Here is a 72,089-nt window from a genome sequence, read left to right as displayed (position 1 = left end):
CCTTAAACCATGAGGACTTCTGAAAAGTTTTAAAACAGAGCTACAGCACGGCACAGCTATACCGCACTAAGCGTCCAAAGCCCTCTATGGCCTGTGTTTACTGTCACATTGTTCATATTAGCAAGGAAATGGAAGCAGCCTCCATGTCCATCAACACAAGAACAGGTAATGGAAATGTGGTACATAGACACAATGGAATTTTATTAATCCATAAGGAAGAATGAAATTTGGAATAAAATGAATGGATCTGGAAAGCATTATGACTCAGACTCAGAAAATTTTTTAAAAATCACATGTTGTCTCCTACATGTACATTGTAACTTTTAATGTTTCTATGCATTTAAATAGACTATGAAACTAAATAGAGGACCATAACAGGGGAAATAGAGTTGTTACAGGGAGACACATGGTATAGGAAGGCAAACACAGATTTTGATTGAAAATTGTTTGACTTGACTTTGCTTAGCCTTTTCATTTGTTTACTGGTGAGGAGTAATTTGTTACCATCTGACAAATTAATTTAAAGGTGACTACATTAGTAATATTCAGGACAGATTGGTAGGGTAAAGCAAGAAGTTGGAGTATCAGTTGAAGGGGCTAACCTAGGGAGGAAGGGATGAAGTGACCATGCGAGGTGAATCTGTGACGTCTTGTTTGTACTTGAATGTGGGGCGGAAAGGCAGGACAAAAAAAAAAAAAGACCATGTTATGGGCTTGCATTTTTGTATGCATGGGGAACAGAACCAAGGAAGAGAATGGACATCTGGTTAGGATGAGTTCCAGTGTGATGTTGGCATGAAGGTGCCTAATGTGATTCTAAGAATCAAGCAGCTAAAATTGTTTATATTGGTGGAGACAAAACCCAAGGAATTCCTGGAAACACGATTACAAATAACCACTATGAAGCTGTAACTCTTAATAGTATCTGTTCCATGTTAAAATATATATGAATATAGACAGACACATACAGATTTTGTTTAATTGTCTCTTCCAAACCTTGTTCCATTTCTTCCACTGGAATCATGTATACTTTAAAAATAGCTCAGGATGTTTCTCTGAAGGGTCAGAGAAACCCCATAAAGCCATCAAATCCTTGCTTCTCACTGAATTTCATCCATTGTCGTGAGCTTTGAGTGAGGGCAGACACAGATGCTGGATAATGGAGCCATTCTTCACAGGTCTTGACTTTTACTGGAAGAACTAGGGACACATGGTTAAGTAAGAGAAAGGCATTTAGAATAATTTGATATCACTAGAAAACAAGGCTAAGCTATAACATGTGGTTTATGTTAAATTCCAAATATAAGGCATACTATTTCAAAGAAATTTCGTGTTCAAAACAGGTTCCTTCCTGTTTTGTCCCCGACCCCCTGCAGTAGGTACAATCCATTAAGCAATCAGGATTTATTTATAGGACAGGTTTGGAGGGCAAGCAATTTGAGCAATTTAATCCTAGACTGTATCACTCTCTTCTATATCATTAAATTTAAACTGCTTCAAAATCATGCATTTTTAGCCAAACATACTCTCTACTGTCATTGACAAAAATGTATAACTTGTTTGGTTTTTTTACACCCTTTGTACAGTTTATTTGAAAACCAAAGTACATATTTATTCAAATCATAACATTTGGACCCAGATATGGGCATAATCCCTGGGGATGCATACTCCGTCTTGTGGATGTATTGACACTCTGACCTTGTACTGGCCCATAAATCAACACTCCCTTTATGAATTAGACCTAACCCTTTCAACACACATCTTTTTTTTCAAATCAATATGAGTATTGACATTCTCTAAAGATGATTTTTCAAAAGGCCACTCTAAAAAGAAAATGAACGTATGGAACACTAATGAACAAAAATATCAATAGTGGAAACTGATATTTGTCCAAGTGGATATGAACAATGGCATTCTAGGTACATAAAATTCTAAGGCTGGAAACCGTAGTTCACTAAACCTGTTTCTAATTCATGTGAGCCCAGGTTCTCCAGGCCCTGTGCTCTGATTTGAATGAAGAGAATTTCTGACATCCCCTAACAATTCCCATCGGTTTAAAGAATCCATACCCACAAGAGTACATCTTCTCTTTATAATTCAGAGTTTTTCTCTACAGTTCAAACACAACTCTGTGATTCACACTTCTAAATTTGAAAGTGAAGATCACCAGTTTGTTGCAAATCTACTGTGAGTTCCTCAAAACCGCGTGTGGAGGGGGTGGGGGTGCATAGCAGGAGGAGAATGAAAGATGGCATAGAGCCATTAGCACAAATGCTCCTTGGGGCTGAAGAGATGACTCAGCATCCATGGCTCCCAGCCACCTGTAGCTCCACTTGCAGGGGACACTCAAAGCCGATGGCCTCAGCACCCACCTGTATTCGTATGTGCATGACCTCACGAATGTGCACACGATATTAAAATAAAATAATATGAAATTTTAAAATAAATATAAGCCTTGCTTACATGCCTGTGGTATCCTACTCGTTTTCATTTATTCCCTTAGCATTCACTAAGACACTACTAAGTACCAGTCAGTGCATGAGGTGTTAAGGATGCACAGAGGAAGAGATCACTGCCTATGAGGTGTCCTGACCAGGGTGGGGGCGGGGGCATGAGTGCCAGCATTGTAAATATCATTGCAGTTTCAGATTCTAGAGTGTTAGGGGCATGCTACAAAGGATGCATAGCTCCTCCCAGTTCTCCTGTCTCCTGTCTGAATGGAGCATAGTTTAAAACCCTGAAAGCAGTCTCTGTTGGAATGCTTTCTGGATCTCTGAGATACATCTAAGATAGCAACATGCTGAGCTGACCTGGGGCCTCAGATCACTTACCTCTTCCAAGAGCAAACTGCCTCCTGGAGCTTCAGCCACCTAGTCAGTGAAGGGGAGGGAGCCGCTGCTGCCCCCCAGGGTCACTGTGAGGCATTAGGAAAATAATAATAGCTACATCCTCTTTTTTTATTAAAAAAATTAATTTTCATTTTCCATGCCAACCCCAGTTCCCCCTCTCTCCCCTTCTCCCGCCCCTCACCTGCCCCCTTCCCACCACCACCCACTCCTCAGAGAGGGTAAGGACTTCCTTGGGGAGTCCACAAAGTCTGGCATATCAAGTTCAGGCAGTACCAAGCCCCCCCCCCGACCCCCCCCCACCGTATCAAGGCTGAGCAAGGTATCCCACCATAGGGAATGGGCTCCAAAAAAAGCCAGTTCACGCACCTGGGATAGGTCATGGTGCCATTGCCAGCCCCTCCCCCAAACAGATCAAGCCACATAACTGTCACCCACATTGAGAGGGTCTAGTTCAGTCCCATGCAGGTTCCCCAGCTGTCAGTCCAGAGTCCATGAGCTCCCACTAGCTCAGGTCAGCTGCCTCTGTGATTTGCTCATATGATCCCTCCTCCCTCTCTTCAGCTGAACTCCAGGAGCTCAGCCCAGTGCTTGGCTGTGGGTCACTGTGTCTGCTTCCATCAGTTACTGGATGTAGGTTCCATGATGACAACTAGGGCAGTCACTAAGCTGATTAAAGGGGAAGGCCTGTTCAGACACCCTCTCCACTATTGCTAGAAGTCTTAGCTGGGGTCATCCTTGAGAATTTCTCTAGCACCAGGCTTCTCCCAATCCCCATAATGGCTCCCTCTATTGAAGCATCTCTTTCATAGCTCTCCCCCTCCTTCCTTCCTGCAACTAGGTCTTGTTCATCTCTCATGTTCCCATCCCCCACCCCCTGCCTTCTAACCCCCTTCCCAGTTTATGCAGGACATCTTAACTGCTTTCCCTTCCTGGGGCCCTCTATGTGTGTCCCTCTTAAGGTCCCCATTCATACCTATGAGTGACTACATACCATGTTTGTCTTTCTGGGTCCGGATTACCTCACTCAGGATGGACTTTTGTAGTTCCATCCAGTTGCCTTTAAATTTCAAGATGTCACTATTTGTTCGTTCTTTCTTTCTTTCTTTGTTTGTTTTTAACCACTGAGTTGTACTTCATTCTGTAAATGTACCACATTTTCTTTATTCATTCTTCTGCTGATGGGCATCTATGTTGTTTCCAGGTTCTAGCTATTACAAATAATGCCGGTATGAACATAGTACAACAAATGTCCTTGTGGTATAAATGTGCATTTTTTGGATATATGCTCAATAGTGGTATTGCTGGGTCTTGAGGTAGATTGGTTCCCAACTTGTTTTTGAGAAAACACCATGCTGATTTCCAAAGTGGCTGTACAAGTGTGTACTCCCACCAGTAGTAGAGGAATGTTCCCCTTTCTCCCCATCCTCTTCAGCATAAAACTGTCCTCAGTATCTTTTGATTTTAGCCATTCTGATAGGTGTGAGATGGTGTCTTAGAATCGTTTAGATTTGCATTTCCCTGATGTGCTGCCTCCTCTTTAAGTGACTTTTGTCTGTGTGGTTCAGTGTTAAGTGTTCTGCATCCTTTGTAAAATCTTCACGATAGCTCTACAGCGTAGGCCTCACTGCTGAAACTGTCAGCAGGGAGACTGGAGTTCCTGCTTCAGGCCATGAAACTTGAAATTGATGACATTTCTGCAGGTCCAGAGCTATCAGATTTGGCATACTCCAAAAATGTAAAGGGTCTTCAAGAGTTTTTAGGATTATAGTATGTGTTAAAGACATCAGGTTACTTTTAAAAAATGTCCAAAATTATAAATGGATGTGCTTTATAACATATCACTATTTATGTAATATCAATGACTGATGGAGTCCAACAGATGCATTTTTTAATTATAAAAGTATAAATTGAAAGAGTTTCTGACACTAAAAGAGGTCTTGTTGTTGCTGCTGTTTGTAAATGTTTAAATGAAAAATGAAGACAAGCTAAAGAACTAAGCTGTTTGGGAAAACATGTACATGTGAGCAGCCTAACCATCATCTTGAGACACAGGTTCATGAATCTTTCAAAACAGTGTTAATCTGATTGGAAAGGAATATTATTATGCACTGATTTTTTATTGAAAAATACTCTTGCAGTATTTGCAGTGAAATATGATGAGAGTAACACGATTCTGGATATTGCTAGACTATATCTTTGTGTTTCTACATAGAAAATGCATGTTATATTTGTAGCATCACTATAAAATTTTAGAAAACTGAGGTATAAATTGAGTTTTTCATAGAAGTTGATTTCTTTGGAAAACAGGGTATTTAAGTCACAAAAGAAAGAAGTGAAAAAATCTCAGGTTAGTCAAGATCTGGGAAAACACATCAAAGTAGACCAATAAAATTTAGAAGCATGAAAAAGTCTACCCAGGTATATAAGATCACCAAAAGTATAAAGGCTGTAAATGGAAAGCTTTGGAAGCAGGTAAGGGAAAGAAACTTTTAATATTTTGTAAAACCTCAAAGTATAGCTAAGTGTCCAACATTTACCTGTAAAGCTAGAATTCTTATTGAGGAATACTCTCATTCTCAATGAAGGTAGGAAGATGAACTTGAGTCTGTGTCAGTGATGGGAGCTGTTTCCTGCAGATGTAATTGACATTACTTCCGGAATGCAGGCCGTTATTGCTATGATGGTTTCTGGCAGTGTCACAGTTGCCATTTCAATTCAAAATTATTATCTGGCAAGAGAATATATTTGCAACTATGTTTGCAAGTAGGAAGGACTCTATATTATCATTTGCCTCCATATTTATTGCAAGGTATTTTAGCTTTATTATTGGAATACCTTTCATGGAGCTATGCGAAATATTTCAAAATGATCTCTGCTTATATAACATTGGCAGTCACCTTAATTTTATATTTTCCATTGTGTATTTTTAGTATGTCCAACCAATTTAATTTTTTAAAAATAAAATCCATCAAATTCAGAATCTAATACTACTCATTCAAACAGACTATCCATAAAATCTCTTATTTGTTAAGGTATCAAGTTTCCCAATGAGATGTTTGACATGGACTTTGCATTTTAAACATTCTTTATATAACAAAGGTATTAGGTTGCAAGGATAATGACAAGACTTTAAATAAGACACAGACACAAACAAAAAGATTTCTGTTGGAAAGACATGGACTAATTTAGCTCTCAGCCAGGGAAAAGTAGCAAATTTGATTGGCATTCCTAGCAACATGGGACCAGAGAACTCACTCTAAACATAGTCAAAATCAGCTCACAAGGTAAAGGATAAATGAAGCTTCCTGAAAAACAACCATTGAATGCCTGTAGCAAAAGTATTGTGCCTTTGGTATCGGGCAGCTTCAGGAGAATGTATTGCTTGTCTTTGAACAGGGATGGTCTCACTGAGAAAAAGATATTCAAGAGGACCATTGAAATTGAGCTAGGAATCAGAATTAAGAGAGAAAGAGAGAGAATACAGATAAGCAGAACCATAATTAATCATTTTTAACTCAAATATGAACTTGTAATATTTGGAGATTGTCTTATTTGTAAGTTTCATAGTTTTTGCTTATTTAGCGTCCTCGTGTATTTCATCACAACTATAAATTTCCACTTATCTGAATTACAGTGCAATTAATTTTGGTGTTTTCCATTAGACATTGAACAGGAGGCAGTAATTCAACCTTATTTTTTTTCACCATTGTTACTCTAGCATTTAACCCAATGTGAGGTGTTCACAAGAATGCATTAAATGATTCAATGATGTGTCTAGTGAAATGGTGGTGGTGTGACATCACTCCTACACAAAAGGAAATGACTGTGTAGTAATGTTCATTACTATGAGAATGTGTTTTTTAAAAGCAATCTGTGTGTCACAGGGCTGTAATTAAACAAGTGTCTTAGGACCTGGTGCTTCATAGAACTATTTGTCTCCCAGGCACAGGATGTACTGAATTACTTCGCCAGCTACATGGTCCTCAAAAATCCCTCCACTGAGTTGCTTATGCAAATCCTCACTCTCATAAATCTCCATCAGCCATCACTAGTCAAGTCATGTTTGCCTGGTGCTTCTCTCTAAATCCCGCAAACCTGTTTCGTGTACTCACTTTGAGACTGATGGGAAGTTAATGGCGCTGTAATTGCTTGCTATGTTTCATGTGCCATCATGAGTCATGCTGCCGTGTTCTCATCCTCAGCCACCTGATTCTTCAACAGCCAAGTCCTAGAGCCCCAGCAGAAAGATGGAAATTGGTTACTGCAAGACTTAAAATGGCAGGATTCTCTCACAGGAATGTAGGGCTGTGAAAACGCTAAAGACATTAGCATAACAGTGAATTACCTAAATGCTACCCATGAGGTTAGCAAACTAAAGTCTACAGAGGAGGGGGTGGGCTTTTCTAATATGTCAAAAGATTCAGTTCAACTTTCCATTTGTTCCTCTCCCTGTTTGTCCTCTCCATAAGCGTCTTTTAGAAGAAAACTAAGTGTTGCCAGTCTTTCCCCAAAAGATATAGTTATTTTTCTCAACAAATCCTTACATCTGAAAATGGTTGCTAACTAAGACAGTGGGACAGAAGTTAAAGTCAGAGCCCAGGCATAGATCTAATAGCCTCATTCCAACCACATAAGCAAATGGTGTTCAGATGTGTAGGCTTGAAAATACTGTGAACCCTTAAACATGATGGCAGAGTCCTGGAGAAGGAAAATCAGCATCACCACAGAACAGCACTTGTAAATATAGAGAATTTAACCTCTGGCTTTTCTACTAGTGCCCTTTAAAAAGCTTTATAATAGGGAAATACTCAAATGCCCCAAATGCCCCAAGATCAGTTTTTCTTACAAGCCCATTGTTGGGTTTCAATGAAGCTTAGAGAAAAATACATGTAACCAGGGAAGAAGGAAATTAGTATACTTGTACCTATGCTTTTAATATCTCACCGGCCACACACTGTGTGCTCTGAACCGTGACTGCTAAGATTCTGCTCTGTCTGGTAAACAAGTATATGAAACCTGTGGGCCAGATTTCCCTTCTGCAAAGCTCAGCCGATATTCACAAGGAGAGTTCAAAGTCTTAGATCCCACACATCTTTCAGGCACTTGAGAGCTGTGACTCAACATTAATGGCAGGGCCTGGGATTGTGCTCCCGCTTTAGTACAGCGAGTTACGCCTGTGCTGTTTATAGCAGTAAGACATAAAGAACCAATATTTCCCATGACAAACATCAAGGAGTCACATGCTTTATGAAGTCCACATTTTTTAACATTTTTAAATTACTGCAACAATTTTTGCAGAACAGACTTAACTTTTAATGGCTGAAAATCTTACAAAAGAATAATAGCTGTGTTTTAAGGCACCCATGAGAAAAAGAAGATCCTTTTCTATTTATTTATTTATTTATTTTGGAATTTTTGTGAGAGGAAGATTCTTCTTTTTCAGAAAGAATAGGGTCAGGAAAAGTGATTTGGGACATGTCATTTGCATATGTGGTGTCTTTGGCAACTACTGGCTCCTCCCTGGCTTAGCTTCACTTAATATTAACCAGCTTTTTAACAGCATCTGAGTCCAATTAGGAATGAGAGCCACCCTGTTCTCTCTTGCAGAAGGTCATGCACACAAGGAAGAGGCACATGGAATTGTTTCAGGAACTAAATCAGAAGTTTCAAACTTTGGACAGATTTCGGGACATACCAAATACAAGCAGTATGGTGAGTATATTCAGCATCCACAGTGCCCCATGCCAAACTGGGCCACACATGAGGCCAGCTATGCCCCTTACCCTTCAGGACAACTATAGAACAAAGAAAACAAAACCCCAAAACTAGTTTACACAGGAAAATTAACAGGCCTGAGATGCACTTGGGAAAGGTGACCAGAAGACTTACAAGGAATGACAAGAATCTTCAAGTGTTTCATTCTAATTTCAAACATGCTCCCTGATAAGCTTTAATTAGGATTAGTTATATGTCAAAAACAGCTTGATTTCATATGGCCATTTTCCCACCAGTTAAAATTCAGTTAATTCAAATCTCCAAATAGTTTGCTAAATTTTCCCATTGTTCTTCTAATGCCTGCCATTTTAAGGCCACAAAATATAATACTGGTATAAATAAGAAACTTAAACCAGAATAATACAATTTTATCTCTGGAAGATTCATCTGTTTAGGCATGAGAGTTTTGAATCTACGCCAATATCAGGAACTTGGGTTGTTGGTTGTAACCATTTCCTTCCCATTCATTCATACCACTACCATCTTAGTATAGGACCCCATGAAATCAATTCCATGCCGTTACTCAGCACACGGCACTGTCATCGCTTCAGAGAAGGCCTCATCACCACTGGTAAGTGCACTGTGCCAGGATTCTAGGAATTTGAACTACCTGAGCTTGAGCAAGTCTTGGAGATCTTTGCTCCTACAGCTCAACTTCTTCCTCTTACATGGGGGCACAGAAAGTGACGGTGGGATGGTATGTACTCCCATGAGTCCTTGCAACATTCCAAAAGCAAAGGTGACGACACCAAGATAGAGCGGGTCTGCTGCCTTCTACCTCTCTTCGGCTTATATGTTGTGTTTCTTGCCCAGGCTTTGCAGCGCATGTGTAGTTTTTTACCAAGCAATAATAGATAAATGATCGATGTATAGATGGATGTAGGTAAATGGTAGATAGATGATAGATAGATACATAGATACATAGATAGGTAAGTAGGTAGATAGAGACAGATAGATAAAAATGATAAAAGTGTATAAAGATATAATGTATATTACTTATACCTATATTATTTCTAATCTCCATATATATGAATAACATGGTGTTTGATCATCTTCATTCCTGGTCATGGTAAGTTACTGGTAAAGGGCAAGTATGAACTTATTTCACAGCAATAGTAGCTCGGTCAACTTTTTAACATCTCTAACACGATGCTAGACATATAGAAGACATGTATACTTCATGTGTTGTGGGTGATTCTTTCTCATTTATTTTTCCAAATATTAAATGATCAATTTTCAGCTAACAGCAAATGAAAATGACACCACTGAGATTGGGCCTAAACGCGTTAACTCCTCATTTCGGAATATTGAAAACTAACAAAAATGGAATGAAGAAACATTGAAACACCATTTTTTTTAAAGTAGAGGTTGTGTTTACAAGTCTGAAAGGGCTTATGCAACAGCTCCAGCTGACTGACTGCTATAATATGATTGCAATTTCCCCTTGTTGTATAAATTACGACAACAACTCGTCTGGGTATTAAATCATTAATGGCACAAATGTCTGTGTCTCAGTTTCCTAACAACCAGAATAGCCTACTAATTACACCACATCTCTGCAGTAGTGCACCTTTTCCAGAAGAGATTTATAAATATTTACAATCTGGGAGCGGAGAAACATACAGTCGTTATTGCTGCTTGACTATTGTTTCAAATATTCAAGAATAGAAAAAAAAGAAAAGGATCCTTTATTCAGCCCTGATTAATAACAAACACACAAATGAGTTCATTATCCTTAATTTAGTTACATAATTTGTAGGGATACATTGCTAATGAAAAACTGCATAATTGGGAAGAGAACTACATTCTCAGGTAATCTCAGTTTTTCTGTCTTAAGGGGAGGCCTGCTACTTGACAACAGCTGCTCACCACTGCTAATGATGGCCATTATGCAGAACAATAGCAGGTGGAGTCAAAAGGACACCAAAATATAATTCAGGCCATTGTCTTCCTTCTAGGAAGAAAGATACATACAATACCCGAGAAAGCCGGGGTGCTTCTAGATGATCCCAAGATGAAACTGTTTTACCCTGAGTGGTTTGACAATTTAGTCAAGATCTCTTTTCTCCAAGCAACTTCTAGAGATTCATGGTCTTTTAGAGTAGTCACCTTGCTCTGTCTCCAAAGGAGAATAAGTTGATAAAGAAGGAAGCAGAGGAAGGATGGCAGTAATTAAGAAGGAACAGAATAGAAAGATGGAGGGACTTAATCATACTGGACCTTTAGGCCATTCCTGGCTCCATCAGCTACTGGGAATGTTCAAGCTGCCTGCCAGGCTTGGGATGGTTGTGAATTCTCGTATTCACCTAACACTGCTATTACTGACGTGGCTTGAAAACCAAATTAGCATGTTCAGAAGCTCTGTGTATGTTGGCTTACAGCGGTTCTGTAATTAGTATGCTTTTAATACTTCACTTAACTATCTGCTCCTCCTGTACTTGAACTCAGGAGACAAGCAGTAGCAGTGTAAAATCAGGAACTCATACAGACCACATCATTTCATAGTATATTCAGGCATCCATGACGCCTTTCACAGCCTATGTAGTGCTCTCTGTAGAATTCAATGATCTCTTTCAGCTGTTCAACTGGTTACCACTCACTTGAGTCACAGAATGGAGTATACGAGTCTGTACACTACAACCATTGCTAGACCCAACACACAGGAAGATGAGCAGCTTGTGGGCATTGACCCTGTCCACTGGCCACTAGCTCATGGCCTGCTTGTACCAGGTCTATTTGCTTTGGCTGTTGGGTGCTCCAACCATTCCACATGGAAGGCCAGGTAGGTAGCTTCTGGTTGAAGGGACTGCCACATGTTCATGAATGAGGATGACAACAGGGTCAAGCTGGGAATGCCTTAGGATAATAACAGAAGTGAGTAAGAAAGCCAATTTATAAATTAATCCTGAACTTCACAGAAATTCAATTGATCATACACTGAAAAATGACATTATGCAATTGGATCTAGATATTTTGCCAATGCTTAAACTTGGTGACTTTAATTTATGTGCTTGGCCATTAACATATTTTTAAAGGGGAAAGGAGGTTCCATATGTTCCAAATGTAACAGCAAATGAATTAGCATTTTGAATACCTATCAGAGTTGAACTAACTGGATTTTCCGTCACACTAAAGAGTCCCAGAAATCTCTTTTAAACACCACTCATCTATAATAGATGGGTTCACTCTGGGCTTGCTGCAGCAGCAGAATCCATAGCAATGAACCTTGCCATTGGTAGTTGGTGGTTCAGGTGACCCCAGCACATTCAGACTTTCAATTATATGCTTCTGCCTACAAAATAAATTCCAAGTTGAGGAGTTTGGCACTCCAAGACCCTTGTTCTCTGGCTTCTGTTCATCATCTGCATGGTTTTGTTTCTGCTATTTTTCATGCCAACTAGAATAAATAAAAATGACTATTCCCATAGTTTGCTGTCTCAGCACTGTGATTTTGGTATCCTGTACAACTACCCAATCTCAACCACACGTGTATTCATAGCCAACCCTACCTTTCTGTGCCATCACGAATGCCACTATTTTCAAATACACAAGGAAGATACTGATTCACACATGACATTAACATCTTTGTCACAAAACACAAATCCTATTTCTGTTATGCAAGTATTCGAATTGAGGGGTTAGATTGCATGAATACATTGCTCAAGGTCGCATTCATATTGCAGGAGGGAGCCAGTATGTGAACCTATGTTTATCAGACTTTTAATCTTGGGTTCCCCAGTAGACTCTTCTGCATTTCCAGACGGTATTTACTATTTTCTCCCTTGGACTTAATAGAATAGCCAGGCAAAAGCAGCCGGTAAAGACTATCGGTTGAAGGAAACAGAGCGAGAAGGAGGGCTGAGGTATGACATTTTTAGCATGAAAAGCTGAGTGAGCTCTTTCACCTATCCTAAAAGTTCACTCTTCAATAGGTCTTTACTATTAGTTATTTCTCTTTGATTTCCTCATACTCTGCCTAATTCCAGAAACCCCTAATGTACTCAGAATTTTAGGGTTTAATTTGTAGACATAAGTATTTCTATAGACTATTTCTCTTGTATATAACTTGGTGAGTTTTGAAGTACTGTGTGGAATCAATATTAAAAACCCTTTGTGTTCCACTTAGTAATTGATAAAAACAAAATTGAAGACCAGATTTGGGGAGGAAGATAAGACATTTATGACAACCAGAGGATTTTTATTAATCAGAGTCTCCTATAAACAAAGAGTGAGAACACAACTTCAAACAACCTTAATAATCTTGGAGAATAAATTAGAGGGCTAATCAAAACTAAAAAGAGCTGGGGAAAGGAATTCTGAGTATGGAAATCATTTAGTGAAGCCAAGTTCAGTTGATAAATTTAAATGAAGTTCTGTATACAATTATAACCTGGACAAGTGTAAAAATGGCATCCCTCACTTGACATTTCCTCTTGCAACAGTGAATAAATTCAGCTTTAGTCAGTGCTCTACTGTGGCTTCCTTCAGATTAACTACTGGTTGCTTCAGCGTTTGGGTTGCATTTTCTTCTAAGGAGTTTTCAGTCATGATCTCCACCTTGTTCTTTGATGATAGCCTGCTTCCTCTGTGCCATTCAAATTCCCCCACTTACAGAAACATCTAAGTGACATCGATTTAAAACCAATCAAAGTCAGTAGTAAGCCTTAGAGTATCAAACAAAAAAAAAATGTTACTGTGGGAGTCAGTTGATGTAGTCACTGAGCGCTACAAGATGGCAGCTGTGATGGCATCCACGTTAAAGCATGCTAAGGGTCAGTGGCTAGACACAGGGTGAGATGTTCCCCCATATTGCTGGGTACGTTTCCCATACAACTGTGATCTTTAAAGGAAAGGATGATGGATAAGTCATCCAACCGCATAGAGTAAGCATCCAAAAACCACAAAGCATATGAATATTCAAATGAGGCTAATTTCTTGAAAAGTACGTTACTTGGTTTTTTTCAGTGAACTACTACTAGGTTGAGTGACTAGTTAGCATTCAATAGGATGTCCTGAGAACTATACTGAGATTTGTTTACTTCACTAAAATTTCTGCCACAATCTTTAGATTTTCTACATTTAATCTTATTGGTAATTTCACTCTCCATCTTTCTTTGAGCAAACGGTCATAATGACATTCGGATATGCCATCTGCTCTGCCTTACACGGACTGTTCATATCTCTCAATGTTTGATATGTATATGATTTCTTAGCGAGCATATTCTTCACTTTGTCCCGTGAAAGAAAATTGAAATTGAACTACTATTTGCCGCTACCCTCAGTTTCCCATCATCTCTGAGCCCTGTAACCTGCATACTGTGTCCCTGGGAGTAATAGTAACCACCAAATAAACAGCTTTGTTCTTCTCCTCAACAGGAGAACCCAGCAGCAAACAAGAACCCCTGGGAGACTTTCAAGGCCCCCAGCGAATACCCACATTACACCACAATCAATGTCTTAGACTCAGAGGCAAAGGATGCTCTGGAGCTGAGGCCCGCGGAGTGGGAGAAGTGTCTGAATTTGCCTCTGGACGTGCAAGAGGGTGACTTTCAAACAGAAGTGTAACACAATCAAAGCAGACTGATGTGGAGACACAATCAAAGACACTGACACTGAGACCTGGGAAGCCTGACATTTCCACCTGGACAGTGTGACTTCTCTCTGTCAGGGCCTTCCTGTGCCAACATCAGTGTTTTCATATGGTAATTTCTCATTGGTCAGGCTAGTGGAGAGACGGCCAAGTGTACAGTTCTCACCACCCCGTGTTGTAAGTACCCGTGGAATGGATTTGTAAGGTAATCTTTATAGAGAAACCTCAAGCAACGATTCATGTTGTAACAGCTTCATGTGGTTTAAGTTTTCAGAAAACTTCACCATGAAGCACAATGTATATATTTATGCAGTTTTTAAAGTTTATAACAGTCTGTTTGGCCATTACTACACTTTTTACTTTATAATATAAAAGCAAAGTTTTTGTCATTAAATGAATGTTTGTTGAGCTACATTCTTCATTGCTTTAAATGCAATAAAGTAATAATCTCACTTTTATATGAATAATATATTTCACATCTTTATTATTGCAGTTTTCTCTAGAAGGCTCTGAGTAGCTTTCTCTGCTGCAGCTGTGTATAAAATATTTAAAATGTTGTATGGTGTAAATAAACTTTTGTCTACATATCAGTTTTTTAGTGCATTTTATTTTGGATTTGTTGAACAGAAATTTACATATTTATAAAGTTTTCTTTTTCAATGCAGACACTGAAAATGTATTCAGAGTTTTAACAGCATACCATTATTACTCCTTTGAGCCTAATGATTTCTCAATGTAATAATAGGTTTGCATAGTGCTTCTGTATTTCCCACTTAAACACCCTTTGGAACAATGTACCATGTAAATGGGGCTTGTCAGAAATCTGGGAACAGCGTCCTCTTCATAACATTATGTTCTTTTCTGTCGTGTGGCAAAATGACAAGTGGCAGAAAACAGTGGTTTACTAAACAGAAAATGATGCAGGGAAGATGTTTTAGGTGATTCAGCTTGCTGGGAGTTTCACAGAAAACTGTTTCTACCAGAATTCTTATAACATAAGCATCGACGAACTTATTTGGGACCTTAAAGATCTCATCTGCATACACTCCAGCAGAAAGGAGAACAGATGTAATTGTCCCTGTTTGGAAACTAAGAAGCCAGAGATGAGCCAGCAACACAAACAGTTCCCAGTGCCCTCTCTTTTAGTGATGTCTCTTGCTTGCTCAGACACATGTTCAAGGAAGGCCAAGAAAGAATTCAGCATTGCCAGGGCCTTTGGATGGCTGGAGAGTGTATCTTGCAGTCAAGGCATTGAAGGTCATGGAGAAGATTGGGGGTGTCCTCAAATGTCCTACAATGCTTAATTTGATTAGCTTTCTGTTAAACCTGAGCTGTGTGGTCTGTGTTTGGAACTCAGGAAGATGAGTTCCTTCTCTTGGCAATGTTGGTGACCTTGAGGGACCCTGGGGGACCATAGCACTCAAGTTGAGAGGAAGAGACAATGGTGCTTCAATTAGGCTTTAAGTGCACCTCAGAGCTGGAGCCTTAACCACGCAGCTCAGGCAGAACCCCTGTCCCACACTGAAAACATTCTCGGTGTCAAGGTGTTAAAAGTATATTTTTAATCAGATTTTAAAGATAAAAGTGGTATCGTTATGCAAAAAGGAGTATAACAAAGATTTTTTTCAATAAATTAAATGCTAATTATAATATAATTGTATAGACTATTGAACTTATAAGATGATTTTTTGGGGGGGTGAGAAGGAATATTTGATAAGTCTTCCCCCTTCTCTGACTGAATCTTTTCCTTTCTTTTATCCCACCATACATCTCTCTCTTACACATGTACACACATGAGTCTTTGTGAGTGTATATAATACATTAAAGCCCATAGTTCTCTGCTCCATCTCAGAAACCTATAGCTATGAATGAAGACTATAGAAAATCAATCACTCCAGTTTGTAAAACCTTAATGGTTTTGAAAATTTGCATTAGATGTTTCAAAATACAAATTCAATACGTTAGATTAATATATCTTCTAAACATTTGATAGCCTGAAATAAACCCTTTCATTTCTAATAATTCAATATTTCATAGCTGTTAATCAGAAATCACTTACCAAAGTACGAGGGACTGGTATTTTGGCTTTGTTATGAGGTATGCCAAGTTATTGGCATGGTTCATTTTTCTGTTTTTATTTTTTAATCTGTGTTTTAAAAATACAGGTACTTAGGAATCTAAAGTCCAGGAAGCCTCCTTCTAGTCTATTCCTTTTAAGTCCTGTCCCACTCTCTCACAGCTGTGTGCATGCACAAAAACACATCTTCAAGACTGAGTGGCAGCTGTCTCCTTAGATGGAAACTATCGCCCAATCTTGGACAGTTCCTTCCCAACTGACTGCACATCTAAACTTCCAGAATCTTTGTGCCCATGCACTAGAAGTTCTTACTCCTTCTACATGTCTAAATTTCACATATACTTCAAGTGAAACATGAATTTCATCTTGATGAAGCTCTCCATGATTTTCTGAGCTAAAATTATTTTCTCCTGTGAACTCTTTGGACACTGTTTTTGTACTTCTTTTAGGACCTCTCAAACCTTCTATCATGGTACTTTTTTCTGATATCCCCTGGTAGACTGTAAGTGCCTAAAGGGCGAATTCATGTTGGATCCATTTTGTATTTCCTAAGGGACGTAGCACAATAAATTTCACACAATAAATATTTGTTAAATTATTTGTGGCGTTTATTTTAGTTTTTCTTACACCCATGCACATCCAGTCACACACTAAGATGTACTGAGAAACTATAATGGATTTGCTACTAACTTAAGCAAGTTTCTGGTAGCTGAGACTTGATTGGAAATATCAGACACTTTGCAAAATAATTTAATCATTAATGAATGCTTATTGTCATGCACCATCTCTTTTTGTTCTTGGTAATAACATATGAATCAACAAATAATTATCCTATGGGACTGGAGATATAGCTGGTACAGTTAATAGCACTTTGCTGCTCTTTCAGAGGACCCAACTTCAATTTAGGTGGCTCACAACAACTTTTAACTGTCTCCTGGGAGACCTGATGCCTCTGGCCTCCATGGGCCCTACATACATACATACACACACACACACACACACACACACACACACACACACACACTGAGAGAGAGTTACACACACATATACCTACACACACATATATATATACATACCTATACACACACACATATTTTGACGATCATGAAGAAATAGAGTAACTAAGAGCCCTATTGAAGCTCATTATAAATAAATGATGGCCCCAGTATGACAGCTAAGGTCTCCTGGCTCCTATGCTGCAGGCATTTCCCTGACATTACAGTGTTTTCCACTTGGACTATTCAGATCATGAGTTCTCAAATTTGATTGTGAATGTTCCATGGCAATATTTCCAGATAAGACATAGAGGCTTTAGAATGGAAACACACCCGCTATCATGGAGCAGGAGGACAGGAGCTACTATATCAGAAATGTGGAGGCTACCCAGAGTGGTAGGCCATTGTGAATGGATCTGCATATCATCTCTGGTGTGGTTTTCCTTGCACTTGATCTAGGTACAGATAATATCCCAATAGTTTTGTTACCAATTCATGTACAACAGGAGGTCAATGAGACAAACCAACTTACACGTCTCTATCCCATCTGTAAAAACCAGCAGTCAAGATTAACGAGTCAGTTATTAAACCCATTTGTCAGAAAGTTTAGTGTGTAGATTTAAAATCATCCTGTTTCTCAAAAAAGGTTATCAGGCTCTAGTTTTCTCCAATTCATGTAGGCATTGACTAATGAAATTCTACAGATGTCTCATAGTTCATGAAAGTTACAAAACTAATGTGTCTCTTGTGTTTCAGTCTATACAAAGGTTTCCATGGTGACAAAACCATCTTGTCCCTGAGATCCTTCTATGGTCAGATTTGTAGCTGTGATAAGTGCAGTACAGCAGTAAATAGATTTGAGGACCAAGAAAATTAGAGTGTAGGAATGGACAAATTGTTGAGAATGGCAAACAAGTTAGAGAAAGAGATTCGTTTGAAAATATTACAATGGGAGCAAGGGCATTACTGCAAGGTGAACAGGACAAGCATGTCAGAGGTCAGGCAAAAAGTACTTTTCTTTGTGATTGTCAAGAAAGGGAGAATAAAAAGCCATGTGAGAAGAAGCGATTTGGGGAAGTCTCTCTTTTTATGGGGAGTTACTCTTAGAAAGGGGTTCTACCCCTCAGGGCTTGACTACATTTAAAAAAAATGTTTAAATTCAAGGATAATTCAAAGATCAGAACATGAAGAGAGCAAGTTGCCTAACTAAATTTTGATTAAATTGTCAAATAGTTGGTTCATACTAATAATAGAGACAAACAGTTCAATTTCAGAGACTAAGGGTAGGAATTGGAAAGGTTTGTGTCTGGCCTCCTTATGGTTCATCCATAGGCTTGCCTAAGAAATGTAAGGAAGGATAAATCTTTGTAATAAGTAGTTTCTAGAACACAAATGGTTAGGTGGCTTCCTGATGTCTGCTCTTTTCCAAATGCATAGTGTTCCAGAACAGTCAGCCCCAGTATATGAAAGCTGGAAGCAGAATGAGAGAGAGACATGCATGGAGGACAAATCTGGGAGGGACTTCCAGAAGTGTGGTGATCCTGGGTGTCAAGGATCATGCAAGGATCAGCAAGACCAAGAGAATTTAAGTCAAAGGAAGAGTGATATATATTGGTCAGGAAAAAAGTGACTGCATCCCAGCCAAAATGCATCTGCTTTCTCCTTCGCTAATATCAGAGTCACTCTTGGGGCCTTTGTCCAGCTGCAAAACTCTTACCTTTCTTATGTTTGTGTATTTGGAATTTTCTAGAGATCCAAGATGGAAAGATCAGTTCAAGTTGCATTCAGAAAATAGGTGCAGCTGTGCCTTACAACGGATACCACAATGCCAAGATGAATCCATACACATAGGCTCAGATAAAGTTGAAAAAGATCATGGGTAGAAATTAAACCTGCTGAAATAAGAGGAATATTTTCAAAATTGCTAGTCCTCGCCTGACAGTGATTAAGAGGAAGCATTGTGTTAGACTGGAAAAATAATAAGCTTGGCTCTCTAACAGAATTAATTCCAAAGCCACAGTGGTAAATACTACACACAAGAGGACAGCACTTTTGGTTTTGACAAATGTATTTACTTTTACTTTATACATATGGGTGTTTTGCCTGCATTTATGCCAGTGCACCATGTGCATGCTGGTCCCCCAGGGGCTGGAAGAAGGCACAGATTCCCTGGAACCAGAGTAACAGATGGTTGTGAGACACCTTGTGCGTGCTGGGAATCAAACTCTGGTCATCTTGAAGATCCGCTAGTGCTTTTAATCACTGAGGCGCCTTGTCAGCCCCAACAGATGCTGTTATTGCGTCTTGACCTGCTTGCCTCTGTGGTGTTGGGATGCTGTTTTAGATATGTTGAAAAGGTGCACCTCTGGTTTGTAAGTCAGTCCTTAAAATGTCACTAAGCATTACATCTAGGGACAAAGACATAAGTCGCAAAGGAAGCAATATTGCATTAAGAGAAGAGGCAACAAATCAGTCTGAACTGAAACTAAGGGCTGGAAAGTTTTGAAGAGCAGGGAGGTAGATATAAATATGTCTACTAATTTCTCCAGAAATGAAAAGGCCCTTCTATTTTTATGTCTAGACACAAAAAGACTCCTGAAGAATGAGACTGCTGCCTCCCATGGAATCACGTTCTTCCTTGACTATTGCATTTCAAAGGGATGGCTCCCACATCCTTGAGAAAAAGCCTCTGGCAGAGAAAAAAAAACTGGCATGAATCTGTTTTAAATTTTTATATTCCAGAGAGGCAGATAAAGAATTTACAAGTTTTCTAAAGGAAAGGCTATAAGAAAAGAGAGATCAGAGGAACAGTGCAGGAAGAGACTTGTCTAAAGTTTAGTCAAGTTGGGGAGAACATTAAGACACTCTTGGTATAAGTCAACTAGCATACCAGTACCAGAAAGGCAGATATATTAAGGAGCAGTCGCCTCAAAGCAACTAGAACATCTGCAGTTCTTCACTTTCCTTAAAGAACAGAAGTCACTGTGTCAAAACAGATCTCTTATTAGAGACCACCCACACAGCACGTGAAGACTCTTGGAGAACCATTGTTGAGTTGATCTGCCTCAAAACCGTGCACCCACAGTCGAAGGGCAGACCTCCATTCTGGGGTGACTCCCCACAAAAGGCACAGTTGACAATCAGGGGCCAGAATTTCAATCCCCATGCTTTTGTTTTGCCAAGTCCCGTTTTCAGAAACAAACAAAAATGTCTGAGCTATGCTGTTATCTGTTTCTCCCCCATACACCTCAGAAATCTAGAATTATGCTTTGAAAGTCATGAGATATTTTAAACGTGTAATGGAATAAGATGTTATTGCAATAATAGTAATAAACTTGTGTTCTATTCTGACCAGGTGGGTGGCTTATAAAGATACACACATTAATTTGTTCAACACATTTATTTCAAACTTATGGTAGGCAGTCCCACCCTCTTAAGAGCTAGTGATTGAACCATGAACAGGAAGCAGTCCCTATTTTCAAGGGACTTGGCATTGCTGAGAGCACATAGGCAACAATTTTAACAACATGGTAACAGCTGCCTAGAAAAGAGGAAAGGATGCTAAGAGAATACTGGGAAATGTCTGGACATATAAATGAGAAAAACATAGACGGATATTCAAGGTGACAAAACTACACCAGTCCCAAAATGTCTGCCTTGAGGTCCTAGACTCTGTCTTGGGGCTGGGTCATGTGATGGTGCTGAGCTCCATGCCACCAGTGCAAATACAGAAACTTCAGTCAGCTGTGCCATCCACAATGTCTCCAAGGTGGAGACCAGCATCTCCTCTATGGGATGGAGAAGCAGGAAGTGCTTCCCAAGAACTACCCTGCTCCATTACATGTCACAGGCAACATTGCATCTTTCCTGACTTCTACAGAGGTATCCTTGTGTCCTTTCTTACACAACAAGGTTGTCTGTAACTGACTGACACACCAACACAAATAGACCATAAATGTGGTGTTCATTTAAGCAGTGTAGACTGGTTGTTTTTCTCCTTTTACTATTTATTTCTTTGCTCTTTGGGGGCCTACCACCCAGCTACTAAATAATAACAATGCCTGGCCTTAGCTTGACTTATTTCCAGCAAGATTTTCTTAGCTTAAATTATCCTGTCTACCTTTTGCCTCTAGGCTTTTATATTTCTCTATTATATATACGTTTCTTTACTTCTCACTCCATGATGGCTGTGTGTCCTCATCCCTGGTGTCCCCTCTCCTTCTTTTCTTGATCCTTGATCATCTCCTCCCAGATTTCGCCTCTATTTATTCTCTCTGCCTGCCAGCTTATCCTATCCTTTCTCATGACTCACTATTGGCTGTTCGGCTCTTTATAGAACAATGAGGTGTTTTAGATAGGCAAAGTAACACAGTTTCACAGAGTAAACAAAGGAAACATAACGAATGCAACACATCTTTACATCAATAAACAAATGTTCCACAGTGTAAATAAATGTAACACGTCTTAAAATAATATTCCACAACAATCACTTTCCTGGTGTTTTTGAAGGTGAGATTAACAGTTAAATTGGTAGACTTTGAGGAAAGCATTTTGTTCTCTGTAGTATGATGGGCCTCATCAAATCAGTTAAACACCCTTAGAGGAAAGGATTGATTTCCCCTTAGACGTTCTGCATCCTAAACACCTTCCAGTTAGAGCTGAGGCATCTAGACTACCCTGCAGATACTGGTCTTGCCAGCCCCCACAATCACCTGACTCAGTTCTTGAAAGTAAATCTCTCTCTTTCCACTTGTATACACATAATTTCTTACTCCTCTGGAGAATCCTGGTTGATACAAGTAAACACATAACAATGAATCACAACTGGAAGCATTTTTAGTCAAACACGAGTAAGAATAAAGTCTTTCTACAATCTTGATAGAAAACAAAACAAAACAAAGCAGAATATCTCTTTTCTACATAAGAATTCACTCATGCTCAGGAACTCTTACCACCTAGCCCCTGGCAATAATTAAGCTACTTCCAATGTAAGGGCCCAGGAAACCCTGAAGAAAACCCCAGGCTCAAGCAGTATGCAAAAACAAAGAGTTTTTATTCTGCAGAAATAACCAGCATGTGGTGTCAACCACTTGTACAAAATGGTATCCCTGAGCAGAGTGGACAACCTCCTTGTAAGCACAGCTGGAGGAATTCCAGGAACAGTTAGGTCACTTCAAACATGACTGACTAAACAGGCAACAGTTACACTAATACATTTTTGATTGGCTGAGGTTCTAGTTTATCCATCTTGACATACTTGGGCAAATCTGGGCATGTTTCACAGGGGCTACAGGAACTGTACTTTCTTTGGTCACTACCTTGAGATACTATGGAGGCTGGCACAGTGCTCTCTCCTTCATCTCTGCTGTCAGGGCCTTGTTAACTAATGGTCCATTGTTGGAGGGAAAAAATTACTTGCTCCTAAGAAACTGAAAACTAGGTCCACTTGAAAAATGGGGGAAGTTGAGATCTCTCACCAAATGATTATGATTTGTGTACAAATGATCACTTAATAATCAAAATTAACCTATACCATGTTCTCTCACCATTTTTCATTTTGCAAAGACCCAACTGAGGTGACTAATTCCTCCAAGATGGACCAGGTGATGAGTAGTTCAGCAAACACTCATCACCAGTTGAGATAAATCAGCCAGAAGAATACTGCAAAAGACCAGAAGAATGACCACGAATGCCCTCAAAACACAAGTTTGAGTTTGACTCACCCTAAGAGCACAAGTGACAGAGATCCCAAAGTTCTATACAAAATACAAAAAGGATAACATTTATTTATAGTATTATCATGTATTCAAAAGCAGTTTGTTTTGAGTTCATTTAATCTTTTAAGTGGGTGGGCATTGCTGGGGATGGAACTTAGGGCCTGGGGCATGGCTAGGCAAGCATTCCAAAGCTGAGTCGCTTAAAGGAAACAACTTTTCACAGCTATGTACAGAATAAACTACCTCCAAAATACAACCCAGGGTGATTAGTATTAATGTCTCCATTAGACAAGTAAGGCATAAAAATCATGAGTTTAATGTTATACTTGTGATGATGTGGATGAGAGTTCTGTCCTACTCATTTTATTTCATGGTCATAAAATCATGTCATAAAGTGTGAAGAATGCTGCAGGAGGTGACTCACATCTGTCCGTTCTGTAAACTGGGGAGGAAGATAAAGTAAGTCCATCAAGAAATCATAGCCCATTGTTAATACAGAGAGTAGCTGGGAGAGTTTGGTTTTGTCCCACAGTGAATTATCTGATATTTCCTTGGAACATTATGGAAAACATCAACTCTTGGGGTATAATTAAGACAGCTTATGCTCGAGTGAAATAATCATAAATAAAAAAGCACATATTGCCTTGAGGGATGTTTTTATTTATTTGGAGATTTGGTTCTCTCTGTAGAAATGCTATTAAAGCATGTGTGTGGAGGAGGAAGAAGGTAAAAATGCAATCAAAGGAGGATGAGTGGTGTGCCCACAGCTCACCAGCCTTCCTACAGAATGCTGTTCCGAGTCCAGCTGTGGAACTTTTGTGGTTGTTGTTCTGGGCATGGAAGCAAGGACCTTAGTCATACTAAACAAGTGTTCCACCACCAAACCGCCTTCCCAACTCATACCACAAACCCAATGCAATGCCTAGCGACTACTAGTTCTAATTCTTCATAAAGAATGAACTTCCATTCCCCCAAATAAAATCTGCATCAATAACTTCCTTCAATATTAGCCCAGCGAAAGAGTAATTCTAGGGATGGAAATGTCAAATGTGCTAGGTGTATTGGCAGATAAATTTTTGAATCTTCAACAGAATCATAATCCACAGCTGCCGTTTGTGTTACATAAAGGAGCTAACTGTATGATCGCTGACTGCCTGCTGTCTTTAATTACAACAGCTAAGTGTTTGCCCCGTGAGTTCTGTGCTGGAGCATGGCAAGGTTTGTCCGAGGCTGCCCTAGCTCATTTGCTCCTTCACTGGAAAACAGGGAAACTGAGTACCCGAGGCAGCTGGCAGCACACTTCTCTGGCAACCCCATCCTCAGCAACCCAGAGGTTGGAAAAGCAGAGTAAGGGAAGCAGAGTCGCATCTGCCCTTAGCTAGTCATCTCCAGACTCAGCATAAAGATCCCGCTACCACACTTTTCTGAAAACAGGAATATTCTCAGGGACCCTCGTCAGCTTCCGCTATGAGGTCATTGTGCCAGGAAGTATCCTTTGCTTTGGTTTCAGGATCTTGGGGCATGGTGAGCTTTTAGACAACTGTTCATTTTCCTCGATTTTCAAAGTTCTGAAGATCAAACCTCCAGACATAAGCTGTATCAAATGCCCCATCTAATGAGCAGTGTTGAATAGATCACCTCTTGTGTAATCTCATCCCCGGACTATCATCAGATGGCTGAAGTCTAGTTCCACTTTCCTCCGTGGAGTGGTGCAAGTACTAAGCCTGCCATTTGTCACACTTCGGATTGAGACTCTAAACACTATCGTGGGCTCTCAGCATTGCTCACCTGCACACTCACTTGCCAAGAAGCCCGAGAGGAAGAGAGCGAGGTGCATCTGAAATGGCTCTGGCCACTCACATGAGTGGTGCTTGTGATGAAGGACCGGTCTCAGCACAGGCCGAGTGCTTTCCTCTTTCTGCAGAGAACCATGGAGGAGGAGGAAACCAAACAAACCTCTACCCTGCCAAGCTTGGCAGAGAACCAGAGAGCACTTCACACAAATCCATTCTGGTCCTCTTCAACGGGGACCAGGCTCTGGTTATTAGCACTGTTTGCTTTAATTGAGTTGCAGAATATTTACCCGATGAAGAAATATTTTAGGCTCTTAAAATACACGAACTATAAGTAGTGTGCGGTATTTCTCAAAGCGTCAGATCGTAGAGATCGTTTCATAACATTTCTCTTAAAATATAAGCCAATGAAATAAGTACTGCCATTGTCAATAACCACACTGCACACTTATTTCTCCGGAACTCAAGCAGAGACCCTCACTGCTTACCCCACGTGTTTCTGGGGGCATCACAGAGCTGAGGTCGCACATTTTTTCTGTTGAAATCGACAGTATGGCAGCCGTGTGCTTGCGAGCAGGATGCTAGCCCTCGACTACAACTCTAAAAGCTTTGCTTCAGCACAGCTGTGCAGAGACCTTCCTGGCCCCGTTTAAATTAGTACCATTAACTTCCTCTTTTTCAGCCCTGGCATTGTAGAATTTCCAGAATTTACTTGACACTCAGAAAAAAAAAATCTCTGAATAGTATTTCATCATTGTAAGAAATTCTCCTGCTTTATTTGTGTATCCAAAGAAAACTCTTAGGCATTCATAGGCACTTATCTAGCTGAGTATAGTATTCCTGCATATTCTCTAGGCTTGTCTGCCCCTGGTCAAACAATGGGTAGTCTAAGATATATTTGATGTGTTGAATATGAAGAGAGTTGAAGACTCTTCTACGATTCTTGCTCATAGCCAAAGATTCAAATAAAGGTCATTTGAAATGGGTCCTCTTCTAAGTCACAAGCTATGTTTACATAAACCTTATCATTTTAAAAGTCCACAGAGCAGAAGTCTTTATTGTAACAAATTGATTTTAACACATGATGAAAGATAATGGTTTCCACACATAATTTAGATAAGAAAATTGATTCGCCACTCTGCTTGGTGATCAGTGTTTTTGTTTTTATTTTCAGCAACAAATTCAGTAGATGTGACTATCATTTTTAGGGACAACTGGATGAGGAACTAGACACAGAAATGCAGGAAAAAGGGGAGGAAGGAGAGAAAATAGGGTAGGAGTGAGAAAGAATTGACAGCTGAGTTGAGAGAAACACAAAAGGTATATGTAGAAAGCAATTTGGAGACAAAACAACTGTGTGCTTCTCTCCTAGCCAAAAGCACGGAAGACCCCTGGGGACCACAAAGCATCCAGACTGTGGAGAAAACCTGTGAGAAAGAAAAATCAAGAGGCGCTGTAGTGCAGTGTTAGGAATGGCAAGGCAAAGCTTTGAAGGGAAAGAAAAGTACAGGTGACAGAGATGGAGATGAGTCACCAGCAGGGACGGTGAACCAACTGGCGCTTTCAAAGGCCGGCCTCAGGGCTGCTCCAGCTGCGTGCCAGTTGTTACTGTGAGGAATGAATGAAGCTCCCCATTTGCTAACACAGAATTTGCATCTATGTCTCTAGAGAAAACTGATTCTCTAGTACCTAGTGTCTTAGTTAGAGCATCTATTGCTGTGATGAAACACCATGACCCAAAAACAAGCCACCGTATTGTTGTTCATTGTTGAAAGAAGTCAGGACAGGAATGCAAACAGGGTAAGATCTCAGAGGTAAGATCTGATGCAGAGGCCATGGAGTGGGCTGCTTACTGGCTTGCTTCCCATGGCTTGCTCAGCCTGCTTTCCTATAGAACCCAGCACCACCAGCCCAGGGGTGGCACCACCCACCATGGTCTGGGTCCTCCCTAATACATCACTAACTGAGGAAATGCCTTACAGCTGGATCTCATGGAGGCATTTCTTCAACTGAGGCTTTTTCCTCTCTGATGACTCTAGCTTGTGTCAAGTTGACACACAAAACCAGCAGGTACACATGGTATAATGTAAGGACAAAAACATTATTGCACCATAGAAATATTTTGAGTGTCTGGATAAAATCATGCCATCTTTCAAACTGCTTGAGGTACCTTTCTGTATATTGCTAAAGTAGCAATCAAGATTAAGCACACAATCATTCAGGCTCAATTCTTGACTCCTTGTAAAAACAAGCACTTTATTCCCACTGGGTAGAAGGAACAATTCTTCTGATTATTTACACATGAGGGACTAACAGAATCTGTCAGATAGGAAAACACATGGCAGAGAAGAGAAGGAGAGAGAAGGCAGAGAACACATGCCTGCCTGTGCTTCCTGAGGGTGTAGGAGGCAGGCCAGCCCAGTGGATGAATGAAGCACAAAATGTTGAATCTGTCTTCTCCTGAGAGTCTAAATTAGACTCTACAATTCTGACGAAGAATTTGACTCCTAAAATTTATATATACCATGATTCATTGGATCAGAAAAATATCCAAAGATAATACTGAGGACATTTGCATCAATGATGAAAGAGGGTGACTGTATTCCCATAGCAAAAGTTGCTAACACCTAAGTCTTAAGGGATGCTGCAGTAAAACCATCCCTGGTTAAGAGGAAAGGACACAGTTCTATGCTTTCTTCCTAAGGGGAGACATTCTCTGTGATGCAGTTCTCATCTTGCTCTTGGGTAAAAACAGTTTAGAACATGATTTTTCCTTTACTTAGTAAACGTTTCTTTTGAGTGATAGTATTTTATTTTTTTAATGGTACTGGATGCTTTTAAACTCTCACAAAAGAAGGGAAGAAAATATTTTGTATGGTAATCATTATAAATCACAATTTTACAGGAGCCAGCTTGGCACCCATCACTTGGTCACAAAAATCTAGTCAAAGATGTCTGAAGTCCCTTCTTTCTCCTGAAAGAGTAGACAGCATCAAAAACAAGGTCAGACTTGTTCCCAGCAGCAACGACCATTAGACATCATCTCTTTTTCTGAAGAAGAAGAAGAAGAAGAAGAAGAAGAAGAAGAAGAAGAAGAAGAAGAAGAAGAAGAAGAAGGAGGAGGAGGAGGAGGAGGGAGAGGGGAGGAGAAGGAGGAAGAGGTAGAGGAGAGGGGGAGGGGGAGGGAACAGAGAAGAAGAAAAATCAAAACAAAACAAAACAAAGAATTCTTCCCTCCTTGACCAAAAGTAACAAAAGCAATTGTGAACTAGTTTGTTGAAAACATTTTCAGACATTTCAGACACTTTCTTTTTTTCTTTTTTTTTTCTTTTTTTTTCTTTTTTTTTTTTTTTTTTGGTTTTTACGAGACAGGGTTTCTCTGTATTGTTTCAGAGGCTATTGGTCCAGCCCGGCCTCAAACTCACAGAGATCCGCCTGCCTCTGCCTCCCAAGTGCTGGGATTAAAGGCGTGCGCCACCACCACCCGGCTCATTTCAGACATTTTCTGATATAACCAGAAAAACCAAAAAGTCAGATTAAGGTGTTAGTTCATGAAATAAATAAATAAAACAAAAAATTAATTAAATTAAAGACAAATGAATAATTAAAATGAGAAGCCACAGAGTTTGATGCGGTGTTGCCAAAAGAAACACAGGACCTCTGTTCTTTACAGAAAGAATAGGAACAGAAAGAGCCACTTGCCCGGGTTTATTTGAAAATTCGCCTGAAGGTAAACACGTTGGACGTTGATCTAGTAGAGTATCAGAGAACTTTAGATACGTTACTGTCTGCCCCATAGTGAAGACCAATGCTGAGATTTCAGAATGTTACCTAAGCACATGATAATAAATATCACTGGAATTGCCATGACGTCTCTATGTCATCCATGTTGAGAATAGACACAGCATGTTTTCTGTACTCTAAGACGTTTTGGGGAACTTGGAGAAATTCAGATATAGACTTTTTCTTTCTATTAATCCAAGTTATGCTTACATCACAGACAAGCATTTGAGTTATCTGAGCCATCAAAACACAACAGGGCGCTGTGCCCTTGATGTCACCATCCACCGCAGCAAGTGGGTGAGGAGGTAAGTAGACACCGTGCGATGCAGTCGCCGAGGTCTAAGGAGGATGTATGTGTTCGTCTCAGAAACTGCTTCCCAGATTGTTTTGCCTTGAATGTCTGAAATCATTGCTTTGTGGGGATTGCTTACCACTGTTTTATGATCAGCAGCGCCCCCACACTCAATTCTTCAGTTTTCTAAAGAAAAAAATGAACGTTTCATTTGGAGTTCAAATGGGAGTTGCAAAACTAATTCTGGAACAAAACTTTCCATAGCACATTTACTACCTCCCCTTATGATCACTCACGTCCTTGAAAAATTAAAATAAAGCAGGAAAGAAAACATGCTGACAGGAAAATTGCTTCTGAATTATCATGTACCCCAGACGGGAAGATAGTTAAGAAAACAGTAAAAGAATAATTAAAGGTTTTAAAAAAAAGTTTCTAGCAAACTGATTTAAACTTTTGCTCCACTTCAGCTGTAGGGCCAACACCAGAAGCTTGAGTCACAGGAAGTGGAACCGCATAGAACACCGGAAGCTGTGTTTTCTGGATCTCACCGGGACTCATGCCATGACTACCCATCCATAAGCCATGCTCGCTGTGTTCAGAATGCTCAGGCTCTTGCTGTTACTGTTGTTTTTTGACAGGGTCTCGAGTTGTATCCAGGGCTGGCCTCAAACTGGCAGTCTCCACACACCTGGATCGAGAAGAGTGTAGCAGAGCACCAGACTTTTAAAACAATCTCAACACTCTTTTCATCGTGTTGGAAGGAACATTAGGTAGTCAGAGACTACCACGATATTTCAGCAAGCAAGAAAAGCACATGTGCTGTCTCTTCCATCGTGTGCGTAATGAAAAGGACAGGTGTTGGGGACTGCTAGAACCTTGAACAAAATGGAGTCTGTCAACCGTTTCTTGGCCTTCTGACTACGTGACTACTAGCACACATGCCCTTGAGACAAAGGAAAAGGCTAACCATAAAAGTTAAATTTACACAGGGCAGCCCACCCGCCTAGCCAGGGGGAAGTACCCTTACAGAGTAATTGTCTTTGTTAACAAGATTATAGCGTTCTGCTGTACACTCCCTACCCCTCCCTAATTCCTGCACCTGACTTACGCCTACAAGCATTTGTGGAATGCAACTAATGACTGATGGAAAATTACAGCTTTGTCTTTACCGTATTTGGTGTATATTTGAATTGAGACTTGATTGACATGCTTGTACCACCCCCTGAGGTCCTTCCTCTATAAGTTCCAGCGAGCCCCAAAAAATAAAGGCTCTTGATCAGCGAACGTTGTCTTGAGCCTGTTTCCATTAACCTCTTGAAGTTCAATTTCCAGATCGGATCTGCTCGTGAAGGCCCACTAAATTAGTAGCGACCCTCATCACCTCACCTCTGCGGGTCGGGGGTCCCTTCCCGGGGGTCGCACCAGCTGGCATGACAGAAAACTCTGCCTACATATAAAAATACATTTTTTTTTCGTTCTAAAGACTTTAACTTACAGCAGAATTGGTTTCTTTGTTCCTCAATCTTTAGGGACACTTGGCATTAGCAGTCTGAGGGAAAAATCTTCAGTGAAGTCAAACTCATTCTGCTCTAGTTCTAGCTTGGGCAGCTTATTGGTTCAGTCCAGTCCCAGTTCTGACCCCAGAGACATCAGCGACTCCTCATCCACAGGGTCAGAATCAATGGTGACAAGGGTCTGGTCACTGTCAGGAGAACGTAATCCTGCCTTTTCTTTCCTGGACCTCCAAAGCCCCTGTTACGCAGGGACCCTGCCTCCCATGGTTGTTGGCTGCAGCCCAAGGATATTGGCTATTATGCTTCTGCAGCTGTATGCAGGTCTCCAGGTGTGGAGCAGGGTATACACTGAAGACTGGGGGTTTGCTAGAAGAAGCGGCAGTAGGACAGCCTATTGGAGATGGTAATCCTCAGGAGGCAGTGTGAACCCCGCTGGCTTTGGCTTCATTTGAGGTGACCCCTGTGGATTGCAGGATGACCACTGCTTTGAGATCTTTAACTCCCAGATTAGAGGCCAGAGAGTTCATGCTCTGCTTGGCATCTTTCCTCACAGAGGTGCTACAGAAAGACCCCCGCCACACTCATGTAAACTGCGCCCTTTCTAAGAGCTCGAATTTTGAATGTAAACCACACCCTTTGGCGCGAAATTTGAATGCAAACCGTGCCCTTCTAAGAGCGTGAAATTCAAAAGCTGTGACATCATCAAGACGAGTACCCTATCGGCGGTGCTCTCGCCTTCTACCTCATTTGGTATATCAAGCCTGCCGGACCTGATTGAGAGCTGCTCTTGCAAGGTCCGCAGGACTTGATATGCAAATAAAGCCGCTTCTATATAAGCAGTACTAAATCCAGCCTGGTATGCTCAGCCTCCTGAAACGCTGAAGCATCCGTAGGCGCCTGTGTGAGTAATAAAAAACCCTCTTGCTTTTTTTTTTTTTTTTTTTTTTTGGTTTTTAGGAGACAGGGTTTCTCACAGAGATCCGCCTGCCTCTGCCTCCCGAGTGCTGGGATTAAAGGCATGCGCCATCACTGCCCGGCAAAACCCTCTTGCTTTTGCATCCAGTGGCTCTGTCTCGATTTTTGGGCGAGGGGCTCCTGCCGGGAATATTCCCAGTTTTTCATTGGAGGTCCCACCGAGATTGAAGACCACTGTCCAACTCGACCAGAAGCCCAACGGGAGGTAAACTGGCCAGCATCAGTGTTTCCTGTTGGTAACTGTGTCTGTTTGTTGTCTGTGTGACTCGGATCCGGGTCACTCAGTATCTGGGCGGCTTGAGAAGGAGCTGACGAGCTCGGGACTTCTCCCCCGCCACCCTGGAAGATGTTCCAGGGGTCATAGAGCTACCTCTTGCCGTTTTCAGAGCCCGTGGCGGATACGCCCCTCTATCGGAGAATCAAGGGCCTCTGGTTCTTGAGTATCCATCTGAACTTTTGTTTTCGGTACCGTGCAGAGCGTCTGGTTGCCGGCTGTCTTGTTGTTCTTGTTGTATTGTGTCTGTCTGTCTTTTGTTTGCATTTGAAGTTGTCATGGGACAGACCCTAACCACCCCCTTAAGCCTAACTCTAGGACACTGGTCTGAGGTTTGAAAACGCGCCCGCAGCCAGGCGGTCGAAGTAAAGAAAAAGAAGTGGCGGACCTTTTGCTCCTCGGAATGGCCCACTTTTAATGTGGGTTGACCGAGGGACGGCACCTTTAACCTTGATACTATTCTGCAGGTCAAAGAGAAGATTTTTGACAAAGGACCCCATGGGCACCCAGACCAGGTCGCCTGCATCGTAACCTGGGAAAACTTGGCTTATGACCCACCTCCATGGGTGGCTCCCTTTGTCTCTCGGAAACCCGCTCTTTCTCCCCCCCGCCCCCGTCCCCATCCCCCTCCTCCGGAACCCTCTCCTCCTCCCCCCGCCCCTTCGAAACCCACTCCTTCTCCCCCTGCCTCTCTGGAACCCTCTCCTTCCCTCCCCACTCCTACGGCACCTCCTCCTTCTGCTCCCCCAGCTCCCTCTTATTTCTCATCCCTGTACCCTACCCTCACCTGGGAACAATCTCCCAAACCCATCCTTCCCCTGGATCCTAACTCCCCCCTAATGGATTTGCTCTCTGATGACCCCCCTCCCTATCACCCGCCTCCGTTGCAGCCAGTCCCGATAGGAGCTCAACAGACGCCCCTGGTGGGAGACCAGAGGGGTGTCACCTACTCACCTCCTAACTCCCCAGTTGCAGGCCGTCTCCGGGGTCGGAGAGACCAACTGCCCTCAGAGATTACCTCCCAGGCGTTCCCCTTACGACAAGGAGGGAAGGGCCAACTGCAATACTGGCCGTTCTCGGCATCTGACCTATACAACTGGAAACAGCACAACCCTCCTTTCTCCAAGGATCCTGTCGCCTTGACTAATCTAATAGAATCTATATTAATTACCCATCAACCTACTTGGGACAACTGCCAACAGCTGTTGCAAACTCTCCTGACCTCAGAGGAGAAACAGAGGGTTTTTCTAGAAGCAAGGAAGAATGTGCCAGGGGAGAACGGGCAGCCGACTCAGCTACCGAATGAGATCAATGCTGCTTTCCCCTTGACCAAACCCAACTGGGATTTTACCACAGATGCAGGTAGGGGACACCTATGCCTTTATCGCTAGTTGCTCATAGTGGGCCTCTGAGGGGCCGGTAAGCGCCCTGTCAATTTGGCACAGGTAAAGCAAGTAAGTCAGGGTTCCGAGGAGCCTCCTGCTGCCTTTCTAGAGAGACTCAAGGAAGCCTATCCCATGTACACTCCCTATGACCCGGACGAACCGGGACAGGCTAACGGCATGGCCATGGCATTTATATGGCAGTTGGCGCCTGACATTAGGAATAAGTTACAGAGACTGGATGGACTACAGGGCTACACCATCCAGGATCTACTAAAGGAAGCAGAACGTATCTATAATAAGAGGGGGACTGTAGAAGAGAGAGAGGACCGTATACGCAGAGAAACTGAAGAAAAGGAGGTAGCTAGGGACTGTAAACGAAGTAAGGAGCTAAGCCACCTCTTGGCCACTTTAATGCAGAACAGCAATAGGTCAGATAGGCAGGGAGACCAGAGGAGGCCCAGGGTGGAGCGGGACCAGTGTGCCTATTGCAAGGAGTGAGGCCACTGGGTGAGAGAATGCCCAAAGCGACCCCGAAAACCCAAGGGTCCGCGGCCGGAAACGTCCCTTCTGGCTTTAGATGAAGACTAGGGGAGCCAAGGGCGGGAGGCGCCCCCCCCCACGCCTAGGCTAACTCTCAGAGTCGGGGGGCAACCAGTCACCTTCCTAGTTGACACTGGGGCTCAGCACTCGGTCCTCACCACCTCCCTGGGCCAACTCAGCGGACGGACAGCCTGGGTGCAAGGGGCCACCAGTGGAAGGCGCTACCATTGGACTACTGAAAGAAAGGTGCATCTGGCTACCGGTAAGGTTTCTCATTCTTTCCTCCACGTCCCTGACTGTCCATACCCACTACTGGGATGAGACCTACTGACCAAACTCAGAGCACAGATCCATTTCGAGGGGAATGAGGCCACAGTGTCAGGCCCAAATGGAGCCCCTCTCCAAGTATTAACTCTCAAAATGGAAGATGAATACAGATTATTTGAGGGGGAACCTACAGTGAAACCCGAGATAGACTCTTGGCTGAAAGATTTCCCCTTGGCCTGGGCCAAAACGGGGGGCATGGGTTTAGCTAAGCAACAACCTCCCATTGTCATTGAGTTAAAGGCAACAGCTACACCCATCTCGATTAAACAGTAGCCATGCCTAATGAGGCCTATCAAGGAATTAAGCCTCACATCAAAAGACTCTTGGACCAGGGGATCTTAACTCCCTGTCGGTCGCCATGGAACACTCCACTTCTACCTGTCAAAAAGCCTGGCACGGGCGACTACCGACCGGTACAGGACCTTAGGGAAGTTAATAAGAGGGTGGAGGATATACACCCCACGGTGCCCAACCCATACAATCTTTTGAGTACCCTACCACCCACTCATCCGTGGTATACGGTGCTAGACCTAAAAGACGCCTTCTTTTGTCTCCGGCTGAGCCCTAAGAGCCAGCCAATGTTTGCTTTTGAATGGAGGGACCCAGAACTAGGAATTTCAGGACAATTGACCTGGACGCGACTCCCCCAGGGATTCAAGAACAGCCCCACTCTCTTCGATGAAGCCTTACATCGGGACCTTGCGGACTTTCGGGTTCAGCACCCATCCCTGATTCTACTCCAGTATGTGGATGATCTCCTACTGGCAGCTCCAACCGAACGGGACTGTCTTAATGGTACCGGGGCCCTACTACAAACCCTCGGGCATCTTGGGTACAGAGCCTCTGCCAAGAAGGCCCAAATTTGCCAGACGGAAGTGACTTATCTGGGGTACAAATTAAAAGAAGGACAGCGTTGGCTAACGGCCGTGCACAAGGAAACTATATCCCAGATCCCAGTTCCCCGGGGACACCGGCAGCTGAGAGAATTCTTGGGCACCGCTGGGTTCTGCAGGTTGTGGATCCCCGGATTCGCCAAAATGGCTGCTCCTCTGTATCCCCTAACCAAACAAGGGGCTCCCTTTGAATGCACAGAGGCACAACAACAGGCTTTTAGTAACATCAAATGGGCCCTACTCTCCTCTCCAGCCTTGGGCTTGCCCGACCTAACCAAACCTTTCAACCTATTCGTGGACAAGAAGCAAGGCTTTGCAAAGGAGGTCTTGACCCAGAGGTTCGGGCCATGGAAACGACCTATTGCCTACTTGTCCAAGAAATTGGACCCAGTAGCCTCCGGATGGCCCTCTTGCTTGAGAATGGTTGCGGCCATTGCAATCCTCGTCAAGGACGCAACAAAGCTAACTCTGGGACAGTCATTAACTGTACTGGCACTGCATGCGGTTGAGTCTATTGTCCGCCAGCCTCCTGATCGTTGACTATCCAACGCCCGCATGACCCATTACCAGTCCCTGCTCCTGGATGCTGATCGGATTCGCTTCGGCCCAGCAGTCGCCCTTAGTCCTGCAACTCTGCTGCCGCTGCCAGAGGGCCCTACATCCCACGACTGCCTGCAGATCCTCGCGGAAGCACATGGGACCAGAGTTGATCTGTCCGATCAGCCATTAAAAGACGAGGACCACACGTGGCACACGGATGGCAGTAGCTACTTGCTGAATGGAGAACGACGAGCAGGAGCAGCAGTAACCACCAAAAACCAGGTAGTCTGGGCCAGCGCCCTTCAGGGAGGCACCTCGGCACAGCGGGCGGAGCTCATTGCTCTAACTCAGGCGCTCCAGCTGGCAGAAGGTAAGAGCCTCAACGTATATACCGATAGCCAGTATGCCTTCGCCACCGCCCACATACATGGGGAAATCTACCAGAGGAGGGAACTCCTAACCTCGGAGGGCAAGGAGATTAAAAATAAAACTGAGATCTTGGCCCTGCTCAAGGCCCTATTCCTCCCCAAGAAATTGAGCATCATGCACTGCCCAGAGCACCAAAGAGGAGACAGTGCAGAGGCAAAAGGCAATCGTCTAGCAGATGAGACTGATAAACAGGCCGCTCTGGGTCCCCAGCTCCTCACCGTCATGATCCTAACTGAACCAGGACGGACCCAGCTAATGAACTGGGAATATAGTGCTGATGACTTAAATTTGATACAGAAACTAGGAGTGGACTATGATCCAGAGTGGGACAGATGGGTGCACCAAGGAAAAACCATTGTGCCAACTAAACCTACAATGGACCTAATTAACCTCCACAAACTAACTCATTTAAGTGCCCGAAAAATGCAAGTCATGTTGGATCGAGCGGAGACGGGAAAACTTTTCCTCAATAGAGATAAGGCCCTACAAAAGGTCACAGAGACTTGTACGGCTTGTGCTCAAGTCAACGCAGGACGAGCCAAGACTGCCCCCGGGGTCCGTCTCCAGCGACACCGACCTGGAGTCCAGTGGGAAATAGACTTTACTACAATTAAACCTGGCATGTATGGCTACAAATATCTCTTAGTTTTTATAGATACCTTCTCTGGATGGGTAGAGGCCTACCCCACCGAACATGAAACTGCAAAGGTGGTCACCAAGAAACTATTAGAAGAAATCTTTCCCCAATATGGGATGCCTCAGGTAATAGGGTCAGACAATGGGCCGGCCTTTGTCTCCCAGGTGAGTCAGCAGGTGGCCAAGGTACTGGGGATTGATTGGAAATTACACTGTGCATATAGACCCCAGAGCTCAGGTCAGGTAGAACGTATGAATAGAACAATTAAGGAGGTCTTATCTAAATTAACGCTAGCAACTGCCTCAAAGGATTGGGTGCAACTCCTACCCCTGGCTCTGTATCCAGCCAGGAACACCCCAGGCCCTCACGGCCTTACCCCTTTTGAAATTCTATATGGGGCTCCCCGCCCACCATCACTTTCTTTGATTCTGATATTTTGGACTACGCTAATTCCCCCTGTCTCCAAGCACACCTGCAGGCCCTGCAGATCGTGTAGAAGGAAGTTTGGAAGCCCTTAGCAGCCGCCTACCGGGATGCACGAACAGTGCCTCACCAGTTCCAAATCGGAGACTCAGTCTGGGTCCGGAGACACCAAACCAAACACCTTGAGCCTCCCTGGAAGGGACTATATACGGTACTCCTGACAACACCTACAGCACTAAAAGTTGACGGTATCCCCGCCTGGATCCATGCATCTCACGTGAAGGCTGCCCACCCGGACGCTTCCACGTCTCCTGCCCAGGCATGGAGACTCCAACGATCTCAAAACCCCCTAAAGATAAGATTTATTCGCAATTAGTTGTCTTGTTTGCCCTTTTGACTACCCCCACCACCTTGTCGACCAGCCCCCCTACCCTAAAACAATTGACCTGGCAGATAGTCTCCCCAACAGGAAATGTCTTGTGGTCTCAGTCAGGGAACCATGCCGTGGGAACCTGGTGGCCCTCGCTCACCCCGGACTTCTGCCAACTGGTGGCAGGGTCAGACTATTGGGACATACCTGACTATGAGGCAGACACATTGCCAGAAAAACTAAGATCAAACCCTGGCAATAGAAGCTTGCATGGCTATGGTGTCCGGGGAGTCCGGACCCCAATAGGGTGTGCCACCATCGAGAAACGGTGTAAACTGGGTCACCAAGACTTTTACGTGTGCCCAAAGGATGGGAGGGACTTCCACACGTCTCGTAAATGTGGAAGCTATGACTCTTACTTTTGCGCCGCCTGGGGCTGTGAGACCACTGGCGGTGCATACTGGAACCCCTCATCTTCCTGGGACAAGGTCACCATATTACAGGCCTGGGGAAGGGGACATTGTTCCAGCTGTTCTGGAGGACTCTGCCTTCCCCTTAACATCACCTTTACACCGAGTGGTAAAAAGGCTCCAGAATGGAGCAGGGGATATACTTGGGGGCTCCGCTGGTACATAGAAGGAGAAGATCGGGGGGTTAACTTTAAAATACAACTTAGAGTACAACAGGCCTCCCAACCAATCGGTCCCAACCAAGTCCTGGCAGAGCAGAGGCCAGCATCCTCCTCCGGTTTCATACCAACCCCCCTGCCAGTGGGTAACTCAGTTAGAGTTAAAATAACCACACCAACCTCGCCCCCTAACCAGTTCCAGAATAACTGGTCCCAGAAAGACTTCCTGGGGACAGGGGATAGACTTATTAACTTAGTAAAAGGAGCCCACCAGGCCCTTAACTCCTCAGACCCCGCTAGAGCTAGAGACTGTTGGCTATGCCTCAGCGTAGCCCCCCCTACTATGAGGGAATTGCTGTTTCAGGAAATTTCTCTAATTATACCAGAGCCCCGGAATCGTGTTTGGTACTGCCTCACCACAAGCTAACTTTACCCGATGTTTCTGGGCAAGGAACATGTTTGGGTCAGGTTCCTAGGTCGCACCAGCCACTCTGCAATCAGACCGTCCAAACTCTGTCAGCAGGGAACTATTATCTGGCTGCCCCAAATGGTACATACTGGGCCTGTAACACAGGTCTCACCCCCTGTATATCGGCCCAAGTGTGGAACCAACCCTCAGAGTTCTGTGTGTTGATCCAGCTGTGGCCCAGGATCACCTATCATAGTTCAGAGACCGTTTATGAGTTCTTCGAAGACACCCCTAGGAGGCAGAGGAAGGAGCCAGTAACTATGACTCTCAAGATCCTTCTGGGAGTCCGGGGGATTGCGGCAGGGATAGGCACAGGAACTCATGCCATGATACAGACAGGGAGATTCCAAGCCTTGCATGACGCCATGCATTCAGACCTAAAAGCGGTTGAAAAGTCAATCACTGCCCTCGAAAAATCCCTGACCTCTCTATCTGAAGTTGCTCTACAAAATAGACGGGAATTAGACTTACTCTTTTTAAAGGAGGGTGGATTATGTGCGGCCCTTAAAGAAGAATGTTGCTTTTATGCAGACCAGGCAGGGATAGTGAGAGAGACAATGGCTAAGCTAAGAGAGAGGCTGGCTCTGCGAGAAAGAGAATTTAGTTCACAAGGCTGGTTTGAAGGATGGTATAACAGATCACCCTGGTATGTTACCTTACTTTCAACTCTTATGGGACCTTTAGTTATACTGGTGATTATTCTGATATTTGGTCCCTGTATCCTTAACCGGCTGGTTCAGTTTATCAAGGAAAGGCTGTCAGTCATCCAGACCTTAGTCCTAACTCATCAATATCAGGTTCTAAAGCAACAGGAGACAGAGAACCCTCATAACAGTTAAGTAAAGAATTTTACTTAAGGATAAAAGAAATGGGGGAATGAAAGACCCCCGCCACACTCATGTAAACCGCGCCCTTTCTAAGAGCGCGAATTTTGAATGTAAACCGCGCCCTTTGGCGCGAAATTTGAATGCAAACCGTGCCCTTCTAAGAGCGCGAAATTCAAAAGCTGTGACATCATCAAGACGAGTACCCTATCGGCGGTGCTCTCGCCTTCTACCTCATTTGGCATATCAAGCCTGCCGGACCTGATTGAGAGCTGCTCTTGCAAGGTCCGCAGGACTTGATATGCAAATAAAGCCGCTTCTATATAAGCTGTACTAAGTCCAGCCCGGTATGCTCAGCCTCCTGAAAGGCTGAAGCATCCGCAGGCGCCTGTGTGAGTAATAAAGAACCCTCTTGCTTTTGCATCCAGTGGCTCTGTCTCGATTTTTGGGCGAGGGTCTCCTGCTGGGAATATTCCCAGTTTTTCAGTACCACCTTGACATCAAGGGCAGGTCTCTACATAGTTGGCATATCAGCTTGGCAATGTTGATGCCTGAGAGAGAGGGTAGCTCAATGGGGATGCAGAGGCATGGACCAAAAACTACGGATTTATAATAATGTAATTTGATGAGTTTGGGCACATGCATGTGTGTGAAATGTTACTATCATCAAGAAAATAAAGAGATACCTGTGTGCCTCTTTTTGTTGTTAAGGTCAGAAAGACCATTTAGAATGAAATCCATTGTGTTAAATATTTAAATGCACAATAGGTTACTGTTAGGAATTATCCCCCATAGCAAATCTCTAGAACTTACCTTGCATAACTGAACTTTTCTACCCACTGGTGACTTTGTAAGAGCTTGGAAACAGCAGGATTGTTTTTTTACGGATGAAGGTATATACACACACAGGACACGGGACTTTACAAACAAAGCATGCATTTAATTTTGCTCAGCCATGTAATCCTGTGTAGGAAAAACCTTGGAGCAACCCTCCAAGGGGTTGAATCCTGAAAGATGTCAATGACAATTTAACTAGTCCTCCTAGCCATTTGCAAGCCCTGAGAACGAGCTGCCAGCAACTTAATCCAGGAGGATGACGATTTTCTCCTACAACAAAAGCTCAAAATAATAAGTGACAAGGCAATGTGAAAATGACAGCTATCAAAGCCATACTGTTTTATTAGTAGGAAGCAGCTTCTAAAAATGAGAGAAAAGGGCCAGTTTCAAGAGGAAGAAATGCAAAGGGAGTTGAGACTAAATGCCTATTGCTGTCACTGGGTTCCCTGTGTAAACAGAAGGGGAAGAGTTTAAGGAAAGCAAACAAAAAACAAGGCAACAGATGCAGCCAAGGGACACAGAAAGGGCAGATGAGTTTTAGCAATGAGGCTTACAACAACTTCCGTACTATCAGCTTCCTGTGAACAAATTAAAGACAAAACAGATATCTCATTATTTATGGGTACAAAAGTCCACCTGAAATGTATACACACAATTATAAAGGTGCATCAATTATAAAAGATTCATTCTGGTCGGTCATTAATGCATCCATTCATCCAATAATTGGTCACTGAATGCCTTCTGTGTGCTATCAGCTTTGCTGAGAACTAGAGCACAGTGGTTAGATGAAAATGAATATGGTTCCACGCCTTGTGGAGCCTGGGATATTGTGAAGATTGCAGGTACCCATGAATCCATGAAGTAAGAGACAAGAGAAGGGATAGGACACAATGCCATGAGAAATTATCAACAGAGAATTTGACTAGTTTGCAAGTTAAAGCTCATATCTACTGACAGCAGTGAATGAGCAGTGATCAGAAGATGGGCACTTTAGTTCAGCACAAAGGCCCCATGACTGGATAAACAAAAGGAATGATGCTTCTAAAGAGGACATGTACTCAAGGAAACAGAAGAGCTGCCGATGAGTTTGAGGTTTGATAGTGGCCACACTGAATGAAGCATTGCACTTGTAGGCCACATCATAAAATGTCTTTATTCCAGAGAACAATGGAGAAACTTTGAAACACTTAAACAGGGAAGATCTGATCTACTCTTTGACATCATTATATCTTGAACATGAGATGAGTAGACCATATAAGAGGAGATGAGAAAGACAAGTTAGGGTGTGAGATAATAATAAAAGTCAACTGTATCCCTAGAGAATACAGTCCATGTAGAAAGAAATGTTCAGATTAAAGTGTTACTTAAGTGGTTAGGTATTAATAATGGTTGGTTGGCTAGATGATGGGAAGAAAAGGAAATTGTGAAATATGACTACAATGTCTAAATTTGGCAATCACATGGATGGTGGAAGTTTTCATTGTATGAGCAACACTTTATGTGCTAAGACTAAAGGCAGAATAAAGAATTGCAGAACATGAGTTTGATTGGGGCGTGTCAGATGTTTTTAGGAAGATGTAGACAAGGAGATGATTAAGAATGTTTTCAACAGATTTTAATGAGTAAGTGTATCTCAGGAAGTCTTGCTTTGGAGAACACATGTGCCATCCATCTGCTCATGAGTGGTAGTCATTGAACCTGAATAATATATATCATCTAGAGAGTAGAGTTAGAAATAATGTGGGAACTATGACTTCCACCATACAATAAATAAGTCAAGGAAGGGGTACCAAAATTCATTCCAAGATCAATCAGACAAAAGGAGAAAGATAACAATGACACATTAGGATGCTGTCAGCACCTTCCAAAGTGGCAGCTTCATTAGAAAGGGAAGAAGACACTAATGATGCTTTCCTGGGATTGATCTGGTGATAAACAGTAAAATCTGCAGTGAGATTTAAAAGTTGTTCTTGTCTAATGGTTTATTCTCAAGGCTCAATCAAACACAATATAAATATGGTACCCATCACAGATAGTAACTCATGAATAGCAAAACTAAGACCAAGTAGTAGCCTCCAATATCCTTGACTCCTATGAAACACAGACAAGCTGTACTGAGAAAAGTAGGTACTGGCATATTTAAAGAAATATTGTGTGGTGAGCTCAGAATCATGAATTATGTAATGTCAAGAAGTATAAGACTAAAAATGCACTCAAGTTCAATTGAGCAAGGCTGTTTAAGATCAGTTATAAATAAATAACGTATCTTGTAAGTGGCGTATGAATTCCAGAACAATGAAAAGTCAAAGGTAACTTTTCTTCTGCCAGAAATTCATTCTTTCTTTCTCAAATAAACCCTATTTCTAATTATAGTGGTATCCAGTCAAAGAACTGTTTGTCCTGATATCTATTACCGCTACATAGGGCAATGTCCTCCATGCCGTGAGAACTTCTAAGAAGTCTCCTTACAGATAATAGTACCCTTCTCTCATTCCCGTTGTCTGAAAATTCCAAGTGTCACTGGAGCAACCATCAAGCTCTCTGAAGCTCAATAAGCTTAAAGAACTACCTGGAGAGATATCGCAGGGCTTCCTGGTATGTTTGAGATGCAATCAGAGATCTTGTCTTCCAGTGGACATTAAAGTGTGTTGACAGAAATGGTATCTAGATTATCCCATTGCTTTGACTGGTTCTTATTATGAATCTCGACCTTAGAGTTCCGCTTGGGATATAACCCATGAGGAATTACAGCAGAGATAAAAATCCCACTGAAACTTTTAGAATGAGGCAGCGTGATGGGAATCCAAGAGTAATGTTCTAAAGTGATAGTAGATGAAATGGAATAAATATACCCACTTTGGGGGAAAATTAGCAAGCTTTAAGGTAATAAGTTCAATACTGGTACATCAGATAATTTTTATTATATATACATTTTTATTTCCATTAACCCTATATCATTTTTTTCTCTAGAATAACCCATTTCATAGTACAGAATTAAGAGAGTTTCTAGGCCTAGGAAGAAAATTAAAAATTTAGGTTTCAAAACAGAGGTGAGAAGATGGGGACAGATCACCAAACCTCCTTCAATGCACATAAACCCTGGAGAACAGGTGCTTAGAAATACCAAGAGACAGCAGAAAAGAATTCAGAGTTTCTGTGTAGTAAGTGAAGACAACAGAGCCTGGGAAATGGGCCAAGTATAAGATGGGCAAATGTCCCAGGAATTGTAGAAACTATAAAACAGTGAGTTAGCATCCATTTTCATGAGAATTCTAGGCTAGATTAGTAAATGAATGGCTTATGATCAATTTAAGGAAAAAAATCTTTTAAAGAAGTGTCTTTTTAATGGGCCAAAGTAGAATGCTATAATTCCTTCTTGACCTCTTGTCATTTTCTCTCTTCCTTGGGTACTATACCTTACCAGATTGCTGTCACCTCTCTTAGCTGCTTATACATTTTTCTCACTTGAATATTTTATTAATAGTTTAAGTGTAATTATTCAAGGATAGCCAGCAAAATAAACTGGTGAAATCAGATACAAATGATAGTGAAATATTTTATATAATTTATTCAGGGAGCAGTATAGTATGTGAGCTGCAGACCTATGGGAGTAACCATTTCCAATTGGATACCATTAGTAAGTTAATCTGCCTGTGAGAAAGGGAGGGAATAATTTTCAGTTCTCAACTTAGTGTTCCTTAGCTTTTCTCTCTTTTGTCTCCACCAACTGAATCCAGAGCGCATGTTGGGGGTTAAGTTATAGAGGAAGACAGACCAATCACATGGAAAAGAATCATTAAATAACAGCTAAAAACACACATTAAGTATAATACATTTAGAATAAAGGTCTCTGAATGCCACACTAATGGCTCTGTGCTAAAACTGAAATTTGATCAATTATGGATGAATTTATGAACAGTACCTTCTGGAATAGAACAGTAAAAACTGTGAAGTAGAGAAATAATTATCATTATCACATTTGATCAAAGAACTTCACCAGCTTCATAACTTAAAAAATCTATATTTAGAGATTAGTGAACACCTGAGGTCATTTTATTAAGACTTCCCCTGACTAGGTTGAGCCAATTGTGTTCCCATCCATTGCCTATGGTGTGTAGCTATTTCAGCTCTTCTATTAGCTTCTCAAAATCCCTGGTAGTTGTTGTTATTTTGGGGGATACCTGGAGAAAGCAAACCCTCCCTTACAGCTGCAGTGAAAATTCCGCTACCCAGAAAGAACAACCCAGGAAAGTTGTACAATGTCCAGATGCTGGCTTCCAAGCCTCCTCCTAGCCTGTGCTGGTGACTGTCACACCACTGATGGGCTGTTCATCAATCAGAATCTACAATAGCCCCTTTCCACCTACGTGTTCCACATTGATATCACAAACTCATACAGAGCAAGATGGAAGACCTTGTCTTCCCAAGTATCTTTATCTGCCTTGGTCACTGGCGCCATCATCACCATCCATCCTATCTAACGAAGCTCAATGCCTGAAAGTGACCCAGCATCTATCTGCCTGCTTCCCATCCCCTGCCACTAGTGCTACTGATACCTCCTCTGAAATTCCCATCAATCAGTCAATTCCATTACCTTCATTCCCTCTGCTGCTGTCCTAGTTCCATCTTCTTTCTATTGCTGTCTGAAGTTATCTTTCTAAAATAAAAATCTAATTATTTCACAGCCATACTTTGAGAAACCGTCTTTGGTTCCACTCTGCCAGTCTCTAATAAAACTTTCAAAGCCCTTTAGAATTGAAATCTGCTTTGTCCAGCCTTATCTCTTTCCCTCTCTCTGGCTCTCTTTCTCCACCCTAAATTCACAGAAACACACATGCACATGCACGCATACACACAACACACACCCTATACACTAATCACTAAGTCTACTAAGTAAAAACCAATAATAAAGCCTTAACATAGAGCCGTATTCCTTTCTCCACATTTTAAAAACATATTTTAATTGAAATAGAATTACAAAGCTTGTTCCTCCCTTTCTTCTCTCGAGGCCCTCAAGCATCCTCCCTTCAGGTCTTCTCACACCCCACCACTCTTGACTTGATAGTTTCTTTAATCTTTGATTATTACTGTTACATACATATATACATATGTGTATATATATATATATACATAAATATATTAGTACAACCTGCCAAGTCTGTTTTTGTTGTCCGTGTCTATTATTTCAGGGCTGACCACTGTGAATTAGAGAACAAATAAGGAGGGAGAGATATTTTCTTATAATAGTATACATGGTACCCAGAGGATGGCAACGAGGAACACACAGAGCTTGAGATACAGAAATCTGATGGTAAGATGGAAGAATAGGACATGATTAGTCTACACTTTTCTAACAAAAAGAAAAATCAACATAAAACACCCAGGCTTTCTTCACCCAACCAGATGGAAGAGAGGAGGGGACATGTGGCAGACTCATAGGGGAGGGGAACACAGAAGAACAGAGTATAATGGCACATATGTATGATGAGGCCATGATAAAGGCTCACATTTTGTGATAGGCTTAAAAATAGTCAAATTTTAAAACAACTTTTAAAAGTAAATAAAGCCAATTACTTACACAGGATTGAATTCCTTCTACATTGCTATAAGTAGGCAAAAATTAGGAATGTAGATTGGAGTAATGAGATAGATTTTGACTCAAAATAATGAAAGACAAATAACACTAAAAACTGTGAGCAAATATGACAGCTCTCACAAGCTTAAGCATCCCATAGCTAGGGTACCCAGCCGTGGCACTGGACAGTGTCTCTGCAGTCACATAACGGAAAAAATGGCCTAAAATGCGTAGGGAAAGACACCTGAGGGAGAAAAATGACCACCACCACCAAACCTCACATCATTTGAGGAAAAAATGAAAAAGTCCAGTGGCCTCGCTCTCTCCAAGTGATTTGTTTGTTTATTATGGGAGTTGTGCCCATGCTGAATAACTCGCTTGTTCTGCTTCCATGTGTTCACACCACATCTGCTTTAAGGGCTCCCTTTTAGAAAATCCTTGGTAACCCAGAACCAGCCCTTCTTGCCACTCTTAGAAATAAAAATTCTTTGCATTGCCCTGTTTGGGGCCAGAATCAGGAAACCATCACACTGTTAATCTAGTCTTTTGTACTGCCAACCTCCTAGAGGGACCATCTTATTTTAATCTCATAAACATGTAGTACTGCATCCCTGAGGAAAGGAAAGGGGTGTCAGGTAGAAACTCGCAATCAAAACAGACATGCATGTCATCCACCCCACAGAACGCTTATTCAGCATGGCCTTGTATAGATGTCCTTTTCAAAAGAGGTAATACAAAGCCAATAACTCTTCTTTCCTGACACTTTCATTACTTTATTGAAGGCTGAAGCAAACCTAAAGGGGGATAATTACATTACTGGCTTTGGGGCTTAAAAAAAAGAGAGAGAGATCAGTATTACATTTGTGTGTTCTTAATCCCTTGCTCTTCTCAGGACTTTTCAAAAGATAATTGCTTGTAATTGTGAAAGTTCATGAGTTAATTTGCTAAAGACTCATAAGACAGGCCGAAGATCTAGGAACACCAACTGTAATAGTTTTCTTAATAGGATTATTAGAGATTCAATGATTAAAAAGATGGTTTGCCAAAATAAAAGAAATTAAGTTCACATATATATGCAGAAAACATAAATGAAGCCATATATTATAAAGTATTGGTGCTGACTAGCATCTGCTTTAGCATTCATTAAAAACATACACGTATACATGTTTGGGTATTTAATTATTGTGTTGTTTTGCCTGTATGAAGAAAACTACACTGTGTACATGCCGTATCTGCAGAGCCCAGAAGAAGACATCAGGTTCCCTGGAAATAGAGTTATAGACACCATGTGGATGCTGGGAACTGACCCCAAGTCCTCTGCAAGAGCATCTAGTACCATAAAAACTGAACCATCTCTCCAGCTCCATGTTTTCCATGTTTTTTTGAAGTAAAAAATGTCTTATAGAAAATAACAAAAGATTTCACCTTTTATTCCATTTATCTTGTACCTTAAACACTTTTTTCCTAAAAGTAACTGCTATAGAAACATGTATTCACCTGTAAGTATGTATGTGCTTAGTACTTTTAATAACACTAACAGTGATTTTGTTTATATTATCTTATGCTGTATTTACCTATTTAATATATAGAGATGAATACATGTGCATATATGTATCATTATATATCATAGATACCTTGTATTCTATTTTATACCTCCTTGTGATTTGAGGAGAAAATACCTAGCCCATGTCTGGTAGCACTATTTTGGGAGGTGAAGCCCAGCTGGAGAAAATGGGTAACTTTGAGTGTCTTATTGTCAGTTATATGTTGTCCCAAGTTCCTCCTCTCTTCTTCCTGTCCCCCACTAAACATCCATGCAATCTCTAATGACCAGTCCAGCACATACGATCGTGAACTCTGATTTGAAATTCTAGATTAATCTTTCTTTCAAATTGTTTTTCCCAGGTATTGCTACAATAATGAAAAATTCACTGATATGTGGCTGTATAAAAATACACGGCACTATTACCCGATTAGTGGAAATTTAGGTTACCAGGTTTCTGCTCTCATAATTAATATTTATTGAATATCCTTGAAATTCTGTTTCTGGATATAGGGAACCTATTTGAAGACAAATTTCTATTAGTATAATTGCTGGATCAAAGGGCATATGTATTTTTAAAATATGCTAACTGTATCATGTATTTTATATTCATGAAGATGAAAATATTAATTTCCAGATGAAATATATACCAAAGTATTAATTTTATATTATTAGAAATAGAGTAGTAGTTATAATTAATAATTTGCTTCCAAAATAGGAAGGACCTTAATATGAATCCTTTCATTTTTCCCAAAACAAAGGATATTACATTCTTTGCTTGAACATTTCACAAAATTTGCCACAAATAATAGGATCTTAAAATCACTTTAAGGAGGTACATTCTGAATGCCGCTTCATGTTCACATGTTTTGAAAGCTCTAGAGAATAAGGAATAACATGGAGAAAGATTATTTAATAAAAGTTAATTACCTGGACCATTAAAAAAGATCTCATTACCAGTGACTAAAAGCCTGCAGTTCTGAATCAAAGTGCAATGATGCCTGGAAATTGCAGCATGACACACAAATACGACTCCATATAGAACAGTGAGCAGAGTGTGGGGTTCCACCTGTGTGGATATTCAGGCAGCATTTCACGGTCATTATATTCTAAGGTAAAAATTTTTTGGACATGCCTAGTCATGCATGCATGAGCTATGACTCACAGCCGAACTAAATTGTACCCTAACACAAAATGGGGAGTCAAACAGTAAGTTCATTTCATATTTTATTCTGTTCATATATTAGTTTTTCTACTTGATCCATTCTCTAGGGCCTTTTCTATCCTCTTTTAATTAATACAAGAAGTTCAGTGAGAAAACTTTTGACTATATTTCTAACTATATATTTAAAGGCAATCTGGAGGGTAGATAGATTCTTCAAATTTTACAGTTTTTAATCACACGCATCTCCTTTTGGAAGCTTTGGTCTCACTGTCAGAATTGCTAAATAGCAAGTTACAGGCAACCAGTGATGGCTCCCTTGTCAATCTCAGTGGGCGCGAGCAGTCGCTGGAGCTTGCAGTATCAGTTGCTAGGCAACCTGTTCATCTGCTGAGCCCGGTATTTCAGTTCAGCTGCAGTAAACGTCTGTTATGTTATGGCCATTTGAAACTGCTTTCATTACATAATATCAACCAGTATAATAAAGGAGTTCAAATGTTTCAGGGTGTGAGGGTAGTAAGAAAAATCAGTGCAGCTGTGGCAACAAGATAACATCAAATTAGGCCTTTTGAATATGAGAAAGCATAGAATGATGACATATTTAATGCTCAGTCCTTCATAACATCTCTGTAAAAGCATCCTGCCAGGCTATTTACTTGATGGTATCAATGAAGTCTCATTACATTTAAAAAGTTTCTAACTGACATTGACATGAATGTAAAATAGCAGTGGCCTGGAGAAATAAGAATATTAATATTGTGGATCTAATAAATGAGAAGAGTGTACCCAGCCAAGTTCTGTTCAAAGAGTAATTCTGAGGGACATATTTCCACAGAACTGCATTTCAGGGAGAAATGCAGCCTCTAAGCCACTATTCCCAGTTGCCAATCTTGCTAAAACAGATCTGAAGAAATAGCCACACTTCCATGACATGCATTAGAACTGACTTCAAAAGTTCCATTCTTTGTCCTTGGATTTATTTTAGAAGTGCATGATCATTATAGTGAGACGACCCAAAGCCAGGTTTTATTAGCTTACCCTCTGTCTGTCCTAGTTTTTACTATTTATAAAGCAGACCCTGTCTTAAGCATTTGGCTGCTATGACAAAAGAATCATAAATGATGTGGCTTATAAACAACAGAGGTGTATTTCTTGTCACTGTAAAGTCTGAGGGTCCCAAAAATAAGATGCTAACCGACTCCACATCTCTGATGAGGGTTCACTCTCTTTAGGCACAACCTATTGTGTGTCCTTACTTGGTTAAACACATAGGCAAGATTCTCAGTCTCCTCTCACAAGATGCCTATTCTAATCCTGAAAAAAGACCCCTTATGACCCCAAGACTTCCCCAGGCCCCATTTCTTAATACTACTAAATTGGAGGTTAAGTTGCACCAACTCAATTAGGGGTAGGCACAAATATCTAGACCATAGGGAAAATGTCCCAATTACAATGAATACAGTGTAATTAGATGATATCTAGGAAACAGAATTAGAATATAGTTTTGGGTTCAGTAACAAAAAGCCAGAAGTCACAATGTCTTCAATAGCGTATATAGGTATCTATACTTCTGTTAACTCTACGAGCAATCCATTCTCATTTTATATGGCCACCTACAGTACTCAGTTCCTCCCCATCTCAGGTGGCCCTCACAACCCAAGTGCAACCAGTTAGATGCTAAAAGGACACACAGCCACTCTCCTTTCCATCAACCACAGGCTGTTGTACTCAGACTTCCGCTCACACCCTATTGGGCAGAGCTGGAGCGCGTCTAACCACAAAGGAAACTAGGAAATGAGGTTGTTGGTAGGAAGAGCATACTCTGTCCGGCAAAAACTCCAGGGAGTTGTTACTAGAGGAAGAGTAAAAGAATGGAGATTGGTAGCTAGCTGTTTCTGGCATAAGAAACAAAATCAATTCTCAGCAGTATTGTATGGAAGTGATAAAATGTTTTTTTGGCTATAGCAATAAATTTCTTACATAAGTTGTAATACCACACCAAGAATGGAGAGCGACCCAGAGGATGGAGATAAATGCACACATGAATTAAGACTTTTTTGTCGTTTTCAGGAATGATCTAGTATCCTCCAGAAAAGTCAGCCCAGAGATCAAAAAGCAATTTGGGGGTAATGGATATACTCTGTCACTTTATTCTGGTGATGGTCTCACCAGAATGTCAAAAACTTAATGAACTGTATGTTTTAAATATTTGTGGCTTGTTAGATACATTGATGATCTCACATAGGACTTGTTAAAAGGAGGCAGCATGGACTATGACCAAAAGTGCATACAGGTAAGTGTCACAGTGAAGAATCTGTCAGGTGGGTAAAACTGAGTGAACCCAAGGCAGTGTTCTAATCTGGAAAGTTCTTCAAGAAAGTCAAAAAGGTGAGCTTTTGCCGGGACCACAGTATAAAATACATGAATCATTCCAGGGGAGGACTTGAGCTGGAAATGAATCAATGGGATGTTTGAGAAAACCTAATTTCAGTGATGTTGGTGGGGGCAGGAACAAAAGGTAAATATATTCAGTTCAAAAGAAATTTTTAAAAATGGGGCTGGAGAGATGGCTCAGTGGTTAAGATAGCACTGGTTGATTTTCCAGAGGATCCTGGTTCAATTCCCAGCCCTCACATGGCAGCACTATAAGTTCTCTATAACGCCAGAATCTGGCACCCTCACAAAAAATTACATGCAGGCAAAACATCAATGCACTTAAAAGTAAGTATGAAAAGAATATTTAAAGAAGTGTTTTAGAAAAAGACAGAAATGCAAGCTAGAAAAGATAGCTGGAAATCAAAACCCTCCAGTTCAGCTTATCCATTTGTTCCTAAAAAGTTACTACTGAATTGTAGATGTACGTTTTTTGTATAACTGAGGAAGTACAGAATGGGTAAAAACATGGCAGAAGATCGTTCCCCCTCCCCCACCCAGAGCAGAGAATTTCACTTTTGTGCATACCATGTGGAGTTAATTTTTATCTTCAGTTTAGAATACCAAATTAAGTAGACTTGGCCTCTGCTTATCTTTGGTACCCTCTCTTCAGGACTTTGTAACAACACAGATTGAAGAGTAGTGAAGGACGCACACATTTTAAAATTAGATAAAATGGAAGCTAAAATCTTCATCCTGGTGCCAGGAGTATATTGAGATTTTATGTTGATACATGGTTCTAAAACAACAAAGGAAAGGTGTCTTGTTTTGCATTTCTTATCATTGTCTCTCATGTTGTCTTATCTTTCATCTTGTGTCAGTAAGAAGATCTGATTTACTAGATTGGGTGACATGTCCAAGGAGCATTAAATCTTTTAAACTACAATTCCATCTTCTTCTGAGAGGGTACAGAGACGTTGCCATGAATGAAAGGGGTTACCTCACAGCTGACATTCTTTCATCCTGTCAGGTGTTAAATTTGAAGCCCCTTTCTATTTATCATAAAGTGAATGTATATGCTTCTGCAATGTGGCAGAGGCAAGCTGAACACCAGATTCCCATGGGCTCAAATCCTGTTGTGCTCTGCTGGTCAGGTCAAACATCTAAATGAAAATAGCAGAAATAGTCTCACCTCATTCTATTTGATCTTTAATGAGCTCAAGACTCCATAACATCAATTACTCAAGTCATAGGGAAAATGATTTATAATTTAAATTCTTTATTTCTTCTTAATCTTAGTACACTTACCGTGTATCCAGATTTTTTTTCTAAATTTGAGGAGTTAACTCACACTTTGAACAAACAGGTCCACAGGTTGATGAGCAAGCATGACAGCCTGGGTTTGGATGCTTACCATTCATCTCAAAAGCAGGGGACCATGGCACTTGTCTGGCAGACAGAGACAGGACAATCCCATGGGCTGACTGACCAAACATAAAGACCAATGAATTCCAGAGAGACCATCTTAAAAAGCAAATAGGGAGTAACTGAAGAAAATATGAACTGTCTAACTTTGGGCTATTCACATATCTACACAGGAAGTAGATACAACACATATGAGAACACACAGACACAATAAATAAATAAATAAATACATCTCTAAACCTATTATAAACCATCACCTGCATGGTAGTGTGTAATGTCTTTGTAACCTCTTCCTTGCATACTTCATTTGCATAGGAATCAATAATGCAAAATAAAATAGTTGGCTTTGATGGAACCTAGTGACAGAGAGAGGAGTGATGAGCAAATTGGCAAAGAATGGGCTGGTGAAACCAGCAGAGACAGCTGGTCTGAACAAGAGGGAGCTCTTGGACCCCAGACCAACAGCTGGGAGGCCAGCATGGGTCTAATCCAGACCCCCTGAGTGTGAGAGTCAGTGAGGAGACCTGGGCAACCTATGGGGCCCTGGGCACTAGATCAGTATTTATCTCTGGCATACAAATGGACTTCGTATGTCCATAACACAAAGAGGGATGCTCTCTCAGTCTGGACTCTTAAGGGAGTGCCTGGACCCTGCCCTAAGCGAAATGACAGACTCTGGATATCCCCTATGTGGAAGGAAGTGGGGGTAGGGTGGGAGGCTGGTGGGGGGTTGTGAGGGGTGCGGGAGGAGGGGGAGGGAGAGGGAACTGGGATTGACATGTGAAGCAATCTATTTAAAATTAAAGTAATAAAAAAAGTTTTAAAAATAGTTGGTTTTGCATAGTAGTATTCACGGCTGGGTAAGAGGAGGCTCACATCCCAAGGGATCTTTGTTAAGTGAAGTAGCTGGGCTATAAAGTCATGACTATGCTGCTGTAAGGAGATGGATCTGATATTCATAGTTACATTTTCCTGGTCCTCACTCCAATGACTGGAAACATAACTGAAAAGACCTCAGTCTTCCGATTATCAGTGTTGCTATTAGAACTCATAGACCCAAGAAACAAGCATATTTATAAAGACGTAGCAATCCCTCTTCACCTCTATTAAAATCTCATCTTCACCACCAAACGTTTACTTCGAAGGTAGCTGTAACAAGAAGCTAGTAGCACAGAACTCCAATGCATGGATACCACCATTAGTAAGAATTTTTCTTCAAGAAACTGATAATGGCTATCTTAATTTGAAATTAGAACACATTCCTACCCTCTCCCTGATCTGTGGTTGTTATCGCTCTCAAAACAGCTGGGGATTCATAGAAAGAATAATGCCTGCAGCTGCTATTTTTCAAGTTCTACACACTTGAATGTGCTTTGTTGATTAATTGGGAGGTTTTCTTTACAAAACGATTGTTTCTCAAGTGCTTCCTAACTGATATGAAGACGTTGCTGTAGTGCAAACTGGGAAGTGAACATTCATTCCCCTGTTTCAGCCTCCCTTGGGTGTGAATCTCAGCTCTTGAGGATATTGATAGTTAGTTTTAATAGGCGATATTTAAAGAAAGTTTTTTCCATTCCAAGTAAGTAAGCTAAATTAACATTAAGGATGATGGGGTTTTTTGGTTTTATGAGACAGGGTTTCTCTGTATTGTTTTGGAGGCTGTCAGTCCAGCCCAGCCTTGAACACACAGAGATCTGCCTGCCTCTGCCTCCCGAGTGCTGGGATTAAAGGCGTGTGCCACCACCGCCTGGCTATTTTTTTATGCAATTAATATCACTAAAACAAAATGCTAAGTGCTTATTTAAGGACTGCTATTTACTACAGAAAATTGCTTTAAGTTATTACTTTTTCTATTAAAGGCAAGGATGGTGTTTTAGGAGCACCTGTTAGAGGCAATGCCATTGAATCAGAGACGCCTGTATGAAATAATGCGAAGAAGAAGATATGTGAACTGAAATTGTACAGGACAGTAGGAAAGATGAACAGTAAAGTGGGTCCCAAAATATAGACCACACTGTACAAAACTCCTTGTCTCAGCCTGGCTAGCTAGCATCCTTCACTTACCAACCCACCTAAATTTATGTATAATTCATCAGAAAATCATGGTCTCATAAGCTATACAAGCTACTGGGGCTTCAGTAGGGAACACAAAAGATATGGACTTCCAAGTTATGCTTGTAACTTCCTGAAGTCCCATGTAAAAGGCATATATATTTTGTGGAGAAAAGTGGCCAGAAAAAAAGTCGCATCTATCTATCTATCTATCTATATATATCTGTATGTATGTATAAGTGTGTATATTCTGATACATTAATTAATCATATATTATATATTAAGATAACTTATACATATTAATTGACCGAAGACTTACTAATTGCAACTAAATGCAAGCTTATCCTTAAGTTTCCCTTACTTTCTGCTTGCCTCCAGAATTTACACATATGTGACTTTTGAATCACATAGCAGCTATTTCTTCAAGCACACAGATCATTGTCTTACTCAATGGCAATACTACCAGAGTGCAACCAAGGTTAAATAATGATAAATAATAACAATATACTCAGAAACATTAATCTACCACACAAATACTTGTCAACCAAAGTGATTATGTATTTTATTACACAGGCTAGTAAAAATTCCATTTATGGAGCATTAAATATTATATCATGGATATTAGAAACCAAAAGGCCTTCATAAATCACACCATCTTGCATTACTCATTTGTCTTGTAGCTTAGGGAGTTTCACAGTATTGCTTATTTACCCAGCAGAGGTGCTAGAAAGAGCCCAAACACAAGTCATTCCCAACTTCCAGGCCTGCCAGGACAAGGAATTTAAAATATCTTTTAGTAGTGTTTGATGGTGATAAAGCAAGAAAGACTGGTCATTTTTTAAAAGAGAGAATATCTTTTTCCTCATAGGATATGGGACAAGGACACTGTCAAAATATCACGTTTTCCCTTGCTGACAGCTTTTGTCTAGAAATATCTGTGTGCTTGAGAAGCTAAAATCTCTTTTGTATCCCCAGAGTCAACTGGGTTTTTCAGGAGCTCAAGGATTTTGCTAGGAACAGAGAACAAAATAGAAGTTTAAGGGCACAAGTCCCCAGCAGAGCACCTTCACACGAGCAGACTGAGTAGACAGATACAGGATGTGAAGAGAAAGGCTGGTGTGGTGGGTAGGCACATAGGCTGGCGTGATGCTGGCTGTTGGTGCCAGCATCATTCTCTACTATAACTACAAGAAAGATGGTCATGCAACTCACCTACTGAAAGCTGTCAATGGGCTTCAATATGTCTGTAAACTGGAGATTCAGGTGTGTGGTGGTTATACCGATTATCAGTTTGACAGAATCTAAAATCACCTAGGAGACAAGCTGCTGGCAAAGCCTGTAACGGATCATCTTGTTTATGGTAACTGAAGTGGGAAAATCCACCTCAGATGTACAGGGCACATTCTCTGGGCTTCATTGCCAGACTGACCAAAGAGTAGGAAGTGCTCTGAGGGTAAGCAATAGTCTTTCTTCACTTTCTCAGAAAGGATGGGACATGACCAGCCAGCCTTCTCAAATGATCCCCTCAAACCTGAGTCAAAATAAATCTTACCTCCTTACTACAATAAGATATAATAACATAATCATAGGCTCTTGCTCCAGGAAACATACTGTATGTGGCTGTATCATCCAAAGACATTACACTTACTTACCTAGTCATTGTGATCTCATTTAACACTCATTTGACTGTGCTATCATCTTAACTCCAGCTAACCCACATTCCTTTCATCTAATCTGCCTCCTTTTTCCTTTGGCAGGAACCATGCGACTTTCCAGTAGCTGATTTATTGCAACAACAAGAAAAAGAAATAGCATATAGGCAAGTGTGGGGACAACAGACCTTGGCCAGAGACCCACTTCCCTATCAGCCTGGGACCAGGCAGCTGAAAGACAATGTTTATTAAAAACATGTTTACTAAAAACAATATAATGTCCTGGGCAATAAGTTCCTGAAAAGGGCTTGCCCACAGGAACGCCCTGACCTTGACCTTTTCCAAAGACTAACCGCCTCTTCTGACCCACCCAAGTCAGTCTCTGGTGTCAGAGCAGGACTAGCCAGGGGTAAGAGAGGGAGCAGAAGCTTTTCTGGAGAGAAGCCTTTCTTGGGAAGTCTTCTTGAGCCTTTTTGGGGCCTGCTTAAAGTTTTCTTTATATCGTTGACTGGTCTCTGTGTCATCAATCCCAACACCCTCCCCATATTCTAGGATACAGGCTGCGTAGTGGGCGTGGCAGGCAAGCATGAAAATGTGGGCCATCCCCCTTCCCTGGACTCCATTACTTTCTGAACTAACTCCGGGGATCTTTTTCCAAATGGGAGGTGATTCTACTAACAAAATAAAATGTGTCAGTGCTGCTTGCTCATCTCTGTTTGATGAGATTCCAATTTATTTTCTCTGTAAATTGCAAAGCTGTGACCTTAAATACTAAATGTAAATGTGTGTGCCCTTAGGAAGAAAAAAACCCTAGAAATTCAGATCTGAGCATAATTTTTCTAGCTCAATATTGGTGTATATGATGCTCACTGTCCCATTGTGCTCATTCAAAGGGAAAAATCAAAGACCTAGTATCTAAATAAAATAATTTTGTAGAACTGGAGAGATGGCTCAGTTGTCCAAAGTGCTTGAAGAGGACTGGAATTTTCTCTGAGTGTGTTTCTGTTGGCTCACAAAGACGGGCAAGTAACTCCAGGTCTAATGGATCTGAAGCCCTCTGCTGGCCTCCATGGGCAGTCACACAGATGCCCACATTTCGGTGTGAGAACACACACACAATTACCAATAAGATAAACATTTTAAAATGAAATAATAGTTTTATTCTACTTCCTGTATATGAAGATTTAGTAAACATACATGGTTTTTGCCCCTAAAAGCCTAATTTATTTTGGCTAGGTTGCTGGCTAGTTTTATGTCACCATGACACAAGTCATCTGAGAGGAGGAACCACAATTAAGAAACTGCCTCCATAAGATCAGGTTGTATGTAAGCCTGTAAAGCATTTTCTTAATTTGTGATTGATGGGGAGGGGTCAATCTATTGTAGGTAGTGCCATTTCTGGGCTGGTGGCCCTACGCTCTTTAAGAAAGCAGGGTAAGCAAGCCTTGAGGAGCAAGTCAGTAAGTAGTGTCTGTTTATTGATTCTGCATCAGCTCCTGCCTCCAGGTTCCTGGTCTGATTTCTTACCTAGGCTTCCCTCAATGAACTGTGATTCAGGATATGTAAGCCAAGAAGACAATTTCCTCCCCAAATTGCTTCTGGTCATGCTGTTTCAACATAGCAATAGTAACCCTAACTAGGACAGCTAGGGTATGTGAGGCCATGGGTTTAGTCCTCTGCACCAAACAAAAATAAAATAATAAAAACAAGCATCAAATAAATAGAATGAAAGAGAAGAAAATTTCATTTACCCCAATTTCAGCCCAGTATTAATTTCAGCTAACCAGGTTGCATTCACTGAGGTCTAGGGGGATAATTTTAATTAGCTGTTCCAAGGAAAGGAACTACGGCTGTGTAGAGGTTTCTGCATGACTCACTTAAGTCATTGTCTCGGTGCACAGCGGCCAGGGACACCGGAATAATTATTCTGCTCTCAGAGCAATGATTTAAGAAATTATTCACATTAGCTGAATAGAATGCTGCTGTAAAGGGCATAGACATGTCAAATGGAGAACAAATTTGGACTTAGGTAAAGAAAGATTTTACTGGAAAGGATTAGTGCCATTAGAAGTAGCAAAAGTGTGGTTACAGTAGGAACACACCGGACATGGGGCAGCTCATTATACAGAAAGGATTTTCTTTTCTATTGTGAAACAGATCTGGGTGTTGTTGTTGTTGTTATTATTATTATTATTAGACATTTTTAAATATAGATTTTAGGGAAGAGGATTTAAGGAGCTCAGAAGAGAGTGGGGACTTGGGCATTTTGAGTCATGAGAGTTTTCTTTTATAGGGAGAGTCGGCATGGCTGCACAGACCCCCAGGTAGGAAACCTAGTGAAGGAGTGAGGGTTGGAGGTGACAAGACAGGACAACTGGTCAGGGTGTTTTACCCTGAAATCAGTCACCCTTCTCTTAGAAGAGCTCTCCCGGGAGGAAATGTATGTTGCCTCAAGCTGAGATGGACCAAAGTTCATAGATTAGATAAGGAGAGAGTTTAACTAAAATGCAATCAAGTCTTAATAATGGACATCAATCCTCAGGCTATGATTCAGAATAAAACCATTTAGCTGAGTCATGTGAGACAAAGAATGGGGACATCAGGGACCTTTGATTTCTCATAAGTAAACAGGGGAGGTGTGCTTGAACCTGTCCTGTGGAGATGAGTGATTCTCTGTAATAAACTGTTTCTCAAAACACAAAAAGAAAAACTATTACTGTTATTTAAGTCATGGGTCTGTGAAAAGGTTTAACATTGTTAGGACACACTGGAATCAATCAGCATTATCCTGTTTTATAAACACATAGGAGGAAACAAAAGTTCTGCCAAAGGTCCTACAGTAGGAGTCTAAGAGTCCCCTGAAATTCCCACCTCTCAGAGTTTACACTCTGCATAATTACCTTCACCTGAATGTTATCAGAAGAGGGAATATGATGGGACACCATATGCATGACATGTCACTTTTACAAGTGTCAAACTATACTCTGACACAGTATGATTGCCCATGGCTCAAAAACAAGGCTTCAGATTATTCTGAATGACGTGTTCCATCATGGAAAGTGTTGCAGTACCTTCTGAAGTCACCAAGAAATCATTGTGTTTACAAAGCATGAGTAGAGTCATTGACTAGGGGGACTTGGACTCAGAGAGGCAGGCCAATTGTTTCTATGAGATTTAGATAATGTCTTTATCTAGTTAGGAAAACTCTTGTCTGTGAGGTTCAGATGTTATGAAATCTTAGCTTTAGGGTTAGTGAAGTCTAAAGTTTTGTAAGGTTCTGCAACTACTCCAGTAGTTTTACCTAGGAGTCAGGCAAACATTAGACACCATATAAAGGCTGATGCTAAGAGGCTAAAGAGGGATTGAGGTAGATTGTTCCAAAGGGAAAGGTTTACAGAGTGCTTCAACATAATAAGGCTCTGAGTCCATGTAAAAAGCTGATGATGGTGGTAATACATATAATCCGAGTTCTGGGAACACAGAGAGAGACAGAATGTTCTCTAAGAGATCAGTCAGTCTGGCCAACGTAATAGGCTCCAGGTTCCATTAAGAGAAACTGTCTCAAAAAAAAAAGTAAAGGAATGATTTTCAGAAGACAACGTTGATCTCTGACTTCTCCATATGTGTGCACATGAATTCCACCTCCCAGAATACACACAGAAAGGCTAAATATATGAACAATCATTTCCTGTTCACTAATCAGAGACTGACAATGAGTTAAGAAGAAGCACTTTCTCTATGAATGACAAGACTTACAATCTTCACCTTTTCTAATTTTCCTTTCATTTTTCTCCTGAATACTGTGGTGGTTTGAATGAGAAAGGCCCTCCTAAGCTCTCGGCTACTATTTTGACACTACGCCTATGTGTCGGCTGCCATGTTTCTTGCCACAATGGCAAAGGAGTAACTCTCCAAAACTGTGTGTAAGCGCCAAGTAAATGCTTTCTTATAAAAGTGGTCCTGGTCTTGGTTCTTCTCACAACAGAACAACAGTTAAGACACACACTCATCAGGTGACTATTCCTTCCACTTCTGATAGACAGCTAGAAACATGAGGCTTGTTATTTGTCAATTCTCCTTAAAATGAGAAGAAGGAGAGGTAAAAAGTTAATTTTGACTCTCTGCCACATTTTTTTTAGAATTTTTTTATTACTTTAATTTTAAATAGCTTGCTTCACATGTCAATCCCAGTTCCCTCTCCCTCCCCTCTTCCTGCACCCCCCACCATCCCCCCCAGCCTCCCACCCTATCCCCACTTCCTTCCACATAGGGGATATCTAGAGTCTGTCATTTCACTCAGGGCAGGGTCCAGGCACTCCCCTAATAGTCCAGGCTGAGAGAGCATCTCTCTTTGTGTTATGGACACACAAAGTCCGTTTGTATGCCAGGGATTTTTATCTCTGGAAAATTAGCGTTTTCTCATCACCAAGATAAAACTGTCTTCAGGGTTTTGAAGGCAGACATGGATTGTTTAGGGAAGTTTACTTTACACAGGCTGGTAATCAGCTAATTGCTATTCAGCAGAATGCAGGAGTCCTTTCTACCAGTCATACGTTAATATAAATCTATAAATCTGCCCACTCAGTGGGTCGCTAGCCATCTGCCTGTCTACGGAGGGAGAGGCACAACAGAGCATCCGCCCAGTGTTGGGGAAGACAGAAGTACAACTAGATTAGATGTCAAAGCAACTCTGCTTCACAAGGTGGTGAATTGGTAGGAAATGCTTGGCTATATCACTAAGCCTTAACTGCATGATTTCCAGACAGAATGCTTCTCCAGTCTTGAAACAAGTGAGGAATGTTTTAAGAGCTCTTGACTATGAGGCTATCAAATGTGAGACACGAGGAAACTAACTAGGTGGAACACAGCTGGCTAAGTAGATGTTCTTCAAAATCTTCTGGGGAATAGGAACATGGCTCAATGGATAAAGTCTTTGCTATGCAAGCACTAAAAACTGGAGTTCAAATCCCTAGTACCTGTGTAAAACCTGGACAGTTTTCACAGTCTGTCTGTAGTCCCAGCACATGAGAGGGCAGAGACTGGATCTCCAGAGAAAGATTATTGACCAGACTAGCCAACTTAATAAGCTCTGGTTTCAAATGAGAGATCTTGCCTCCACATATAAGGGGACAAGAGATTGAAAATGACCCTGAACATCAACCTTGGGTCTCCCAAGCTAAGATATGTATCTCTAGGAAAATTATGATCTTTTTCTGCCTCTCTTCTTTTCTGTAAACCGGAAACAAATTACTCATCTCTCACGGGATTCTAAGAAATGACCGATGAGAAGACACTACAAGAGACTCACTGGCCACTGAGATGAACCATCCCAACTAACTTATGTAAATCACAAGTCAAAAGAAGAAGTGGACTTTGAACATTCCCACCTTTTTGAAGTAATTATATTTCTCCAGGAGAAACACAGTTGAGAGTAAACAGTTATTTTTTTAAATAAGTCCCCCTTTAAACATACTTCCAGTGCATGGAGCATATATTGGTGACATCAAACCTATCATATACTCACCCTAAGATACATTCAATAACCCTCTTTATTTACTCAGCTGTTTGTTAGAACATCAAAGTGGTTTGCATAAGATTAGGACCTCTGGTATCTTTTGTGCCTTTAAATATGCCTAGTCTTATCGTAATTTGTGCCAGGTTTGATTGCTAACCCTGGAAAGGCTGCTCTCTCTTTTTTGAAGGAAAACAAAGGAGGAATGAATCTCAAGGAGAGACTGGGAGAAGAGGGAGAAGAAACAATGGTAGGGATGTAATATAGGAAAGAAGAATAAGTAAAAATACCTGATAGAAAATTAATACGAATATGGTTGAAATAAATGGATATTAACATTTTCAGAGGGAAAAGGAATAAGAAAGTATCTTCCTATGCATAATAATGACAGTCTTTAATATCAACTACTGGTTCTAATAAACAAGAAACATTATAAGAAAGGAATAAAGAAGAACTAGAGAGAGGACTCATGGGTTAGGTGCACTAGCTCTTCCTCCAGTACCCAGGTTCGATTCCTAGCTTAGCATCTCCAAACTATCTGTAATTGCAGTTTCAAGGGGCTCAAATGTCATCTTCTGGCCTTCATGGGTATCAGTCATGAATGTGGTACACAGGCATACATATAGGCAAAACAGCCATACACAAAAATATAAATGTAAATAAATCTCAAAAACTAAAGGAATAAAAAATTTCAGCTATTATTCCCAGTTTATTCCCAAACACACACACACACACACACACACACACACACACACACACACACACACACACACCACCTGCACAGCTGTATCATGCATATGAGCACAACACCCACATTTACACCACACACATAGGAAGATTTGAATGCCAGAGATTACATGTCGATTATGATTACACATCTTGATGTTCTTCAGTAGAATTGCTTGCTTTAATATTTAGTTCTGGATCCTGTTTTGATTTTGTTTTGTTTTTTGTATTTTTGTTTTGTTTTGTTTTGTTTTCTTTCAAATTTCAGTAGAGCTTTTAATTCCAGGACACGCGTATACAAAAAGATATTAGAGCATTCAAAGATTTGCTCTTGAAACCATTTTACTAATTAAGATGCTGAATTTTACTTTAAGAAAAAAAGGAAGGTACCCTCTGTTTCAAGGCAATAATGAAACAACAGGATTTGTCACCATGCTGAGGAAGCTTGCTCTGTGGTGAGAACAGGACAACTCTTATATTAAAGCCAGATTTAAATGGGTTTCACTGACTTGGCCATCAGGACAAAGTAGATGTAAATTTGAAGATTTAAGAGGACAAAAATAAAATAATAAAATGTGAAGGAGATATTTTCCCAAAAAGACTAAGTAAGAGAAATACTCCTTTTCATTTCTGTTTCATTTGCTAACAGGGCTGCCTTCCAGCTGTGGGCCTAGGGGAGACTTCTCTAACAAATTTGTAGGTTCTGATGTATTTTTCACTGGCTATATTAGCTTCCCCGTTTAATCAAAGCATACATGTCCATTTTATATCCCAAATAAACACAGACATTTTGGTATTGATGTGCACTTCTAGAAAAGTCTCTGGCTTCTGCACTTTGGCTTAAATAACATATACTGATAGCTGATTCTTTTTTTTTTTTTTTTTTTTTTTTTTTTTACGAGACAGGGTTTCTCTGTATTGTTTCGGAGGCTATCGGTCCAGCCCGGCCTCGAACTCACAGAGATCCGCCTGCCTCTGCCTCCCGAGTGCTGGGATTAAAGGCATGCGCCACCACTGCCCGGCCCTGATAGCTGATTCTTGTTGGTCACTTTAAGACCATGAAAATTCTCCAGTTAGAAACCATCATCACCAAAGTGTTGGCTCATAATTTATCAAAAGATTTAAGAAATGCAAAAGAGAGTTAGTTTCTAACTTAGAAGTGATCAGAATCATACGAGCAATTTGGGTGCCTAGATATATGGGAAAGGAACTAGGGAGAACACATAAGAGGGAGTCAAGAAGCAAGGAGTTAATTCCCAGAGTTTTTGTTTTCACCATCAGCTCATAATGGAAATCTCCAGGGCTTCACCCATGAACATTCATGGTATGGCACTTATCATCTGTACTGAGGATGAACAGCAATTGAGTCCACCCAGTGCTACTTCGTAATTCAGGGGAACTATTTTTTTTAACCTTTTTATTTAAATTAGGAACAAGCTAGTTCCCTCTCCATTGCCTCCTCCCCTAATTCAGGGGAACTTTATTGCCTTCATTATCATATATTGGCATGCAGGTGTGATGTAGCATATGCTGTTCGAGAAACAGAGACCTCAATCAAGGCGTTCTGTTCCAGTAATTTCTTGCTAATAATGAGATCTATATGTAGTTAGGCATAATAATTTACTGGGCTGGCAAAGCCCTGACAACTTACAATGCCCAAGTTTATTGTCTTTGCCGGTACCTTTAGTAGCCATATAAATTCAGAATATCACATCACTGAGTTTCAGATGAAACCCTCTTGGAAATCATCTGTCCTTTTTCTTTTCTTTGCTTGGTGTCTTTTTTTTTTTTTATTAAAACAGTTCTTCGGTTTCTACTCACCTGTGTTTTATCATCTTCCCTGCTATAAATTAATGCTCCTAGCTCATTTGTCAACTGTTTCATTAATTTGTTGTTCACTTCTTATTCAGATTCCTAATAAACATGCTAATTATGATCGTTTCTATCAGCAATTGCCGAGCCTTCTACAAGTGCCTTTCTTCTTCCAACTGGACCAACTCACATTTATCACCAGGGCTTAGTTTGTCAGATGCTTTGCTATATTCCCAAATGCTCGAGCCCGCTAAGCTCAATTTGGGAAATCAATCCAATTCCTAAGCTAGTCTATCCATTATCCTAGCAAACTTCAGCCACAGAATCACTCCTTTTTTGTTGATGAATGTGATACTATTGGCAATTAGAAAACACTTCAGATAGACTATAATTATTCTTAACCCTTTCTCATTAATATAATCACTTACTGTTTCTCTCTAGAAAAATATTTTCTGTAGTTATCGTTCCTACATTAAATTCACAGATTTACTTATCTTCTGTGTTTCTACAAAAAGAAAAAATTCATTCTACATTATGTGTTATTCTTGCTTTTAATAATTATCAAAAAATTGATTTACAAAACGTCTTAAAACACAGGCCCAATCTCCCTACTTTATTTTACTATTCTTGTGCATTCTTGTTATTTTCCTAAAAGCTGTTTTGACAAACTACCTCATGCTCTAAAATATTTTTTAAAAAAACCCTGTTTCTACCGATTCATTGATTTAATGAGTGCATACCACTTACTTTTAAAAAGTTTTCATACACAATAGACAATCTTGATTCTACTTCTTATAAAATTTCCTTTCTTCAAATTTCATGTTAGCCATCGAGACGATAGGCTATTTTTTTAACTGAATTTCATTTAGTTAGTTTTCTAATACTGTAGTGAAATATTTCAGATAACAAAATTAAAGAAAGAAAGGCTTTTCTCTGTTCACAGTTTCGAAAGTTGTACTCTATGGTTGGTCGGCCCCATTGCCTTTGGCCTTTGTCAAGACAGCACATTATAGTAGGGTATGTGGGGAACAAGCTGCTCACTTGATGGCAGCTGTGACGAGAAGCAGAGACAGAGGAAAAATGGCTCCCACAATCCGCGTTGATGGGGTGATGAACCAGTCCTGAACCAGGCTTAGAGCAGCTCTCCAATTCAGCAGAGAAGTTACTCTGTGCATTGTATAATGGTTAATGAAGAGAACCATAGCTATTCAAAATATAGAGAGTAAGTGACTTTGTAGTGCTCAGCCACAAATGTTCCATCTTTATCCCAGGGCTCAGAAATCATTTTGGAAGTGGGATCTGGAAGGTTGGAAAAGCCAGAGGTCAGGGACAACCAAAGCAAAACACTGTTGTGCTCACAAACTCATAACAGCTGTTGTTACCTGCACAGGATCCACCCAATGAATAGTCTAGCATGGGGTGTGAAGGGATTCATAAGCCCCCAACCCCTAACTGAAAGCTATGAACCCCTGAAGACTTCTAGGGGAGAAGAGAAAGTTTATTTAAAGGTGTGGCCCTTTGTAGGATGACCACACTCCAGTAGATGACACCACATCTTAAGTATATGGCAATCACAGATTGAAATCAGTGAGCTATTGAGTTAAAAAACAAAAAACGACACAAAATTGGGGAGAATAAAGAGGTGTGGGAATGGCTTTAGGAGAAATTACCAGGAGGATTTGGGGGTGAATATAATACACGTATGAAATTTTAAACATTAACAAAAAGCCATTGCTGGCAAGTACTCCCCAGCCCCTCCTCCACATCATAACAGAGTCATATGCCATGAACCAAGCTTTCAGCACATGGACTTATGGGTACCATTAATCTAAGATGTAACAGGAATAGCATATAAACTGTGGGAAAATAATTCTCTGTGCCCAACAGGAAGTGTAGGAGATAGAAGACATTTAGTTTAATCACCCTCTCGGTACTGTTCTTGGCCTGCTGGAATCAGAATGTCTCCACATTTCTTAAGATGAAACCACTTCACCATTTTTCTCAAATTTTCCTCTTTTCTCAGATTAGACAAGACAAATAAATCTGCCAATAAACCATTCTGACTGTCCATTTTGGATCTGCGTTCATCATATTAACTGTCTTTCGTTTCTACCATACAATGTGATGTCCAATTCATAGCTACAGATAGAACCACCATGGGTAAATTTTTATAAACCATTTCATTATCAAGGATCCCAATATTTAACCCCAAATTACTAGACATTACTTTTTAAAATTTTCTTTCTCTATTTAAGTGCAACAGTAAGAATTTGATCCTTTCTAATGGTCACAGAGCAAACACAGATCCCCTATTTGTTGTTATGACTTCTTTGTATGATTTCAGGGTACAAAGAAACATGCAATGTCCTTGCATTACTGTGCAATGTAAACACTACCTGTCACAATCACTTGAAGTTATTAAACACCAGTTGCTCAAAGTGTCCTGTGTTATCTACTCGAGGCTTGTTTCCATGCTGAAGAGAAGTGAAAGAATTATTCATGCATTCAGGTTTGAATATGCTGTCCCTATACAGTTTCCATTCTAACATTACGCAAAAAAAAGTATTTCCAGTGTCCCCTCTCTCCAGCAGGAAGCTTAATCTAAATGCTGTTCAGGTTCTTATTTTCCTTCCCTCTTCACAGAACTCAAGTAGCCCACACTTGCAGTAACAAAGTTGTGTATTGTTCTCACATGACTGCAGATGTGTACATCACCCAGGAAACCAGAGATGCAATTTTAAAAAGGCATTCTCCAGGGCTCAACAATTGACTCTGAGCTCCAATGGATCCCAGTACTGAACAGCACCGACAGCTCTGTGTACACACTTAAGCCCAACAACGATTGTGGTAAGACCAGGGGAGCAGTGGCCAATTTGAGGGGGGAAAGAAGCTCAGAGGGAGCTGATGGAACCTTGTTCCCAAATTTCCAGAGGTTGTCTAAATTTAACTTGCCACTCAACGTACAAACAAGGGTCGTCTCCTGTTTGTTCAGAGGCTCACAATGGCTTGAAAGAGCAAATGATTGCCAAGGGGACAGAGCAACTAGAACAGAACACAGAGTCCCCAGCCCACTGCACTTTTTATTCCTTGGAATGCTATTTGGAACCCCGACTGAGCTTTCTCCTACATTCAGTGCTAAGACGCATGGACAGGCCAGCCCACAGAAACCTATTTAGCCTGAGAACAGCTCAACTGGGGTGCTACTCACAACCCAACAGTAACTTTTTATTTCCTGACAGGTTATTTATTCAAAAAGCGAACAATAGAGTTGAACAGAACACTGCAGGGACCTAAAAAGATCTACAGAAAATGTCTCTAGTTTTATTTTGGCTTGATTAGAAACCCAGATAGAAAAATAAAAAACATGACTTGTAATTCTAGCACCCTAGATAGCTCTGTCATATTAAATGCATACTGAGACTTATTCTTATGTAAACATCTACATCCGTATGAATATGCGTAATATTATTTTTAGCAAGAGTGCAATATCTTCACCCACTATTTGAAACTCTACTTATAGTCACTTAACATATTATCCAAAAATCATGGGAGGAATATGTAGATCCATATTAAGTTGTAATTTCTCATTATATGAGGAAAACATAACTTGTGAAACAATTTTGATATTGAGCATTGCTCTGGTCAGAATGTTTGACTCCTTCCCGCCTCCACTCCATGTTTATATATGGAAATCTTTACCCCTCCCCCCCACACACAGTGTTTTTAAGAGGTGAAGACAGGATCTGGGGTTCTTGGTAAGCTCTTGTCCAAGCCTGAGGATCCAAGTTTGGATGCCCCGGACATATGTAAACCATGGATGAAGGTGACATAATACCTGTACTGACAGTGCTCTGGAGGCAGAGACGGGGAACTCTACTCCACTCATCCCTGCTGCCCCCATCCTAGAACTCATTGAATAATCTGGCCAAATTAACAAGCCCTTGGTGCAAGTGAAAGGCTGCCTCAGAATAGAACGTGGAGTTTTCAATGCTAACCCCTGGCCTCCTCACATATGCACATACATGTACCTACACACACGCAACAGTGCCCACACACCACATACATATAAAGGTGAAGATTTGGGTTAGGGCGTTGGCTCAGCTGGTAAAGCTTGAGGACCTGAGTTTGGATCCCTAGAATCCACACAAGAAAACAGCCATAGTTGTCAGGAGATGGCTCAGTGGGTAAGAGCTGACTGTGCAAGCATGAAGATCAGAGTTCAAATCCTCATCCTAGAATTTGCTTTGTGCACTTCACTGGTGACTCACAACTGATTAAAGGGCAGAGGAAAGCATCTGAGGTATGCTTAACCGTAAATGGGACATACATATCATACCCCATCCAGATCATACCCCATGCAGATCATACCCCATACAGGTCATACCCCTTCTCCTCAATGCTCAGAAGAAGCAGGAAGACTGTAAGAGCCAGAAGAGAGAGGACCAGATGGAAACAGTGTCTTTACATTAAAGCTTATAGGTGATTCGTTTCTGGGTGTTTGAGCCATTGTTATTTTGAAACACTTGTTTTCCTTCTCAGTGCAACTAAACCCAGTGTTAGCACCCTGGCAGCATGGAGGTGGGATTTCAGGACTTTGCTGAATCATGGCCCTTTTAGCTTTGACAGAATTGGCTCTTACCTAAGCTACCATTGACAAATTTTGTGGAAATCCTGCAATGTTTTCCAAACACCATAACGTTGGGTGGGACCAAGCCCATAGCTGTATTCCCAGCGTCCAGGCAATGGCTAACATTTCCAGGAGCTTTTATTGGTCCTTCAGCCACTCCTCGCCCTGATCCTCCCATGGGTCCCGTGGATCCTTTTCTTGCTCCACTGAAGTGTCATCTTCAAGCTTCACAAGATGTTGAGAGGTTTGGGAGAAGAATTTGGAGCTCCCCCTAGTGTCTAGTGCTTCCTGGAATTCACCCACCCTGTTCCAAACCACATGGCCACATCTCACTGCACAAAAGAAAGGAAATTTCAGTTTTCCTGCCAGACACTATGCACTTTAGCTCACTGGAGATGAATCAACATATAAAAATCAACATATTTTTCTAAAAAGTTAAAAAACAAACCAACAGTGCTTATTGATACTCACATGTAAATGAGAGAAAATTTTAATTATTTTCCTCCCGTGTTAAAATCTTTGTTCCAGTTAATTTAAAAACCTAGATCATATTTTTATTTTTAAAGATAAAAAACCAATTCATAGAAATAAAACATATTTGAGACAAGATCTCGCTGTGTAGCTCAAGCTGAACCCAAGCCCCCAATGCTCCTTCCTCAGCCTTGAACGTGTTTACCTCCATAGCAAGCAAGCATCAAGGATCATCGGCTCAATTTCATTTTTGGATGGTGTGTATCTTATACGTCAATAAATTTTATTGAAATAATTTTTAAATATGAATTAAATTCTGTTGATGTTAGCTCACATTTCCTCATGTCTAATTATAACATTCTTCTTTGTGTAATAAAAAATCAAGAGAAGCAAGCTGATAAAATACTGTGGCTTGGTTGTGGCTTGTGAGAAAACGTCTGTATTGCTGTCACCAAGAAGGCTTTGTCAAGGAAAAGATTATCTCTTCCATGGCTATTGGCAGTCCATTTGGCCTTTAGTACTTAGTTCAAGTTTTGTTTGAGAATCTCAGGAGGAAGGTCATAGTCAATCTGGGTCGCAAATATCAGCTATTACTATTTTAACACAAAATATTTATATATGAAAGGAATATTATATAAAGGAAAACAAGTGCTGTTGGCAGCTTTTATAGCAAACCTTCATTGAGCTGGGATTATTGCTTCTCAGCTGCCAAAGGCTTCCATCCAACTTCCAAATGCAGTATTCCTCTCATTTCTCCTGTCATCATAATTTTCCTTGTCCTTCTGTCCTACTTCAAATCCTCTTCATAGCCTTGTGAAGTTTTCAGTTTGGGGGAAGCAGGTGGAAAATAAATAAAGGCTCTAATTATAGCTGTGGTGAGTTCAACAAGGGAAGAACGGGGTGAACAGTGCATGACTCAGTTTACAGTGGGCAACATTTCTCTGGGGTTGTGACAAGTAAGTTGAGGTGTAAACCATGAAGAGCTTGTTTCTACTGTAGAAGGGAGAACTGGCCACATGAATGGAGTATCATAAATAAATGGGGAAAGTGACCAAAAGAAAACAAAGCAGGTGGATTCCACCTTAAAGATCTTACAATATTTAAAGGACAAATGAAACCAGAGGAAAATTTTAAAGAAGAAATGTCCCCGTCAGTTTTGTGTTTTCTGAAATCATGTAAACTAGAGTTATGGCCTTCCCTCAGACTCTTCTCTGTTTCCAGTCATTATTATTGTGAGCTAAGATGTGATATCTACTCATGCCCCAGCAGCCTTTTCTTAAACATGCATCTCATTAAGGGATGTTTTCATTAATCTGTCCTGCTCGGGAACACATGACTTATTCTCAACAAACTTCCTGTTTTCTAGCTGCTATTGAACTTTTTTCCTTTTTTTTTTTGAAACTGGATTTTTTTTTCCATCACATGATATACCCTGATTAAGGATTCCCCTCCCTTTATTCCTTCCAGCTCCTTGACACCTTGCCTTCCATCAGGATCTACCCCCCTTTCTGTCTCTCATTAGAAAACAAGCAGGCTTAAACAATTTGTTTACCAATATTTGTCCATGTAATTCAGTGGCTTTGGGAGCTAGCTCAGCAGCTAAGTACCCTTGCAGCTGAACCCAGGCTTTGTTCCTAGCATCTGTAGGGAAAAGGGACCAGTCAAAGAAACACACCCTGAGCAGAGCCAAAGAAACACACTTTGGCCCTGCAACCAGAACTAAAGAAATGGACCCTGACCCTGAAACCAGTGCCAAAAGAACACACTTTGTCCCTGGAATCAGAGTCAGTGAAAGAAATGCACCCTGGCCCTAAAATTGGAGCCAAAAGGCTAAAAAGGACCAGAGAAAGAAACACACTTTGGCTCTGAAACCAGAGCCAAATCTGACCTTAATCCTGTGCAGAAAACTAACCAATCCTCGAGCAGAGGTCTAGCCAATCTGAGATCAGCACTGAAATCGGACCAATCCCTACCCTGAAAAAGATTCCCCACCCCCAAGAATCCCTATATAAACCCTGTGTATGTTCAGCTTGGCTGGTCTGCTGCTTCCTTCCAATAAACCCCTTTCCACCTGAGCTGTGTAACACTCAGTATTCTGTGACTCCTGAGTGCCGGAATACCTGTCCCATCCCCATCCAGCCCGAAATGCCAACAGCATCCACATCACACAGCCAATATGTCCAGTTCTAGGGGGCCCTTCTGACATCCATGGGCACTTACCCATATGTCACATACACTCAAAATGACGCACATGTACGAACATGGTTTTTAGAAATCTGGCTCCGCTACAACTTGAGAAGTAGTGAATTTAAAAGGCTGGGTTCCTGGGAAATTAACTTCACAGATATAGTTTCATCACATGAAATGACAACAAATACTTGTTCATTATAGGGTAAATGACTTTGCTGAGAAAGTATTAGAAACAACCTGGATGGTTATTAATGGGAGAAATCATCATGACCCAGCTACTCAAAGGAACAGTGCACAGCTGTGAGGCCAAAAGGGAAACCCACTACACACTGATATAGAATGATATCTAGGGTCAAATTCCAAGATGGGATTCATTATAAACAAAAAATTCAGAACAACCTAAGGGGACAGATGAAGAAACGGCTGACCTTGTGACTAATAGTAAACCTTGGGAAACGTATTAATATAACAGACTGCTAGCTTCCTCCAACTAAAGAGGCTAATGTTGTCCTAAGACCCCATCCCAGGCCTATAGAAGTGATGTCCTACTTGGCTTTAATCCAACTATTTCATGTTCTCACTAATGTATTTGAAAAATTCCTTAATTTATGACTTATTTTGTTCTGTTACTGTAAAAAATTTTCATTAAAAGGAAGGAATATTATAATTATAATCTCAAAAAATAAAAAATGGCAAAAGAAAAATTTCATCAAACTGCTACCATGTTGCTACATGGAATTTGGCTATGTCTGCATCTCTGTCTCCAGGATATGGTCACATGTATGTGGCTCCAGAATAAATTTGATCTGAGAGCTGTGTTTTTCATGTGTATAGAACAAAATTCAACTCATACCTTTTAGCATTATTATGTTTTTAAACATATTAAGGCATTATTCACTCAAATCACAAATATCTTATAGAAACAGCATAAAAATTGAAGGAATGGGAAAGAAGTTCTTGATTTTTTTTCTTAAACATTAAAGTCTATCTTTTTAGCAATGGAATCAATAGGCTATTCACTTCTAGTTTGTTT

General features: G+C 41.0%; 1 protein-coding gene and 1 pseudogene across 6 annotated transcripts in view; one reads left to right on the top strand and one right to left on the bottom strand.

The window, feature by feature from the left end:
• The window catches only part of Adgrb3 (adhesion G protein-coupled receptor B3), a 707,451-nt gene extending 692,652 nt beyond the window's left edge, over positions 1 to 14,799 (top strand). For 5 of the 6 annotated variants that reach the window (XM_040729329.1, XM_040729333.1, XM_040729331.1 and 2 more), the window contains 2 exons: positions 8,457 to 8,561; positions 14,001 to 14,799. In XM_040729329.1, coding sequence (XP_040585263.1) covers positions 8,457 to 8,561; positions 14,001 to 14,189 — 294 coding nt within the window. In that variant the 3' untranslated portion in view covers positions 14,190 to 14,799. The remainder of the gene's footprint in view (positions 1 to 8,456; positions 8,562 to 14,000) is intronic. The other variant, XM_040729332.1, reaches the window with a different exon arrangement.
• A 15,590-nt stretch (positions 14,800 to 30,389) lies between these two features.
• On the bottom strand, positions 30,390 to 39,628 carry LOC121133373 (annotated as a pseudogene).
• Positions 39,629 to 72,089: the final 32,461 nt, after the last annotated feature.

The sequence above is a fragment of the Mesocricetus auratus genome, unplaced genomic scaffold (genome assembly GCF_017639785.1).
Source record: "Mesocricetus auratus isolate SY011 unplaced genomic scaffold, BCM_Maur_2.0 Super-Scaffold_100021, whole genome shotgun sequence".
Taxonomy (NCBI): Eukaryota; Metazoa; Chordata; class Mammalia; order Rodentia; family Cricetidae; genus Mesocricetus; species Mesocricetus auratus.
This window is presented reverse-complemented; position numbering and strand designations above follow the sequence as displayed.